This window comes from Ailuropoda melanoleuca, chromosome 2, assembly GCF_002007445.2.
Source record: "Ailuropoda melanoleuca isolate Jingjing chromosome 2, ASM200744v2, whole genome shotgun sequence".
NCBI classification, from domain to species: Eukaryota; Metazoa; Chordata; class Mammalia; order Carnivora; family Ursidae; genus Ailuropoda; species Ailuropoda melanoleuca.
The window spans coordinates 167,997,431-168,069,519 of NC_048219.1; the positions used below are offsets into that span (position 1 = coordinate 167,997,431).

A 72,089-nucleotide genomic window follows, 5' to 3' on the forward strand; every position below is an offset into this window, starting at 1 on the left:
CCTTCCATAGTAAGGGCAAGTAGTTCTATGGTGTTGGAATATGCTGTAGAAACCTCACCTCCATAACAGGGACCACCTTCAGGACTGTCCCCCCTCCTCTCCTACTGGTCAAGCCATTAACTAAGGTTAAGCCCCAGTATACTATGGCCTAGGTTATGCTGGGCCTGGTAAGTAAAGAGACTCTATATCCAAAGAATTGCAATGATTAGTCACCATGTATTTGCAAGAGCTAGGGGAATGCTGGGCATGGGACTTTCTTGAGGCATGGGACTTAATACCCTAGTGAAGTTGTTAGGGGATGGGACAAAGTCATTGCTGGGGCGGCTCTTGGAAGACTGGATAATGCAATGGTCAACATTCATGAAGTTGCCCTGGCATATGGAAAGGAAGGAATAAAGAAACTGAAGAGGTGGTCATGCCAGAATGGATATGTTCTATGACACCAGAAAACCCATCAGAGGATGATGTTCGATCATAGAGACCAGAGGCCAAATTATTTCCCAAGGCCATAAGAAATATGCTGGGAGAGGGGCAGCAACATCAGTGATTGCCTCCTCTGTATACCAGAGATTATGGTAAGAGAGGGAATCACAGTGCTGGGCTTGTTAGCATCCTTAGGGGTGAGGGAGCTCTGGAAAACCATATAACTGCAAGAAAAACAAAGACAAGAGTGGAGGATCAGAAGGCTGAGGAAAATTACCCCCATAAAAAGTTGCAATCTTTTGCTCAACTTGATCCAATTTTCAGATCTAGAACCCACGGGCTGAAGAGTTGTCTAGGTGCTTAGGAAGATGGACCCTTTAACATTGTGGCAAGAATATATTGTGACAATTCCTTCAGTTCTTCCCCCAAGAGACTATGACAACTTACTTGAATAGGGAAAGGGGATAACCAGACATACTGAGGATTAATGGACACAGAGTCTGAGATGACATCAATACTTGAAGCCCCACAATATCATCATGGCACCCTTTGTTAGAGCCTATGGGGACCAAGGGATAAATAGAATCCTGGAGGATTGCAAAATTAGAGTTGATTTATTTGGAAATTGGAGTAACCCCCACATTGGCTTTATGGTCTATGGAATAAGAGTTGTCTTTGGAAGGCCAAGTAGAAACTTTTGAAATTCACCAAACCCCCACCTTCCCTCCAAGATAATGGACCCCCAAAACAGCATAATCTTGGGGTGAAGGGGTGGTAGAGATTAGTGCCATCACTAAAGATCTAAAGAATGCAGTGGTGGTGGTTCCTACCATGCCTCCATTTAATTCACCTGTTTAGTGCCTTCAGAAACTGGCTAGATTCCAATAGTTCTATAGACTGCCTTAGCAATAGCAGCCCCAAGTACAGCTGCTGTACCAGATGGGGAGTCATTCCTGGAGTAGACTATGAGGGCTGAGACTCATGTTATGTAGCCATTGTCTTGATGAATACATTCTTTTTCATTCTAATTAGAAAAGAGGATCAGAAATGGTTTGCATTCTTCTGCAATGGAAAACAGTATTCATTTATAATTTTGCCTCAGTTCTGTTTCTCCCCTATGTTTTTCTCATTCTCTGATACAATATAGGCTGAAGAGGCCTTGATCACCCAGACATTCCACAGACCATCACATCGATCTACTTCATAGATGACATCATGATGATACCATGACGGGTTGAACATGAGATGACTAGTATGCAGGGCTTTGGTAAACTATGTATGCCCTAGTAGATGTGAAGATTCAGGGTCAGACACCTCAGTGAAGATTTTAGGGGTCCAGTGCTCAGGGGCATGCTGGAATAGCCTCTTCAAAGTGAAAGACAAATTATTATATCTTGCATTTTCTATCACAACCACACACAAAGGAAAATTTTTTTAAAAAAGAAAGAAACTGTATTTGGTAGGCCTCTTTGAGTTCTAGAAGCAACATACCCCACATCAAGGATATTGCTCTCACCCCTGTATCAGGTGACGTGGAAGGCTGCTAGCTTTGAGTACCATTCAGAGCAGAAAAGCATACTGTGGCATGTCCAGAATGTGGTGTAATCAGTGCTGCCACTGGCGTCATATGACTCAGGAGACCCTATGGTGTAGAAGGTATTAATAGTGGAAAAAAGATGCAGTATGGAGTTTATTGCAAGCTCCAGCAGAAGAATCCTAATGCAGGCCTCTGGGATTCTGGAATAAGGCCATGGCATTTGCAACATTACCCTTTAAGAAATCCCTTTGAGAAATAGCTCTTGGTTTGTTATCAGACCTCAATAGATATAGAACAGTTGGCCATAGGACTCTAAGTGACTGTGCATCTGAAATTGCCAATAATGAGCTTAGAGCACCAGATTATAAAGTCACATGGCCCCAAATCAGTCTATCATAAAATGGAAATGGTATATCTGGGATTGAGCCTAAGAAGAGATAGAGGACATGAGTAGGCTGCATGAGCAGATGGCCCAGATCCCATGTCATCCACCACAGTTGTACCAGTGCCCCTTTCCCAGCTTGTACCTATTGCCAAATGGGTGTTCCAATATGACCGGCTGAATGAGGAAGAAAAAGCCAAAGTTTTGTTTATGGGTGGCTCTTCCTGGTACTTGACTGCAAGCTGAATGTTGACAGTAGCTGTATTATAGCTTCATCAGGTATGGCTTTGAAAGATAGTGAGGAGGAAGAATCTTCCCAGTAGGCAGATCTGTGAGCCAGGCTCCCAGTCATTACTCTATGTGGAAAGTGAAATGGTCTAAAATGTGACTATAGATCCTGGGAAGTGGTCAATGACCTGGACATCTGATAAAGGACTTGGAATGAAAGGATTGGAGGATTGGAGATAAGAAAGTCTGGGGTAGAGTCTTGAGAATAAACATTTGGAAGTGGGCACAAAAGATTTTGTTTCATACATTAATGCCCACAAGAGAGCATTCACCGTGAAAGAAGCACTGAACAATTAAGTGGATAAAATTATTTGGTCAGTTGACATTAACCAGGCTTCATCATTGGTTACCCCAGCACTGGTACAATGGACACATGAATAGAGTGGATGTGATGGAGGTGACATATTGGTCCAGTAGTATGGACTTCTTACCAGTGGAGATCTAGCTAATGCTATCTATTAATGTCCAGATTGTTAGCAACACTGAGCCTCTCATTCCTTTTGGAGACCAACTGGCTACTTGGGGGCAGGGTGACTACACTGAGATCTTTCCATCCGGGAATGGCTAGTGGTTCATCCTCACAGGGGTAGGTACCTATTCTTAGGATAGACTTGCTTTATCTGCCTGTAAAGCATTATAACAACACTGCTCTCCAGGGACTTCTAGAAGTCCTGATCCATATCATCATGTGACCAGGAGATCCACTTCACATAGAAGGTGGTATTGGAATGGGCTCATGTCCATTGGTTGTATCACATACTGTACCCAGAGGCCATCAGCCTCATAGAGTGCAGCAATGTCTTTTGAAAGTAGCAGCAGAAGTGTCAGCTTGGAAAAAACACTCTGAGTGGATGGAATGCCATCCTTTAGGATGCAATGTATTTATTAAATCAGAGACTCCTATATGGTGCTGTGTACTCAGCAGAAAGGGAGCATGAATTAAGGAATGAAGGGGTGGAAGAAGTGAGCCCATTTACCATCACTCCCAGTGACCCATTGGGAGATTTTGTGCTTTCTGTCTCTGCTACTTAAGGGGAGAGATTTTGCTAGAAGACACAGCAAGGCTCCCAAAGAGCTACAGATTACGGCTGCCATGAGATGGCTTGGAATCCTGTGCCCCCCGACCAGCTGGCAGGAAGAAGACTCACCACACTAGTGAAGGAAATTGACAATGATCAGGAGAGGAGGTAGGGCTACTTCTACACAATGGGACAGGGAGGAACACAGGCGGAACACAGATGATCTACTTGGTTGTGTCCTGCTACTCCTGACCCATTGTAACTATGAAAAAACATGTGCTGTCACTCAGAACTGTGAAGGATATGATCATCAGGGGCTCAGATCATCAGGAGTGAAAGTTTGGGTCACATCAAGAGGTAAGTCACCAAGACCTGCTGAAGTGATAGCAGAGGATGTAGGGAGAGAATTTAAAATGGAGACTGGGGGAGGGAGCAGAGGAAGGCTAGTTATGGTCTTGAGATCAATTGCAGTGATGAGGGCTGTTGTTCATCCATTAACCTTGCTCTTTTGAATTTTCTCTCAGGAAGAAAGGCCCCCAGGAAATGTGGGAGAGAAGCTGCCTGAACCTAAGTGAAGTGGAGCCACATGGCACAAGGGGTGGACTATGAGAAGAAGCCTCACACCCCCCCTCCTGTAAGGAGGGTAATGGACCAAGAACTCAAGCTGCTGTACTCTGACATCCATTGTCCTATTTCTGCTGAGGTCTTGCTTCACATGAGTTGCTCCTAGCCAATAACTGTGAGTGGTAGGAATTCTAAAGCAAGCCTGTTCCAGATGGTCTACCTCGGCTCAAGGACCCTTGACAATCTTGCCAAATCTTTCCTAGACTGAGTAGGGGTCTAGCATGCTTCCACACAACCTTCCCTCCCACTCTCCTTCCCTTAGGGGTCAGATTCGCATAATGATCTGATGGTTCTCCCAGCTTTCCCTATCTCCCTCCCCATTTTCTTTCGCAGGTATTTCTCCTAATAAGACCCTTGAATGTTTAATCCCCTTTTGGTCCAAAATGTCAATTGTTCTGAAGTTGAGAAACCCTGGTTTACAGAGATAATAACAGTGGGAGTTGAGTATCAATATTGGCCCAATTACTCTGTGATTGCCTGGAGGTAGAGCTCCTGGGGATTGGTCCAGATGGCAGATACTGCACCAAGGAAAATGATGTTTCTGAGAAGCACTTGGACTAAGAGTAACAGCATTCTGCTTCCAAGGGGTTTGGTCAGAACTGACTTGCTCTGAGAATATATGGTCTTAACAACTCTTTCTACTCTGGCTTCCTTCCTCCCTTCCTTCCTTTCTTCTTTCATTCCTTCATTCCTTCACTGCTTCTTCCTCCTGCCCCCTTCTCTCCTCTCCCTCCTCTTTTGGGGCCCCAGTGACTTTTTGTCTCTTGCCTCAGTATTGTATAGTTAGTAAATGGCAATGATTACTCAGTAGTTCCATCATGAAAACATAATTCTCATGCAAGCTGTCTACGAAGACTTTTTGTTTGAAATTTCTCATGGTTCGGTTTCAGATAAAAGGTGAATGTTCTTGGAAAGTTTGAACTTAATCAGAAAAGTTATTTTAGAATTATGGTCTAGGGTAATTGCTGGTCTTTTAGATCTGGAAATATTTTCTTACCAGTTATTGTCCACTCACTGCTAGGAGATTTGCATTAATAAATTTATCACTTAATAATTTTTTCCTCCTCTTCAGTTCTTACACATTTGCACTTAGTTTCACTTCTGCTGTTAGCACTGTACCCCCAAATTAAAGCTGATTTTAATCCAACCTCAGGTTTTAACTGGGTCAGGTTTGCTAAGAATCAAGCCCACTTTTATCAACTCTTTTCATAAAATTGGTCTGGGTTTCAAGAACATAATGAAACCAGAATGTGGGGGAGTTTAGAATATAGTCTGGTCTCAATTTGTCTGCTCTTTGAAAACCACGGTCTGGTTTCAACCCAACTAAACTTAGATAGTTTAATTTAAAAAATAGTGACTAGAAAGATCCCACCAATCCTTGGAATACAATAGCACCCTTCTAAGGACAACGAACCCAAAGGAAAAGGAAGTATGACATTTTTTCTTCTTAGGTTTGCCAATGAAGTAAACTGATAGATATTTTAAAATAAACGTATCAGAATTTATGAGTGCTAGCTTTTTCAGAACATGATCTTGGCATCCAGTCAGCCCTATTTATTTCTTGTGTCTCTATCTTGATCAGTTTTCTTCATCTGGGTTCCCAAATGTCTTGCCTCACCTGCAGGCCCTGTTTTACCTCAGCCTTCACTGAAGTTATAAGGGTTTTAAAATTCTCAGTTCTTCATGGAATGAAGCTTAGCATTTTAGCATTATTAACTATCCGAGACTTAGATCCAATGAAGTTCTGACCTTTGGACTCTCACTTTGGAAATGGCCAGTAGGCTCCCACCCTACTCAGGTAAGATTTCGCATTCCTCCAAGTCCCTTTGCCCACATCTCGGATGACTGAGTTTCTGCTTTCAGCCTTTTGAGTCTTGCTCTTCCCCTGAGGCCAGAAGACCTGACCTGATCTCCATCTTTTTATCTTGGGGCCTGCCGCTCATCAGTCTGTGGGCAAACCTTCTGAATAAATAAGTATCAGGCTACTATCTGCCTGGATTCCTACTTTTTGTGCTCTACTCACTGTGTACAATCTCTTTTCCTCGGCTCAGAGTTGTTACTTAAACTGTGCCTTGTGAAGTTTTGGTCTAACTCACCATCTGATTCCCCAGGGGCCTGAAGCTCAGCTGTAGTTCTGCACTAGTGACGGATAATGAGAGAGTCAGTCTTCTTCTCCACTTCCATTTGCTTTGTGTGGCCATGGAGTAGGATCACACTGCTTGCTCGAATCCAAGATGTTCATCCCTTGTTCTCCGGCTGCCACCATTACTGAAAACGTTCTTGGTATTTGAAGCCCTATAACACGATACTACCAACATCTTCAGAGGAAGCAGTTATTTACTGTTTGGTTAAGAATCTGATATCCCCCACAACAACGATTTCCTCACTATCTGAGGAGCATTTATGATCATATCTTGGTTTTGATCACCAACTAATAAGACACTGCATTTTTTTCTTCTCCATAAAAATGAGAATAATTCCAAAAGAGGCATCCCAGGGATTTTCTGAAGAATGACAGTATCACTGGAAAAATCTAGTCTTCCAAGATGACATATTCAAAGGGCTGCAGTCATTTGAATTTGAAGTTTTATGGATGCTCACATCCACATGAAGATAAAGCAATTGAACCTTTCATCACTCAAAGTCTTTGTTTTGCTTTGATTTTTAGATACAATGAGTTGTGGGGAGCCAGTCAGCCTTACATTTCCTTGGGATTCTCCTCATGACACCTAGAGACATCTCCTTTAATGCAGGGCCCCACGTGGGAAAGAAAGGCTGAATCTCTTCTTTCTCTTGCTTCCTTCTGCTGGAGAAGAGGCTGGTGTGTTTGGGAGCCTTCGACCACACTCCCATAACACAGAAAGAAAAGTACCTTGAAGTAGGAATATTATTCTGACATAGAGGAATTGGCTAGATAATTTTAAAAAATTGCTTAGGATTAGTTCTTTAATTTTCTGCCTTTGTGCTCTCAAGAACATGTCTAATTTGTATTACTGAATATGGGAATTTCTAGGAATCTCTGATACCTAATTCTGACAGGTTTTCCCCATAACACCTTGAAGTCCATCTTAAACTGATAGTAATCTGTTTGAATGAGCTACTTGGTGTGTCTTGTGGGATTTGTCAGTTAGAAACCAAGGACACGTACCTAGAGAATGCAAAACCTGCAGCAGACATGAATGAAGCCTGGCTTACCTATCTGCCTGTGAGGATCAGTTTTTCCTTTTTACAACCAATCAGAGGCCAAGAGATAGACCTTAAAGTTCTGATTCCCATATTCAAGATCTCAATGAATTAGGGCCTGGATAGCTCAGACTACATTGAATAAACTTACCTTCCTCTTCTAAAATTTATCATAATCCATTTATTCGCATGTTCAATTAACCACACATAGAACATTGCTTATCTTTGGGAAAAGGAATGTATTTCTTGATGTGTACAACATTTTTCACAGTACTCTAGGAAAATTAGCACAAGAAGTGCTTCAGATTATTGTGATGCCAATGGGGTAACAAAAGAGAGAAGCTGATGGTATAATATGTTGCGCTGATGAAATTGCTTCTTTGGTTGATATTTCAGTAACTAGAGTTATTTTTTTTTAAAGATTTTATTTATTTATTCGACAGAGATAGAGACAGCCAGCGAGAGAGGGAACACAAGCAGGGGGAGTGGGAGAGGAAGAAGCAGGCTCATAGCAGAAGAGCCTGATGTGGGGCAAGATCCCATAACGCCGGGATCACGCCCTGAGCCGAAGGCAGACGCTTAACCGCTGTGCCACCCAGGCGCCCCTCAGTAACTAGAGTTCTTAAGTAAAGTCATCTTGGATTTCAAACCTCTGCATGAAAGAGAGGAAGCTAAATTCATATCTTATTGTCTTTAAGCTTTTTCCAAAAACAGGAATGCTCAAGTTCTGATGAACTGATATATGGTGTTCTGTTAACAATTAAAAACTTTAACTTTTATTGTTTGTAATATCTATTTTTCTAATCACAAATAATAGATATGCATTCAAAAAGATGGAAAACAGTGGTAGATGAAATAAGAAAATAAAAATTCTAAAATAATCACTGTTCGTTTGCTGCTGTATATAATTTTGCATGTATTTTCACTTTATTTTTACAAAATGAATCATATTCTAAATATAATTTTCTAACCTGCTTTTTCCATTTACATATCACCAAGGGGAAAATATACAGATGAGAAAATTAAACTCTAGTGAGATTATATGATTATATGATGAAAGTGATTTCCATTTAGGTAGCATTAGAGCCAAATCTATAATTCAAAACTCTGAAATCCCATGTCACCATTTTATGCATTTTACTCCTTGTTTGCTTATAATCAAATCTGAAACAATAAATCCAAATTAGAGTGTGTGAGGAAATCGTATCTTCCCCTGATGTGTTTTAGCTTGGCTGAAAGTTTGCTGGGAAACACAGAGGTAAAGATCAATTGGCTCAGAATTTATTGAAAATATCTTATAGAAAATGATTTGTATATTTTATAGATTTGTTTTCAACTTTAAAGCTTCAAATTGAAGTCTGTGTGCAGGAACAACAGGCACTGAATCTTGGTGACATCCCAAACTGCTATAAATCTATAAAAAATTATCATCTAACCCAGTGTCAGAGAAATTTGGTTAAATCTTTTCCTGACTTTAAAGTTGGTGACTTAAAAAAAAATTTATGCTGTAGTAATTTGAGTTAAAGACTTTTAAAAAAGGTTCTATGGGTCTTATCAATCACAATCATTTTATCTGCTAAATTTAGTACTAGAGTGACGTTATCTGTACATTCTTTGTATAAAAACATCTAGCAGAGCAACCTTTTTGGGGTTTGGTGATTTCAAGAGGTTTTGGAATTTTATGAGAGTTCCACCCACAATCAAAACCAATGTTCTCTTATGGCTGATTAATTCTGTCAGATGGGTCAGAATGGATATTTCTTTGAATATATGCAAATTATCCTTCATTTAAAGTTTCTGTTTTGTCTTTCTCTGCTCCATTTGCTTCTCATTTCTCTTCTTCTTTCTTCTCATTTTCCTCTTTACTTCCATTCTCTTAAACTAAAAATCATGAGGATTTTCTCTCCAGTTTTTCTTTGCTATGGGAGATATTGAAGTCAAAGAATATATTCAGATTTACAAAGGACATTCACTTTCACAGACATTTTATGATGCTAATTAAAAGAAGGCCTGGCTATCTAGACAGAGTCAGAGAATTTGAAAGTAATTCATTTTCTCAAATAAAAACTGGTTCCAAACGATAAGAAGAAAAATTGCATTTGCTCAGCAATACTTATCACCATAAACTTGGTTACTGAATTTGTCCTATAAATCAGGATAATAAATTCCAGTAGCAAAGATTTAATTTTTAAAAATTAATTTCCTTTAGCTTTCTTGTATCGTGAATTAAAAATTTCTAACAGGGGCGCCTGGTGGCTCAGTCGTTAAGCGTTTACCTTCGGCTCAGGGTGTGATCCCAGCGTTCTGGGATCAAGCCCCACATCAGGCTCCTCTGCTGGGAGCCTGTGTCTTCCTTTCCCACCCCCCTGCTTGTGTTCCCTCTGTCTCTGGCTGTGTTTCTCTCTGTCAAATCAATAAATAAAATCTTTTAAAAAAAATTTCTAACAACCTCGTATGTTCTTTAGTACACATTTGTCTGTCTTATCCAAAGGGTGAAATGCAGGGGATATAGTTGACTGACGCTTCTTCACCCACTTATATTTTGAAAGGACAGGAAACAAATGTTGTTTGTATATTCCACTTGTCGGTATTTTTTAGCCAAATAACACAAATGACAAGAACTGCAAAGTTTGCATGTAGGGTAAGAAACTTATGTGATCAGAATGAACTTAAATAATGTTGAGAAATAACAAAGATATAAGCAATGCATTCCTCGGGGTTTTAAAGTCCATGTCATTTCTGTAACATGATTCTCTTAGATGAGTATAGAAGCTGAGCTCTACGTACGTGCCGGGCAAAAAGACCCTGGGTTTTCGTTTCAGTGCATTACTCTTACTGCCTTCAGCAGGCCCTGATGTGCCCATGTAAGTGCAATTTAGTATCCTGCTCATGGATGAAGCTCCGGGACAGAGATTTTCCTCTTAGAGCATAACCCATGACACGGGGCCTGCTAGGAAAGCTGCTAAATGCAACCAGCTGCCCCTAAATTATATTCTCCTAAAACACACTTGAATACTATGGTTCACTGAGCCAGAATTTCCTACACGGCTTCTCTCCATCTCATTTAGTTATTCCACAACTGAGTAACCTGTTAGAAAATTGTGCCCAGGGAAAGGCAAAGCCAAATGATCCATATCTCAGATTCTGGCTGGTTATGATTCAGTGTGATGCGTGGTCAGAATTGTAGATGATGAGGAAAAACAAGAATGTTTCTCCCTTGCCTTAGCCAGTTAATGATGCATTTACCAGTTCATTCTTTTTATACTTGGAAAGAAGCCAACTTGGCTACAGATTTTGTCCAGATTACATTCAGAGAAGAGCAAAAAGTATGGTCAATACATATTGTAAGACCAATGAGATGATTTCCAAGATGGTGAATGCCAATTGAATCCATCAGCATGACCATAATTCTGTGTGTGTGTGTGTGTGGTAAAGTACATACAAAGCAAAATTTACCATTTTAAACATTTGAAAGTATGTAACTCAGTGATATTTAGTATTCACTATGTTGTGCAGCCATCACCACAATCTAATTTAAGAACATTTTCATCACCTGGACGCATCAAGTAACCACTCTCCATTCCCACCCCTCCCTACAATACCTGGTAATCAACAGTCTGCTTTCTGTCTCTAGAGACTTGCCTATTCTAGATATTCCAAATATATGGAATCATACAATATATGACCTTTTACATCTGGTTTCTTTCACGCAACACAATGTTTTTAAGATTCATCCATATTGAAGCACGCATCAGTACTTCATTCCTTTTTATGGCCGTGTAATATTCCACTGTGTGGATTTAGCACATTCTCTTTATCCATTCAACAGTTGATGGACACTTGGGTTTTTTTCCACCCTTTTTTTTTTTTAAAGATTTTATTTATTTATTCAACAGTGAGAGAGAGCACAAGCAGGGGGAGCGGCAGAGGGAGAGGAAGAAGCAGGCTCCCTGCTGAGTCGGGAGCACGATGTGCAGCTCAATCCCGGGATGCTGGGATTATGACCTGAGCTGAAGGTGGCTGCTTAACCAACTGAGCCACCCAGGTGCCCTATTTCCATCTTTTGGCTATTGTGATTGGTACTGCTATGAGACCATAGGTTTTAATTTTTACTCAAAATCTGATTTGCTGATTTGTGTTTGCAGGTACCTAAAACCTACTAGAAAGTTTGGTGGGGCTGTTTCAACTTGCAAACTTGAAGGGAATTAGAACCAGAAGCCATGTTAGTCTTAGAGGTCTTGGGAAGATGGTGAATTATGGCGAAGGTATAGTGAGAAGAGAATTTGAGTTAAGGACTTTGGGGCCTCATTTTGGTTCTGCCATCAACAGGCTGTCCATGTAATTTTGAGTAGATCACTTCACCTCCCCTGGGCCTTTGTTTCCTCATCTATAATATGGGAAAGCAAAACTCACTAACATCTCTTCTAGGATTTAACACCTACAACAGGCTGTGAGAACACACTGCATTCCTTCTTATCTAACATTTCTGTACCATCACAGCTGCTACCGCTCACACTGCAAAGGAGTAAAGATGCTCCTTTTCTATGCTTAAGGTGTGAATATAACAGTTTCCTATGAACTGGAGGTGTGGAGGAGGTCATGGCCTGAAATCACTCAAATGCTGCAGTAGTAGTAGGGCTAGAAATAACACAGCTCAAAATATGAAAACAGTGATTGTCTCAGTAACCGAGAAACTGAAATAAGTGCTTGAGGCTGAGGTTAATCCAGCCACAGATATCATGGGAGAAATGGATCCCGTCAAATGTTTGACACTTCCAATGTTACTCTTTAGAGAAAGCTTGTAACTCTTTGGGACTGGGTAGGTTATTCAGCATTACAGAAAAATTTTAATAACACTCTAAGCTTTCCTACTCTTTGCAGTAAGACAAGAAAACATTAGTGACTTGTGACATTTCTGCTTTTGTAAAATGGAAGGATACTAGGCTATGCCAACTTGTTCCAAATGGAAATGAGTTACACTATGAGTGTACCATTCAGGTGGGGTGAGCTGGGGTGCATGATAGGTCAAATATCAGAATATTTACTCTTCCCTTTCTATTTCTTCTTGATGATAAAGAAATAAGATCTAGATGCACAGGAATAAAATCTAAATGTGTGATCCTGGGCAAGTCAATTAACTTCTCAGCGTCAGTTTTCTGGTCTGTAAAATAAAGAGGTCTTCTATTTTGAAAACATTTATTCTTGGCTTTTGGTAAAGTTGCTAACACAAATTATTCATGGCTAGCTATGTTGCAACAAGGGTGAAGAATTAAGAATAAAACACAATCCAACTTTCATTTTATTTTTAGGTGTGAGAACCTAAGGAGATTGAGGGATAATGGCTAAAACCAGAAATATAATAAGAGACCATTATACATAAATGGAGATAAGATATTCAAAAGGATTTAATTACATAAAGTAAGGCACTTGGACAAGTAGAACACAGATTCCCCCTACAAATTGCTTTGACCACAGTTGACTTCGTCATTTATCATTCAAAAATATTTGTTTTCATCTCTACATAAGTAAAGGTCTGACAGGTGAGGATTAACCTTCAAATGAAGCAGCTTCGACATTTCATTTTGTCATTCAGATCAGCAAATAAAACTTAACTTCCCTGACAACCCTTTCTACTTTCCTCCCAGCAAGCGGACAATGTAGACTGAAAGGCCAGCAGAATCAATTCTATTTCCCCGCTAAGGGGCTGTCAGAAGGTCCACAGCTCAGAAGCATCCAGTTTTACCTGACTTTATGATGTGGATGACAGTTCCTTAGGGACTAAAAATTAATCTACCACGTTTATTTAAGTGAGTTCTTGCCCAGCCCATATTTTCACCCTTTAATGGTAATGAAGCTAAAATTTCTTTCCAGTCACTTTGCATATCATTTCCTTTCTCTTAGCTCTCTTTCGAAGTGAGATGATTGACAGGTTCTTCTTTAGCAATCACTTGGGCAGATGATTTTCTTTTTCCTTTGAAGTCGATTTTGAAAGGAGTTGTACTGTGATGAGCTAATTAGCACAAAAGCAGAGTATATAACCTTAATTAGGCATGATAATAGGCTCAACGTAATGGGATGTCCTGAAACTGCACGCTATGCAAATATTAGACTTTTCATTCCTCCCATTACATCTGAAACCATCAAGCAAAGGATGTTTTGCAGTATGTACAATGGCAGGTGCACATCTTTCAACTAAAGGTTGGTTTTTTGGGTGAACTAGCTGGGGAAAGGATTATAGGAGGAGGTTTAGGAAAAAAACAAGCTTAAAAAACTGAAAAGTCCAATTAAGCTCAGAATGAGCTTTATAAATTCAGAGGAGTTTTACAATTAGGTAAAACAATCCAGTTACCCTACCCAAACTCTACCGCATCTGGAATTCTGAGCACACTTCACTGTAGGCATCACTGTCAATTATGCAAATATTTTGAGATCTTTCAAATCCAGTAACCACTAACTGTACTACAAAACTGTAGTTTTGTCTGAGGTTTACTCAGACTGGTAGGATATAGGAAGATAGTGAGGAAATGAAATCACAGTGAATCCCCAAGTCCTAATTTTAGCCAATTATTTTCATTTCCTTTACCACCAACTCCCCCCCCCCTTTTTTTATTGGAGCAGTAAAAGTAAATAACAAAATTGTCTTTCCTCTTTCTACCCTGAAATGATAATATCTAAGGATGGACTACCCCCAGACATTTGAGTATTCGACCACTGAATAATTGAGAGCTCACAATACATAATTCTCAGTTTATGTCTGGAGTTGTGACTTTTCAAACTCAATCGGGGACTTATAAAATAAGCTATTTGGTTTCAGATACGGATGGGAACACTGATAACAGCAGATAGTAAGTGCGTATGAGAATAGTCAGTCCCTGATTTAAGTGTGATGTACCATCCATTCATTATAATAAGAGCCGAAGTTTGAAATCCATAGTTTTCTCCGTATTTAATATATAAGCTAACATTTACTAAGCACATACTATATTCTAGACACAGTTTTTAACATTTTATTGGCATAGCCTCATTGAATCATCACAATAACTGTATAAGATAGCTACCATAGTTAGCTATATTTTACAGAGGAGGAAGCTCAGGATCAGAGAAGCTCAAAAACTATACCCAAGATCACACATCTAGTAAGCAGTAGAGTCAGAATTTGAACTCATGTCTGACTCCAGCCATGCTCTTACCACTGTGCTGGGCTCATTAGTGCCTGTCAGCCCCCTGATCAAATCCTTTCTTACCATTACTTTTCCCAGAGCTGGAAATGAGATGCAAGAAAAAGAAAAAGGATTGAGACCTAAATCGAAATGGAGAAATTCTCCATCACCTGTTATGTACAGGGGGGACCCTAGTTAGATGCTGTATGTGGGGTGAATGTGTGAGTGTCATGGAAACAGAGTTTGAAATAGGGCAGACAGAACTGCACACAATTGACTGTAATAAATACAACATATTATTATTGTACATGAGCTAATAGGGAAAAAGTAAGTACTGGATGGGAATGAGTCCAGGATTTAAATCCAGTCTTTGTCACTCATCAGCTGTGGGATTGAATCAACCAGGGACTGTATAGGAAATAGATGGTTCAAATAACAAAGTCGGAGAAGGACTATTTTAAGAGGTATAAGGAGGGTAAGGAACAGAAAACGTTAATGTACACAGATGCTAGCAACACACTGGAAGCTGGTCTACTCCCAGGGCTGAAAGGACCAGGGGAAGAAACAGTGAGAATTGGCTCATAGGAGGGGTAGGGGGTACCTGACACAAGCTGTGGTTGTGCAGAGCCACTGTTACTGCCAGAGATAAGGTCCTGAATCTGGGAGAGAGCAGGGAAGAAATACCCTGACCTCCATCTCTTGCCTTTGGATCTTTTTCCAGTGTTTCCCATCTCCTGATCCCTCCCAGAAGCCAGTCTGCCAGAGAACCCTGTGGTCCATGGGGGTCTGTCTCCCAGGTGGAAAATGGATGTAAGGAAGGGGGATGGAGAATTGCCCTGAGCAAGTCACTTCTTCTCTTTAAATTTCAGTTTGCTTATCTGTAGTATGGTACCTACCGTTGTAATAGTGGCCTTACAATTTTTTACTTTCCACTTTTTATTTTGAAAAACTTCAACTGTACAAAGAATTTTTAAGAATAGTACCATGAGGGGCGCCTGGGTGGCTCAGTCATTAAGCGTCTGCCTTCAGCTCAGCTCATGATCGCAGGGTCCTGGGATCCAGCCCTGCACTGGGCTCCCTGCTCTGCGGGAAGCCTGCTTCTCCCTCTCCCACTTCCCCTGCTTGTGTTCCCTCTCTCGCTCTCTCTCTCTCTGTCAAATAAATAAATAAAATCTTAAAAAAAAAAGAACACACAGATATTCTCTTCACTTAGATTCACCAATTGTTAACTTTTGTCACTGTTGTTTTTTTCTTTTTCTCTCTGTAATCACACAGACATACACACTTATTCTTGTGAGCCATTTGAGAGTTGCTTGCTGACATCCTGCTACTTTATCCCTAAACACTTAAACAAATATCATCTAAAAACAAGATGTTTCCCTACATAACCCTGGTTAAATGATCACACCCAGCAAATTTAACATCAATAGGTTGTCAAACATAGTCTATATTCAAATTTCCTCAAGTGTCTCAATAATGTGCTTTGTAGTGTTCAATTTTTAACCAAGGATCATATATTGGATTTTATTGTCATGTCTCCTTAATCTCCTTTAATCTAGAACAATTTTCCAGGTTTTTTTTCTTTTTTAATCTTTCATGATATTAACATTTTTGAAGAATCAAAGGCCCATTCTGAAGGCCAGTTGTTTTGCAGAATGATCCCAGTATGGATTTGCCTAGTTGTTTTTTCCATGATTAGATTCAGTTTAACCAATTTTGTCAATAATACTACAGAGGTGCTGTGTTCTCAGAGCATTATATCTGGAGTCACATGATGTCAAAATATCTCATCATGGGTGATCTTTAGTTTGAGCACCTGGTTAAGGCAGTATCTGCTAGATTTATTCATTATCTTTTCCCTTTGTTATTATCCAGTAATCTATGGGATGATACATGTGAATGTATCTTTTTTACCAACATTCATTTTACCCAACGTTTTTCAAAATGATTGAATTATCTTGCTGTTGCAGAAATAGTTTTACGAAAGTATAATTAGGGGACTTGGCAAACTTCTTTGAAAGGTCCTATTAAAACCCTCATGTCTTCTTATATTAAACTATCTTCATTAATTTAGCTATTCATTTAATAAATATTTATAGCGTTCTTCAGTGAAGACTTGCCTGTGAAATTCTCATCAGTGGCTTCATGGTTACCCAAACCAATGTCTCCAGCTCAGATCTTTCTTCTGTGTTCCAGACCACACTGACAATTATTTTTGCGTCTCTCCACCTTACCATCTATAGATAAACTCAATGTGCCCAAAAGGAACTCATCATTTTCACTTCCTGATCTGCTCTTCTTATGTTCCCTACTCTAGGAAACTGTACTTCTGTTTTCTTAATGACTCTATAAATAAAAAGGAGTCTTTTTCTTGAATGTCCAGATACTACAGTAGGTCTCTTATACATGCTACCTGCATTATCTCATTTAATCCTTGTCATAGCCTCAAGATATAGTCACTATTTTCTGGAAGACATTGGACTGTGAGCCCCAGATCAAGAGCTAGCAACTCTTCATGCTAGGATTCAAATCTAGTTCTCTAGAACTAGAACTCTAGTTCTCTAGTTCAAATCTAGTTCTCTTTGACCTTAAAGCCTTTGCTTTAGTGTAGTGATTAACAGCATCACTGGCTTCAAATCCTGGCTCTACCACTGATTATGGGGGATTGAATAAATCTCAAGTCTCGGTGCCTTGGTTTTCTCTTAAATAAATTGAGAAAAACTGTAATCCCTGCCTTATTGGGTTGTTTTGAGACTTGAATGAGATAATATTGACAAACATTTCAACAATTCTTGGCAGTACCACAGTACCTCTCAAGCCATAAATCTGGTGTTTTCCATCCATTCACTGCTTTTGGATTAGTCCCCTTAGGAACTTTGTCACCACTGTTGTCATTGCCTTAGTTTAGACCAGGAACTGGCATGGTCTGCAGGCCAAATCCAGCCTCCACCCGTTTTTGTAAATAATGTTCTTTTTTTAATTGGGGCATAATTGATATTGTGAATTATGTTTTATTGGAACACAGCCATGCCCATTCATTTATGTATTTTCTGTGGCTGTTTTCACCCTGCAACAGCAGAGTTGAGTAGTGACAACAGGGACCATACGACCTGCAAAGCCTAATATATTTATTTACTGTCTGTCCTTTTACAGAAGTTTGCCAATTCCTGATTGCCTGGGGTATTGCAATAGCAATACAAGGGGGAGTTTCCCTAGGATGTGAACTCAGCCACGCTAATTTGCTCCTTTCAGTTCACTGGCCCCCAGTGCCAAGGACATCAGCTTCCACCTACTGTGGAGTTCCATACTAGACTTGTCCTCTGACCATAATGAGTGTTTTATGCCCTTTCCAATCTTGGCACATGCTATTCTTTTTGTCTCAATACCCACCCCTGGCTCTTGTCCTCAATAGTAAGCTCAGGTGTAACTTTTTCTGATTTCCACAGGCTGAACCAATGGCTTCTGCTCTTCTATGGCTGTGCAACATCCTTCAATTTCAGCATTTCTCCACTCTCTCATGATCATAGGTTTACCTATCTTCCCTGCTACTTCTGTGGGCTCCTCTCAAGGGCCTGAACATACTTTTTCCAGTTTTGTATCTTCAGTACCCCGTCCGGGATCTGGCCTTTAGTAAAAGCCCATTAGGTTGCTCCTGTCTGCTGGCATTTCAGCTGGGTTTGAAGGCTTATATAAGGTGCTAGGGGAGTATAGAAAACAGCCTCAGGAGAGGCTCCCGGGGGAGCTGTCACATTAGCTAACCCCTGGAGGATGAGAAGGAGGATTAAATAAGATAATGGGAGAAAACAGGCATTGGAAAAGCATGGGTAAAGTTGATGAGACCCAAAAGAGGTGTGTTGTAGAAAGGACAAGCAGAAGAAGGGGGCATGTGAGGAAATGCTGGAAGCCAGGCTAAAAAGAGAGGCATTAGGTCCATATTCTATAAAGCGTCCTCTGCTGTGCTAAGCTATTTGAACAATGGGAAACCATAAAGGACTGGAGCAGGCAAACACTGTATTCCATGCTGTAACTGTTCATATGTCAGTCTTCTAGAAGTCCCTTAAAACATTAACTATGTTTTGTCTGGTCATCATTCAGTCTAAGTGCACACACCATATCACTGGCATATCATAGGTTCTCAATAAATGTCTCTTTCATTATTCAAATATATGAAAACTCTTCAGTATTAAGGGAGGTAGTCCCCAATATTAAGTATTCTCTTACAGGAGGAACCCTTATCCTATTTACAGTTTTCATAAATTTAAGAACTTCAGTCATATTTAACCTTAGGCCTTGGATTTTATGCTTGAAAAATTCCCTTTAGAAAGAAAAACAAGTCTATCCTCTTATGGAAGGTTTGAATCTCTTGGGTCATTTTGGCTGACATTTTCTGGACCTTCTCCAACTCTTTGTTAAGGCTTTCAAGAATACCTGAATTCTTTCCTAATCTGCAAACCAGAGGCAAATTTGTTTATTTCTTATGATTTTTGTTTTTTCTCTCAATGAAATGCTAAATGGAACTTGGAGAAATAAACTCTTATTTGTAAACTTGCCAGAGATGGTGAATGCAAAGCTTTTATTAATGATGCCCACAGACTAATGCTGCCATAGGTCAAGGGCTCAGACCAGCAGCTTAGCAGTTTTGGAGATGTGAATGAAGTAAATTGGCCGATAAAAGATGCCTAGATAATTGGACAAATTGGGACCTAGGGAGACTCCTGCACTCCAGGAAATTCTCCAAGTCTCCACTTATCCTCAAAGTGAACAAGAAGCTTCAGTTTCAAATTGAGTGCATTTTCCATCCATGGATTGGCTTGTTTTGTTCAGTTTTACTTTGAGTGTTTGAGGTTATCTTTTCGACGTAACAGCTAAACCCACGGCTTCCTTTCTCGTAAAACCAAAACAAAAAGGCTTTCTATTCAGGTACCTTCTGTGTGTGCACATGTATAGTACATACCTGGGATCAAAGCCAGCTATATAAAGTCCTTGATTCTGTGTGGGTTCAAACACATATCAAAGCTTCAGGATCCTGAAAGGTTTCACTCTGCTTCCTGAAGACCTGAACACTGCTCCCATTAAGCCATGGCTTGCTTTGGATTCCGGAGGCATGGGGCTCAGCTGGACCTGGCTTCTAGGACCTGGCCCTGCACCGCTCTGTTTTCTCTTCTATTTATCCCAGTCTTCTCCAAAGGTGAGTGAGGTTTTTGGAGGATGAAGGTGGAGGAGGTGTTTCTCCCACCTGCGTTTCATTTCTTTTAGCAGTCAAGGGCAGTGATTGATTTATAACAAGGCCAGAGGCTTAAGGTAAAACTCCGATCTCCTGGGTTGGATGGCTCTGTATTCCAAGGCAATCAGGGGACAGCTGGCAGCAGCAAATAAGCAGAGATACAGCTCATAGCGGAGCACCAGGCATTGACTAGCTTAATGGATGTATCTGAGTTGGTCTGAGAGATGAGCAATTTCAGACACTTCTATAAGATTGGAAGAAAATACTGTAAATTTAAGTGATTTAAGAGAGGAAAGATATCTGTAGCCCTTAATGTATTTAAGCTTGGAATCAGGGTAAACGCAAGAATTTCCTTTTTAAAAAACATGAATTTAAGCGACTCATATAAAGTTTCTTTCCCACCCAATTTAAGATTTTAAGACCTTCTAATTCACTTTTATAAACAAATCAGCTTGTTTAAAATGTATGCCTTCTCTACTCAATTCAAAGTTTTAAGGTCCTCGGTCAATTCTATAAACTAATTAGCTAATTACTTAAAAAATGAAAGCAGTTTGAAATGGTAAAACAAAAAAAAATGAAGGGGAGAAAGAAAGAAAAACAAAGAAAACCATCAGTCTGTTTGGCATAAGATCCTTAATGACCACCTGATCTATCTGGGGGCTTCCGATGCAGATTCCCCAGTTTTCAGAGGAAATCTTTTGGAGGTTGATACCAGGTTTGCTGTAGGACAAAAAATGGTGAGAGTCCTCACTGAATTTCAACTTTATTTCCCTCTAGACCGTCTCAGTTAAGAAGCCATGTGGTTTATATGAAATATCTTAGGTGCTCAAAAGATATTTGATGATTAAATTATTCCCAGATGAGAAATACTAATGTACATTTTCCTATTCTACACGTTTGAACATGTGAAGATTACTCTTAAGAGTAATTACCTTTACTTTGTAGAAAATTTATCTCAACCTATAACTGAGATCGTCCCACTAAAAAATGAGTGTGACCAGATTTGGTGATGATAACTGGGAACTTGCCTAGGGGGAGGGCAGGAAACTTGGTCTTTAGACTTATCGTCAATCCAACAAAGATTATTCAGTGATCGTATGGGCAGGTTCTAATGGTGGCTCCCAGGAGTTTATAAGCCAAAGGCAGAAGCTGCAAGAGGTGTGATTAGTGCACAAAAAACCCTTTAATACAGGGTAGAACTTGATTAAATACTGCAACAGAGTTGTAATAGTGGAAAGCTGCTCTGATAGACAGGGATGAGGGTTGGGGAAGAAGACTGTTATCTAGCCAGTGAGGGCTGCTGGATTAACCCTAGCAATGGCTGCTACCATACTGTTCTTTCTTCTGAGATGTTGTCCAGTCCAGGTACTTGGGAGAAGGGACTAGTGATAGAGTGATTTCTGTAGAGTGATTTATACACAGGAAGAGGTGCCCTAGAAATTCAGACTGGAGTGATAGGTTGGGATTGGATCATAGAGGACATGAATGCCACTTAGTTTATTTGTTTTTGCAATCAACGGTATGTAAGGCATCAAAGGCTTTGAGCAAACTGAGTGACATGGTTCATCCAAGTTTTGGCTGTTACTTGTTTGGTTGACTGGAGAGGGGACAGGTTAGTTACAGGAAGGTAATTTGACACGAAGCTACCATTTTGTAGATGACCCAAGCCTTTTCTGAATGGAGAGCTGGCCTCCCTTATCCTGTAGAAGCCAGAGGGCGAAAGAACAAAGGGGCACGAGGGTGTTCGCGTGAAGGAGAGAGAGTGGCGGAAGAGGTGGTGGCAGTGACAGGGGAAGCCCACAGGAGTTAACAGTAGGGTTGCCTCAGCTTACAGAGGAAACGACCTGGTGCCCTCTGCTCTGTGGCTTCCTTCACCTGGCAGCATCCCTCCCTCTGACAATAATGCCAGGGAATGTGGCGGCTGGCACAGTGATCCAGGGTTCAGCCACGGTGCTTGATAGAGGTACAGGACCAGGTAAATGTAGGCAGAGGTTTGTGAGGTGTGCATTGAGGAGAAGGCACCATTCTATACCTCAACCTCCAAAATTTCCCCTACTGCTCATTATAGCTCCTGTAGTTCTATGATAACCTTAGAATAGCAGAGGTGGAAGGCACTCTGTTATCATCTGACCTAATCCCCTCTTACTGCATGTGAGAGAAAATGAAGGCTACAGGGGAGGCATGACTGGCCCCAAATCACATATTTCATGGGAGGGCCAGGCCTTCAGTTTGTCACATCAGTGTTCTTCCTGCTATAGGAAACTCTTACCCAAGAAGGAAACACCTGGAGAGTAGCTGCAAAACAGCTAAGAGATTGAGGGGACGGGTGGGGGGAGAAGGGGAGGAATGGGGAGTGTTAGCTGGAGGGAGAGAAGCGCTGAAAGGCGAAGCCAGAGGGTGCCTATCAAAGCTCAATTTCTGTTAGCTGGAGATTTTGCCTGAGCCTGGTGGCAGGTGAGCATGAGTTCGCTGAGCTCCCTCTAATTCTCTCTTATTAGGGATGCACGTGGCCCAGCCTGCAGTGGTGCTGGCCAGCAGCCGCGGTGTTGCCAGCTTTGTGTGTGAGTATGGGTCTTCAGGCAACGCCGCCGAGGTCCGGGTGACGGTGCTGCGGCGGGCCGGCAGCCAGGTGACTGAAGTCTGCGCCGCCACATACACAGTGGAGGATGAGTTGGCCTTCCTAGATGATTCCACCTGCACTGGCACCTCCAGTGGAAACAAAGTGAACCTCACCATCCAAGGGTTGAGGGCCATGGACACGGGGCTCTATATCTGCAAGGTGGAGCTCATGTACCCGCCACCCTACTATGTAGGCATGGGCAATGGAACCCAGATTTATGTTATCGGTGAGCAAAACCATATCTGACACCTTTGCATTGCTCTCTTCTTGGCATGAAAACAGTGTTGCTCTTTAACTTCAGGGGGTTCATTTTAGGATTTTGGAAATTCATTTTAAGAGTTTTTTTGGCATACCACAGGGTAGTCTGGTTAATATGGGTGGCCACCCAAACAGCATTCTGACTGAAACTAAAATGGGTTGGGGATAGTGTTTTTTCTACTGGAGGTGGGGGCACTCGTTCTGGAGCGATAGCCATCATGAGGTTTGGCCTTGGGCCTTTGACGGGACACTCCCGGGGAAGTGGCCTCCCGGAGCCAGACTGACCTGTGGACTAGCAATATCTAGGGGTGGACACCAAGGTTGGAAGCTCTTCCAGAACCTCTTCCTTTTTTCACTAGTGGGGGGAGTAGGGCCCTAAAGTTTAGAGAGTGTCTCAAGGAAGCTCTGTTTTGCTTTCTGTTGCAGATCCTGAACCTTGCCCAGACTCTGACTTCCTCCTCTGGACCCTTGCCGCAGTCAGTTCGGGGCTGTTTTTTTATAGCTTCCTTATCACAGCTGTTTCTTTGAGCAAAATGGTGAGTGCAGTGCTGACAACACACCACGTTGGTGGGGATGCCTTCAGTGATAGCAACTGACCAAATGACGCTGCTAAGTTCAGTTTTCTTGAGATGAAGCAATAAATGAAGAACAGTGGTAAAGGAGGGACAGTGGTAAAGAACGCACCAGAACCCTTGGCATTGGCCTTTGAGGTTTCAGGATGACTAACATTTTAGATGAGTGTGTTTGACATTGAATGTTTGTGTGCTTCTGAACGGGGTTTCAGTCTGAGTAACCGTTCGAACAACACAGGGCAGCTGTTGTGCTCCTTGTCTTCAGACAATTGTACTTAATAACCCTGAAACATGAGATTAGGTGGGGCCAAGTGCTGCTACAGAAGACCACCTGGATGGGTTTTATTCTCCCCCGACGGTCCCTCGACTTCACCTGGAAGCCATGTCTTGTTGTCACCCTGCTGGTACCTTCCTTGTCCAAGCTGTAGCTGTCCACACAACAGCTGTCCAGGGCCCCCTGTTACCCAGTCTGCTCAGATGGGAAGTCTTGCCTTCCCCTCCAGCCCAGTAAATGAGAATGCCAATTTTTATTTATTGCAGTTGTTGGAAGAGATGGAGGTACGAAATCAGGCCTCCTGTCAGGATTTCTTTCTGATGGTCTCTTTCAGCCCCCTCTGCCTATGGCTGGCTTTGTCACCACAAACTTCTCCTTCCAGGCCTCTCCTCCTCTCCTCTTCTATGTCCCCTCTCAATTCCAAGATCCTGTTCTATTGCTGTAGATTCTTCCTACCTCGTTTGCTAGAAACTGCCACACAGACCAGTAGACAAGAATCTCAGTTTACTGAGGTGATAAAAATTGGGAACTAAGGCGGACAGACGAAAAGTAATAAAAAGTATATGAGGAGTGGAGATGAGAAATACAGCTCTAGAACAGAAAAACTGAAGCTTATTATCCTATCAAGCTCTTCCCCTTACAGATAAGATGTAGTCAATTACCATAGGCATTTGGGGTGTTCTTTCTAAAGCTTTCTCGAAGTCTCTTTCTCCTCTCTTGCAGTCAGGGAAAATGATTGCTATTTTACATCAGCACAGAGTGATCTATCTAAAGTGAATTATAATAGCTGGATCAAGAAAATCTCCTGGGGCTTATAATTCTGTATATGTACATTCACTTTTTCGACAGGATGGGGACCCAGTATTTGTCGAGTCCTATTATGGCTAGAAACGGCTTCTGTATTTCTCAATAATAATTACTGTTTTGTTTTGTGTTTGGCAGCTAAAGAAAAGAAGCCCTCTTACTACAGGGGTCTATGTGAAAATGCCCCCAACAGAGCCAGAATGTGAAAAGCAATTTCAGCCTTATTTTATTCCCATCAATTGAGAGACCATTATGAAGAAGAAAGAACGTTTTCCAACTTCTAAGAGCTGAGGCAATTCTAACTTTGTGCTATCCAGCTATGTTTGCTTGTTTGTATATTTTGGGGGGGATTCATCTCTCTTTAATATAAAGCTGGATGCAGAACCCAAAGGAAGCGTACTACAATTCAAAGCAAAGGTGCAAGAAAACAGAGCCAGGATGTTTCTGTCACATCAGATCCAATTTTAGTAAAAGTGTCACTTGGGAGCAATACGGGGATGCGGCATTATGATGTGGGGTCAGGGATATAGGTTAGGGAGTGGTGCAGTCCAAAGAAAGCAAGGGAAGGGAGTTAGGGAGAGGAGATATTGTACACACTTTGTATTTACATGTGAGAAGTTTATAGTTGAAGTGATGTTTTCAAGGTAAATTTTTGTGTTATTTTTCTTAAATGTAGAATTACGTGAAGACTTTAAAAATACTCACAGGGCTATATTTTAGCCAGTGATTCCAACAGTTGTATTGTACCAATATATATTTTTTATTTGATAGTATTGTGCATGGGGGCCACATGTGCTTTTGTGTATTTGCTGATGATTTCAATATAAACACTATACGGCAGTGTCTTCCCACCAGGGGTTCAGGGGAAGTTTTACGGAGGGCTCAGGACACTAATACACCGGGTAGAATACAAGGTCACTTGGTAACTGGCTTGGAAACTGGATGAGGTCATAGCTGATTCCTATAGCCATGTTGGGCTGAATTGGTGTTGACATGGGCTTTGGGCTTTTATGTTAGCTCCGTTCAAAGGTTTGCGAGGGAGTCAAGACTGGTGTAACTGATTTAACTCCATAGAACGCCATCGTCAAGTAAATGGCTTATTCCAGGAGTCTTGTAGGTATGAACTTCAAGGAAGCTCTAGTTTCACGAGGGCCCAATTCTTTACACATGGTTAATGCCATGGACAGAAAACGGCAGCAGGTGGCAGAACGGGGTGATGAGGGTTTCTGAAAACTAACACTGCTGGTGTTTTTTAACTCACTATTTTCCATGAAAATGCAACAACATGTATATTTTTAATTAAATAAAAATCTGTGGTGGTCATTTTCCAACGTTGTCTTTATATTCCTTGTATTTGAATATCGTGTTTGAGTTTGTTTTTAATGATTAATTCAGCAGTTGGTGGAGTCTCCATTATTAGGAATACTGGGAACAGATTGATAAAAAGGCAAATAATGTTTCCTGAGTCAGCTGTCCGCCAGCCATTACCTGCAAGCCATTCTTGGAAGGATCTCTTCCTCTGTCCTTTCGATTTCTTCACAACTATTTGAAATATAAAGCAGGTTACCACAAATAACAGCATAAAGCGTTTATAAGAAACATAGCATTCTCTCTAGCACAAGTTCTTCATCTCCTCTTTCTTGCCTATAAATTTCTCAGCTCAACTCATGCAGTTGCCATGGCAACTCCTGTGTTGTCAATCATGCTCCTTGCAGCCATTTTGATACGCTTCCATAGTAAATGGAGCTTCCCTTGTGGCTTCCGAACGGACTATTTCACGCATGTGGGGAAAACATACCTGTAGTCCTGTGTTGCTCTCAGCTGGCAGACCTGGGCCTGGCCCACTGAGCCTTCTGTGATACTTAGTTAACCAGAGTGTGGCCTCAGTCTACTTGGTTTCCTCTCAAGTTTTCTTATTCTTGACCTCTACATCCTGTTATTGTCTTGTGAAATGCTTCCCAGCGTGGCCAGGGACCACCTATAACCAAATCAACTGGGTCACTTACTACAAATGTTGATTCAAGTGCTCAACCTCAGATGTATGGGGTGATGGGGCCAGGAGTTTGCTCTCCCAAGTTCCCCGGTGCTTCTTATACCTGTCAAATGTTGACAACCACTGTGTAAGCAGCCCCTTCTCTCTCCTACTCACTATAGCTCTCTCTCTCTCCCTTTTTTCCCTCAGGTGCTAACAAACAATGAGACAGCACATAGTGAGCATTCCATAAATGTTTTTTAAATAAAAATGAATAAGTCTTTCAAAATACAGTAATCACAGTGACCTAGAATGAGCTCCTTCTGTGTCAAAGACTGTACCTCTTGCTCTCTTGGCTTTTTATTGGAAGCCATGAAGAAAAACACAATTTAGGAGCCCCAATGGATAGTGTGTTACTATTTCTACTTCTTTTTATGTCTTTAGAGAGATAATTCTTTTCCATAGTTGAAGGCAAATTTAAATGACAGAGAGGGCCTTAGACAAAGAACCTCTCAGGTATCTTTCAGACATCATTAGACAATGGACTACTTTAAAAAAGCTTAATATCTCCTCTACCATTACCTGAAATTCTACCGTTAGCTATCAAGTTAAGTATTGCCCTCTCTACTCATTATCAATTTTGAAAAAAAATATAATCCTGCTTAAAAAACTTTCCCCTGCGACAGAGGAAAAGGGCAAGAAAGACTGTGACCTGGGGTTCCACTCAAAGGGGAGAAAGAAAATTGGGAGGTTTCAGGGCTTCTTTAAAGTAGTCCATTGTCTAATGATGTCTGAAAGATACCTGAGAGGTTCTTTGTCTAAGGCCCTCTCTGTCATTTAAATTTGCCTTTGCTGATCCTTATTTTCTGAGGGTAGATCCATTACCTGCAATAACCAGAGAGATTCACTGCCTCCAAATCAGAGGAGTGACTTTTTCATGGCATGTCAACCTTCATCATTATCTCTAACTCTGGTATCAGGGTCCTGGGGAAACCCAAAGACTCCACTCATTTCAATAGGGCTTAGTTCACCACGGAGAGGAAGGCTGGGCACCATAACCCTTCTCCCTGGAACCACTGGTCCCAGGTAGCAATGTGGATGAGAAAGGGAACCTGGTAGAACTACCAGTGCTGCCGGGGTCAGCCCCTACTCCTACCAGTTTCCAGCACATACCTCTGCTCACCTCCCTTCTTCCAACATGGCACTCTCATTTCTGCTACTTTCTGTTTCCCTATTTCTCAGCCCCAAATATCTTTAGCCTTCATTTTCATATCCAACAAGACTCATCGCAAATTCTGCATCCAGCATCAGATTCACTGACACTTCAAGCCCACGTTGATCTCTCCCCTTCTGTTTCACAGCTATACTTGTTTCATCCCTAATAATTTCAAATGTGCATGTCTTTTCTCCCTAGATTCAGTGGGAACTTCTCCAAAATAGGAATCATCACAACTTTAGGCACACAGAAGATGCTCAAATCAATGTATTGAAAAGTTGCGGAGGTAGGACATCTGGGACTAACTGTCTTCTATGTAGAACCCGGCTGTGTTTTCTTGGTCTCAGTCGAATGTCATTCCATTTGACCAGCAGAACTATGTGAGGGTCAGTCTATTACTTGGCTTAAGCCTTCAAGACTCTGGAATGCGAGCTCCAGCTTGCTACCCTGCTTCACACATTTTACTTTTATCTCAATCCAGTCTTCCAATCTTTTTTTCTTTTTAAATTTCTTTTGAGAGGGGAAAGGAGATGAATTCTTATTGTTACTGCCTTTCTCTTTTTTTTAAACTGTAGGTTGTTGCTAGAACTGCCTATATTTTTATACTGAGGCTGAGCCTTCTTCCACCTTCACAGTGGATACCCAATTTACTTGAGACCGAACTTGCAAAACGTTGATGTCACTGTGCTGTTAATTGGAGCAAAGCCAGCTAAGAAGTTTAAGAGTTTATAAACTTAAGTTATTGTTTTGGGAGGTCTCAAAGCAAAAAAGAAAATGGTTTTCTCTGGAAAGTTATTCTGATTGCCTCACTTCTCTTTTGCACCTGGTTAGATATGTGACTCAGGTGCCTTGGAAGCCTTATTTTATTTATTTTTTTCTTATTTTAGGTCAATTTTCTCTGATCAGACCAGAAAGATGACACACCCTATTGATGGAGATAGAGGCAAGGTTTTTTTACTTTCTCCTTTATGCGATCTTGCCTGCAGGCTGGGATAGCAGTCTGTAGGTAGGTTTGCCAGATTTGGCCTGCCTCCCTCTTAAAGAAAAAAACCCACAAAACCCCCAAAAAACAGAATGCCTTATATTTGACCTGACAACCCTATCAGCAAGAATGTTAATATATCTAATGTGGTGTGAATAAAACACATTCTGGAGACCCTCCCCAGAAGTTTCTGGGCAGGAACAGCCTGAGAGTGGCTGCTGTTTCCATTCTAACACACTCTCTCATTCTCCTGTCCCCATTCCTGGGCGTGTGTGTGGCTGATACCCAGTGTTCCTGGGGGCTAATGGGTCCCACAAAGGGGGTAGCCATTAATTTTCTAAACATTTTTCTCAGAAGAACTCAACCCTGTCTGGTCTATATGGTCAGAAGTCTGACACTCAGACCCTTCTTGGAAATCTTTGCTTTCCAGGGTGTCCTCTATCGTAGCTATTCTTGCATTTATTGTGTCCAGTCATTACTTGGAGCATTTGGAAAAAAATGCAGATTGAGGGGTCTCAGACCCAGAGCTTCTCGTTTATAAGATTGGAGGCAAGACCTGGGGATTTAAATTGTCCAGTAAGTCTTTGGATCATACTTTCGGAAGCCTTGGTCTAACTCAGGATCCTACCATCACAGATGATTAAGACTGAAGAAGGGACTTGGGAATTATTTTTATGTATAATAAGAAAATGAGCCTCAGAGACATTAGGAAACTTGTCCAAGGTCCCAGAGGAAGGCAGGGTTTGAACTACGCTGAGAATCTTGTCTCTAGATTTTCACATCAGGGCTTTGTGCAGTGGGTGACACTAGGAAGCTTTCTGCCCAGGGACTCCTTTTCAGGCTGCTTCTGGAATGTCACTCTCACCATTTCAGGCTACCCCAGAAAACCTGCTTCTCTTTCCACCTCTACCCCAGCCACTCTGGGTGATCATTACTGCTGTTCCTGGCCTGCTGTCAGCTATATCTTCTCTAGCTCTCCCTTAACTTTCCGGGGGACTAGCAAGGGTCTCAGGTGATGCCGCCTGTCTTCAGCAAACCTACAGGAGAATGCTGCAGAGGAAAACAAAAAACAAACCACTGCCAAGAGTCGGCCAGCAATGCCAGCACTATGCTGAGAAACCTTCCAAATTCTGCGGGAAGTCACGTAACAACTCAGTGAAATGATACGTGCTCTTTTTATCACACACAATCAGGTCGCCATAGCAACCAACAGTGTTTTAAAAACATGGTATTAGTCCCACAAAAGAATATTATCTATTCGAACAAAAAGAGGAGGCTCTCTCTGGGAGGGATTGTAGGAAATCTGTTTCAGGAAGCCATTTCAAATTTTAGAAAGCAACACAAATGATTTCTCATGAATAGCACTTTTCCAAGGACATTTCCCTTTTCTTCTTGCTTCACCTTGACAATATTTTAGTCTGTGCTGCAGTCGTCCCACTGTTAGCTTATTTTTTTTTCAACTTGTTGAAAATCAGTCTTGCTTTCCTTCTTTGTAGTTAACTTGCAACGCAGACAAGATCTCAAGTTTCCTATAAATACTTTTTTTTTTTTTTTGCTCCTGACACATCAAAGTTACCACTAACCGTGACTGGACTTCGAAGACAGGAAGTTTGGATTTGTGTACGAAAAGCAGCATTCTCTAGTATTGCTTTCCTGCAGAGGAAACCGCCATGGTGGATACGGTTCATGAGGTCCTTATTCTGAGTGAAGAGGGAAGAGAAGCCAACTTACGAAGCCTTTCACACTGCATGCGTATACATTTATTAAAGCAATTCTCACAATGTCCCTGCAGAAGAGGGACTGTCATCATCCTCATTTTGCAGATGAGAAAACCGAGGTTCATAAAGGTTGTATTATTTGTCTAAAGCCACACAACTAGTAAGAGTCAGGATTAGAAATGATGTTGAATTCCAAAGCCCACTTTCTTTTCAGATGACCATATCTTAATTCTGGGGGTTACCTGCAAAAGGAAGAGGGCAAAATGGCAAGCGAATGGGGATTGGAGTGCTCGGCAAGTAAAACATGTATCATGGGGGTTACAAATGTGTGTCAGAATAAGTAAATCCTCTTTGGACAAATGTTTTAAAAGGTTTTTTTGAAGGTGCTCATTATGAGATTAGCTGTAGCAGTTGAGTTGTAACCAGAGTGAGAGGAAAACAGGAAGTCGAAGACATTTCACAGTGGACCTCTGGTTTCAATCCACAGTTGTAGCAGTAGCTGATTTCCCATTCACTGGAGCTGATGTTAAGTGCAGCCACATTGCTGGCTGGTGTTAGGTGGTATAGCTTCTCACTTGGAGATGGGGGAAAATGGAAACCATTAATACAGCCAATGGGAAGAGTTGACCCTCATGTAACCTGTAGTGTGCTCCCTGCAAGTGGGGTCATTCTGCCTTCAAAGTGGGTTGGTCATAGAAAGTAATGACCAGTGCAAGTCAGTAGGACCTACTTTGCATGTATCTCTATGACTCTTGGAATGGGGCTAGATTTGGCAAGAATAATAATCAGCCTGGAGCAGAAGGGGAGGTTGGGAGTGGAAGTAAAGAGAAGGGAGAGTCTCTGAGTTGAGGTTGAGGGATGCTGGGAAATAGTAAGGCGTCCCTTGAGGAAAATAAATAGAGAACAAAAGCAGAAGACAGAGACCTAAGGATCCCCTCACCCCCACCCCAGATGTCAAATAGAGTGGACCGATATTCTGAGATCAAAATTATAGTGCAGGGCCCAAAGTCACAGGCCACGTGGAACCACATGGAAGATTGAGAGAAGCCCACAACAGAACAAGGGCACTATCCAGCCAAGGTTGTGACAGAGGCAGCTGCATAATTTCTACCAGAAGTCGATGTGTGGGAACACCTGGGCCCGGAACAGAAAAAGAATTTCCCTGCCAGGAATGGGCATTAAAGGCAATGATCCACTCTGGATGGATGGTGATAGAGGCAGGTGTGTGTGGTGTGGGAGTAGGCACTGCACAGGGGTGAAAACTCCTTATGGGAGAGCAGTGTTAGGGAGCATTACAAAGGAACTGCTGAGTGCTTTAAGCCTATAGAAAGCTAAGTAGCATGGACAATGCTTGTGCCAATTTGAGTGTTTATAGTGTGGTAATTTGTGCTTGAGGAGATGGTTCAAGGAGGGCATGAGAGATGTGTTCAAGATGTGAAGGGCTGTCATATGAAAGAGGAATTAGATACGCTTTATGGGCCTCCCAGAGCACTCAGGGTGGTGTTCCATGGGGGCACATGATAGAAAGGGGGATTAGCATGATATTTCTTCCAATGTAGACTTGGGTTCAGAGCCAGGGAAAGTACATTTTATTGGGTCATATTGCAGATTGGCTCAAGGCAGGCCAGCTGGATCCTCATCATTATCAGCTGATGGGGAAAGGAAAGGGGATTGCGTGGGGCAAGGGGTTGGGGAAGTAGAACTGGTTGAGGAACTAGCTCCTGGCTGGGCAGGAAGCTCTCTTATGGACTGCATCTGAGACTTGTGGTGGGTTCAGTCTCCATTCAAGCAGGCGTCACTGCCCATGGAAGCTAACCTGGCAGGCAAGTGCCACAGCATAAAGTGATGTGGTAGGAAATACCCAAAGCCAGAGGGTCATTGCTCTTCTGGAGGGTCAGTTCGTTCACATTAAGACTCCTACAGCCATTTGAGGGTACAGAGATCAAGATCCCATGCTTGGGGGTGGAGGGCTAGGAAGGGTGTCAGGGAGAATTGGCATGCCGGGCGAGTAAACTGAGGCCAGAGCGCAATTGAACTTCATAAGTCAAGGAGGACCACAGTCTTGTGGATACCTTGCCTAGTGATATGGCCATAGACTAGGTCTCAGATTAACTCTACTCTGTTGATCCCAGATACAACCTCAGAATCCAGAACACAGTTCCCCAGGCAATCACAGTCACGAAACATGGCGTTAAAGATGTCACTGATAACCCCAGGGTTTGTAGCCTCTTCTCCCTTTTCCAAGATCTGGCTCCAAAGTTACTTCCTCTGTAAAGCCTTCCTCATGCTGGTTACCTTCACCATACTAGTCCTTCCTCCTTTGAGCTCTCACCCCTCTGCAGTATATATGTTTGTGTCTTCTCTGGTTTGAGCTCACTGTGGGCAACGGGAGAGAGTCCTTCTTACATCTGTCTACCTCAACTTGAGATAGGCAGATAGGCTTTCTACTTTTGTTAAATAACTTGCCCAAGATTGCATCACAATAAGTGGCAGCGATGGATTTGAGTTCGAGTCAGGTCAAGGTGTGCCTTTCAGCACCTTGGCACTGGCTCGGGTAGCAGGAGAACAAGGATGCGTTTGCGGTCATAGACACACATGTGAAGAATTTCATGGCTTCTCTGGAAGTGGAGTCCCCAGCTCCACCCTCAGAAACGTGTCTTCTTCAGCGCATTAGATACACTGGGATCCAAGTAGTCTGGATGGATTGGACCTTTGACCTTTGACAACCATCCTAACACCCTTATTCAGTCACAGCTGAACTATCTCTAACTTGGCTGCCTAACCTACAAATTTTTGCAAATCAGATGTGCTTATGCCTAGTGAAACTGAGAGAATTATTTTATAATCACACTCTCCGGAAAAAAAAGTCAATGGAAATTTTTAATAAAAAAGAATGTAATAGAAATACAATTTTAAGTCATGAATTGGAAAACATGTGGCAAAATCTTTATCCACTAGACTATACAGTATTCTGTGACCATCTGTGGAAATTTATAGATAATAAATTAGATACACGCTGGTTTTTCTGTTTGCAGAACATAACAGAAACTGAATTGAAAACCACACAGCAACATAAAACCAAACATGATGTCTATTCCCTTCAAGGTCAAAATGCACGCGCAATGTGAAGAAAATCATTTGCTTTGCCTTTGAACAAAAAGACCTCTCTGTTAATACTTGTATTAAATACTGCATGTTTCTAAAAGACAGAGAGTTAAGATAAATATAATCATCCACCATGAGTCTAATTTATATTCAAAAGTGATAAGAGAGACAAAGTGTAATGTACAAGGTTAGCCTTATTTTGCTTTTATTCTTTTGTTTGAAGGTATTTCTGTGCCTGGATTTACAAGTCTGTGTCCCTTAAAAATGCTGGTCACTGGCTTTTCCACAGAATCGTGAAGATGAGTGCAGAAAAATTACTTCGTTCGAGAAAAGAGCATATCAGTGTTCCCTGGCCTGAAGTGGGGAGGCTTGCTAAGGTGGGGTGAAGTACCACATCTGTACTTTGGAACCCTGTTCCCAAGGAAATGTCTATGGAGCCCCAAAAAGCAAATTGTCGAGGGCAAGAGGACTGGTAGTCCTTATTTTGAGAGCTGGGAGGCCTGGGTTTGGCTCTCGGCTCTCCCCCGGGTTGTAGACGCTGGAAGCAGTTTCTGGGTTTGACGTTGTTTGATAGTCACCAGCTTGTTCCAGCCCCAGCTGAACCTGCATCCCTGGAACTCATTCTTGTGCTGGTTTGTACTGATGTAATTGTTGCTTAGTTCCCATAATTAAGTTTTCATACATTAATATTCCTGTTCCCTCAGGGACTTCTTTTGCTTCCTAGAGGCAGCATGAAGCCCTAGTGAAAGCATGAGCGCTGTGCCAGGCAACGGCGGACCACCCTGCTCAGTACTGTAGGCCTCTGCTTCCACACTTACAGAATGAGGTTGCAGATTACATGAGTTGGGACAGATAAAGTGCCTACAATGGGCCGGTCATAGGCTAAACACGGTATTATGCAGTGATATACATAGAAAGTATTTTGCTACAGGGGCGCCTGGGTGGCAAAGCGGTTAAGTGTCTGCCTTCGGCTCAGGGTGTGGTCCCGGCGTTCTGGAATCGAGTCCCACATCAGGCTCCTCCGCTATGAGCCTGCTTCTTCCTCTCCCACTCCCCCTGCTTGTGTTCCCTCTCTCGTTGGCTGTCTCTATCTCTGTCGAATAAATAAATAAAAAATCTTAAAAAAAAAAAAGGAAAGTATTTTGCTACAGAGTGCTTTTATGATCTCTTCATGACCTCATAATACTTGGTACAGTGCCTGGCACAGGAAAGTTCTAGATTTTCCCTGTTTGTTTTCTTTCACCTTTCCTTCATTTCCCCTTCAGCAAGTATCTGTGAGGCAAATGGAGCCTTTGCAATCAGATATACACTGGTTCAAGTGGATGCTCATTTTAATGGAGATATTGGGTGATTGAATTCATTATGTTCACTGGTTATCTTCTCCAGATCTATTCTCTGTGCTTCCTGCTCTGCTATGTAGGGAGAAGCCGACCTGAATGGACCATATCACCCACCTTCCTTGCTCTCAGGCTTTCGGCTGATGGAAGGCATCAGCAGTGATGCGAGTCTTCCCACCCCATCCCAGTTCTTCCGGCATCCCTGCTTTGACACATAGTCTAGGATAGTTGTTGTGTCCTTCCCGGACTAAGCTCTGGTTGGGTGGCTCCTCCTTGTTTCCTACTCTCACTGAGCTCTCTGGTCACTATTCTTTCCCTTTTGCCTTAAGCCCTAGGGGAACTAAAGAATGTTTACTATTGCTGGTTGCTGGGGATCTCAGCATCTGCTGTTTTCCCTTAACCCTGTCACGACTCTGTAAGTAGTCCCTTTATTCCAGTTTCGGTGAACCATCAGAGGTGAATTCTGTTTAGGGCTGAGATCCTAACTGACACATCACATACCCTTGGAAATGTCCTTGTGTGTGTAGATCTCCATGGGAGTTGGTCAGACTCACTATCTTCAAGGTCCCTTCGGTCTGAGAGTTTACAGAGCTAGCATTAGAATTCAGAGTAACCTTGATAAATTGCAGAGGTTTTCAGATACAAACAAGGTGAATTTCAACTAAGAACAAGTGTAGAGAAGCATGCTTGGGAGGAAAAAGAAATGATAGAAATGCCAGGTGATAAATGTCTGGCTGTGTGCAAGTACATCAGTAAAAAGACTCAGGGATGAGTAAGCAGTACGTGATGTTGCTCAAACTGAGTAAATCTTGGCGATATACAGACAGCGTGATCTGTAGGAAGTGCAAGGCAATCTCCCAGAGTAGTTTGTCACCGCACAAATCAGACCTGGGTGCCGTGATTTGATTTGGATCAGTAACTTAAAAGACAGGAACTTAAGAGAATAGAGACCCAAAGTTAGATTGGAAATAGAAAATGGCTTATACAAAGATCAATTTCTTTTTTTTCTTCTTTCTCCCTTTGTTAGGAGGCTGCAGGTAAAGAATTAAGGAGCAGTCCTCATTCATATGAAGGGACATCTCAAGCCCCCGTGTCCTGGATATGAACTACATTGAGCAAGTTGCAGCTTGGCTAATTATGAGTAGAATCTTGGACATAAATTACAATAGTCAGGGATTTGTACGCCATTAATGGGTTTGTCAGTGGTGGTGTTAGGGTCTTGACACATTTTCTTTTTATTGTGCCCATTTTTTTTTTTCAACTGTAACAGCCTGGACACTAAACAGTGACTGGCAAAGAGTAGGTTTTCAATGAATATCTCCAGTGGAATGAGTACCTGACTGAATATAAAAAAGGAGCTAAGCCATTGAATGAACCTATGATCAATATAAAGAGAAACCCTCGAAGAGTTGGAGGCATTTACATAATAGGTAAGAACCTGCAACCTACTTCACAGGAAATGATGTAAGAATAAGCTGTATTCTGGAATTCTGCATCCTTTAAGAACAAACCGCAAGCACAAAATTACATTAACGGGTTCCTCAGGCGGCTGCAAGCTGACATGTCTTGTGGCACATGCCAGAGGAGGGGGTGTGTAGAGAGGGGAGTGGGCAGAAACCTGCATGTCTCCTTACTAGATGACTTGGGGAGGAGGAGTGTGTCACTTACAGAGGGTCAGCCTGGGGTGGTGTCTACATGTTTCCCAAATGCTGGTTTCAAAGCACAATATTCAATTGTTTTAGTTAGAAGAGAACTCTCTGAGGATGCCTGGGTGGCTCAGTTGACTTAAGCATCTGTTTTGGGCTCAGGTCGTGATCCCAGGGTCCTGGGATTGAGTTCCCCATGGGGCTCCTTGCTCAGCAGGGAGTCTGCTTCTCCCTCTGCCCCTCCCCCTTGTGAGCACTCAAAATAAATAAAATCTTAAAAAAAAAAAAAGAAGAGGACCCTTTGAATAGGTCTGCTCTACATTTTGATGTTAAACACTTTCAATTCCTTTTGGGTGGTAAAGGCCTGAGTATCGTGCTTATTTCTTTTTTTTTTTTAAATATTTTATTTATTTATGCGACAGAGAGACAGCCAGCGAGAGAGGGAACACAGCAGGGGAGTGGGAGAGGAAGAAGCAGGCTCATAGCACAGGAGCCTGATGTGGGGCTCGATCCCTTAACGCCGGATCACGCCCTGAGCCGAAGGCAGACGCTTAACGACTGCGCCACCCAGGCGCCCCCGTGCTTATTTCTAAAACATATCTTTTAAAATTGCGATCTTGGTTTCACGATGGGTTCACAAGGAGAAATTGCAAAGGTAATAGGATCAGGGCGGAAATACTACTAGATAACAAAGACGACTAGCTCTGAGTCCCAGACCCAATACTAGTTAGCTGCCAGTTTCATGCAAGTCATTTAACTTCTCTAGGTGTGAATTTTCTCAATACCGTCCATTTGAGGAATACATTTCTATTCTAAAAGTATTTTTATGTACATTACTGAAATGTAGTAGTGAAAGGAAATGGTAGTTCCTTTGACCATCATAATCGCCCTAAGAAGTAGGTAGTGTCAGGCCGGTCATGACTTATTTAGACAAGAAGGTCAAGGTTCAGGGATGTTAATTTACTTAGTTTAGCAACAGAGTCATATTAGGCTCAGAACTTCTTACAGAAAGTTTTTACTGTTCAATCTATTTTCAGCTTTATTTTATGGTGGGATTATTTCTGTGATATATTTGCAAAAAAACACTGATGCTAATATGTTGTCTGATAAGATATAAAACAAGTAAAATACAGGCTGTATTCTTAGTATCTTCTTGTTAGAATGTTCATTTTTATTATTGAATGAAAGGAAAGTCACGTGATTTTTAAAATAATGCCCTTCTTTACCCCCTCCTCTCTACCCCTAAAACTCAGAGCTTTGCTTTCTGGAAAGGACTCAATACATAAGCTCCACAATACATTAGACACTCAACAGATTAGACCGCACACTTGGAACAGTAAGGCTGGGTTTGGTGAGGTGTGCTCATCAAGAGAGGAAAGGAACGCAATTCATTTCTGAATTGGTTATCAAATTCTTCTTGTAAGTGACACGATTGAAACTGCCAATTGGCTTTGCAACCTGCTGAGTCCATATTTCTACATCTGTGAAAGCTCAGCAAATGAGCTCTTCTCAGCAAAGCAAGAGGGTTTCGCCAGCAAGAAATTTGATGAGGTGTTGCACCCTGTGGCCAACCATTTCTCAAGAGACCTCTTTCTGTTTCACCCTATTGAATTCCTTTATGATTGACAGGCAGCTTTACTCATTACTCAGATTTTCCTTCATGTTATCTCCCTAGCAAATCTGGTCACTGCAATACTTTTAAAAAACACAGTCACATTACTATTATGGAATCATTCAACACTAGTGCCTGAAGAGACTCAAGTCATTTAGCTAAAGCCCCTTCTCTCATTCTTTTTTCCCATGTTGAACCCTTATCAGGTGAGCCCAACAATCCTCTTCGTTTCTGTTAAAATAATCTATCAGGAAGTTCTCTTGGTGCCATTCAAAATCTCAGGCTCCCCGCACTACGAAATGATGCCTTAAATGAGAAGATCTTGTACTAAAGACTATGATTACAAAGATATTCATTTCCTTTGAGCAGGAGAATTTGTCTTTTCATTTTTAGCATTATGGAGAAGAACAGAAGCATTATTCTGTCTTCCATGAAAGTGAAGCATTACGCAAAGGTCTACCAATGTTTGAGCAATAAAAAATAGGAGCTCCTCCTCTTAGGCTCAGTTTTGGGGCAGTCTTCTACTCTCTTGGTAACTACACCTTTCATAAAGATATTCTGAGGAGTATGATGTGTTTAATAGTTGTGTACAGAGCAAAGAGCATTAAGAAAAAAAATGTAATATGCTTAATTTTTTTTGTCTGGGTATTTTCCTTCCTTCCAGACATTATAAGTCTGTTTCAAAGACACACTTCTAATAACAGAAGAACTACAGCTACATGAATAAACACATTGTCCATCTAAAAGAACACCATTCAGACTGCTGAAAACAGAGCCAAGTTAAACAATAGATGCATAGAACCAGTAGAGTGGCATTTTGCCACTTAATGAATTACAAGAAACAGATGTGATTTGGTGGTGTTTTGTTTTGTTTTAGGGATGCATAGCCTGAACCTGGTCCATTTGTCAAGAATTAGCAAAAGGATTTCAAATTCATGAGTCAGAGAAAAGCCATCAATTCATTTGTGTTTACACATGCATTTGATGACCCCATCTTCTGATCGATGACTTTTATCATTCAAAGATCCACGTATAATTGGAGATACTTATGCTTTTGCTAGGCTGGGGTTGGGAAAATGAGGAATTTGTTATTACCACTTATTGTCACCATATTGTGCCATAATATCATTTTCCACATGTGGAATTTACTAGTCATTTTCTTACAACATAGTAGAGCGGGAGTCTGTTTGTCTTAACCATCATTTCTAACTGGGAATTACAGCCTCCTTGCTGTAGAAATCTACTGCTGTCATAACGCTTGGTAGTCTGTTTGGCCTCAAGTCCTAGTATAAGAGAAGAGGGCAGAGAGAAAAGAGGGGATGAGCACTGGTCAGTTTTGCTAAGATTCAACCATGCTTTGAGATTCCCTGGAATGGCTTCTACCAGCAAAGGTACACCTGAAAAATCTTCAGCCACCTTCTCATTGATTATGCATGTAGTTGAAGAGCCTCAAACTATCTCTGTCCAGCTGCAGAGTCAGCATTTTCTCCTGTTGCTGGTAGGTTGACAGATAGGACTTTCTCAGACTGAGAATGGAGGGATGGCTTCTGGGTCAATGGGGTAAGCTTACATTCAATTATTATACCTATGAGTTTCCTGTTGACTGATGAAGAAACACTAAGTGAAGTGGGTGATCACAAAGGCTGCCCTGTCCAAGAAACTTCAGGGAAAATGAGGGTGAACTCACAACACTAAGAGAAGACTCTGACAAGGAACATGTAATTAACCTACAGGTTCTAGAATAATCATGATTATATCCATTGAAAATGGCATTTCTGTCATATTGGCAAGTGGTACTTTTTTGTTTGTGTGTGTTTAAGAAAAACCCATGAGAATCTTCAGGGATAACAATTTACAAACATTTAGTGCTGGCTATGCACCAAAATGGTTTTAAACCCTTAACATTGAATTATTCAGTTTATTTTCATACAATGAGGTAGGAACTATCATTACCTTCACTTGAAAGATCAGAATTGGAGAGGTGGCATCTCAGAGACTCCTAAGATCTGTGTGATTTTGTGGGCATAAAGGGAAAAGGGAATATTTCAGAGAAAAGGCAACTAGTTTCGAATGACCTGAGCTTGTGGAAGAGAATCTATGCTAGGTGGTCTGAGAGCATTCCTATCCTTGCCCCAAAGCTGGAACCTATTTCTGACTTGTTAGAAAACCTTGGGTCCATGACTTCTCCTTTTCTAGTTGCTGTCTTTGAAACTTAGAGACAGGATGTTCTTGCTAGTCATTTAGTTTCTGCACAGCCCTTTCTTTGCATTCTACTAGGAGTGGAGTGGATAGTCAAAATTGTTCTCACTCCTTCGCTCTTTTTGCTTTGGGTTTAATGTATACAGAAACCAGTAAAATCATCTGTGCAGGGGGCTAAATATAGCTAGGATTTAAAACTTCAGTAAGCAAGGTATCCTCATTAGGATTGATATTAAAATAAGACCCAGCATCACAACCCTGCCACTTGTGATTATTAAAATCATATCTCTTGCTTTATACTTTTCTTGCTTTATACTTCATATTCCAAGCCCCATTAAAAACATGTTTTTTAAAACAAAGAAAGCAACAAAAAAAATTGTGGGTAGTCAGTGGGTACTTTTAAGCAGTGACTCTTAAAGCTTTGAAATGTGAAATCATATCTTTCAGATAAGAAGAGGTGTAGAAGCTGTTATTTGAAAGTGTGTCTTAGCAGGGACGAGAGCATCCTCTGCAGCAACAGACAGACTCCAATATGGCTGCCATTCAGAAGGTGTCTGATGCCTTTGCTAGGGTTTATCCTGAACTTCTGGTGGGAGGTGGTTATTATTCACTATTGTTCAAAATACACACCGCCCCTTCCAAGCTATCAGAGGGAGAAGTTTAGGAACACTTTTAGCACTATGAACTCTAATGTTAAAAATAATGAAGACGGAGAGATCTGAAAAGGCCATTTTCAATTTCAGTGAACACCTAGGCATGCCTGGTTATAACATAGCTGCCAAGGGTGAACTTCTCATTTCAAAACACAGCATCCCAGATTTTGCAGTGGTCCTAGAGCTTTAAAATTGTTAATGTCTTTAGTTCCTGTAAAACTACAACTGTCTACCTTCCAAGTCAGCTCTCTGGTGCAAATGATTGAATTCTTGCAGGCTAGATCTTTGCGGGTAATCTGAGGGAATGGATCTGGAAAAAACTATTATTAAGGGCCTACTCTTAGGTCGCACTTTATTGATTTGAATAGTTTTCTTTCTTTATTCCAACTAGCACAATAAAATAAAAGAAGAGCTGTGTCAGAGCTTCATTAAAAGTATGCTGGTCATTTAGACTACCAGCTAGCCAGCAAGAAATATTCCGAGATGCTCCTGTGTGCCATGCATTGCTGTCGGTGCTTCAAGGATGCCTAGCTGACAAGAACTACTTCATAAATAATCATTGAATTCCCCAGTATTTTGGTTCATTCCTACCGGAGGTGCTTGTACACAGCAATACAACACAACACCCTATGGATGTAGAGCAGCCATGACTCTTAGGGAGGGATAATGTATATTTCAGTTAATTTTCTTCATTTTAGTAACGCAATTTCAGATTTTGATTTCTGACTGCAAGCTTCATTCTGCTAGGCTAGTGGAAAGAAATATTAACCTCAGTCCTTCCTGGGGTTTCCCCATCTCTCCCCAGGATTGTGTCACACTTTTGGATCCTGTAATGTTAAGACACTGGGGTAAGCTTTCGTCAGGTCCTCCCACACCTGTCCAATTCCATTGTTTTTGTCTTCTTCCCCCTTTAGGAATAGTGGCTCTCAGCTACTCCCATCTCAGCTTGGGGCAGCATATCTTGGGTAAGGCTGTCTCTGGTCCCTTTGGCCTGTGTGCACCCTATAGCCATTCTCTTCCTTCTCTGAGGTCTTGCTGCTTTCCAGGTGATGACACTAGGGAGTGAGGTATCCTCTGCCCCCTGACCTACCTCTTTCTCCCCCTGAACCCTGAGGGAGTCTCCTTAGGGGTGAGGGAAATCCTCTATTCAGCCTCCTTTTTAAGGCTCCCTTTCCCTGGGGGCTTTTGTTATAAAAAGGCAGAAAGACTAATGGGAGTAGTTCTGCCTTTTTCTCTGACACATTCCAATTGTTTAGGACTGGATGGTTCCAATAGAATAGTGGACAATGGTCAAATTGCTTGTGGGACAACTGGAATGTAGGATACTTTTTTAGGGGAAACAGATAAGTAGAAGAAGAGAGATAACATTTCCCTAAAGTCATTTCTCCTCCTACTTTGTGAAGATAACACTAATACTCTGAGTCAGTGGTTCTAAGAAAGATGGTTGGAAATCATATGGTTTTATCATTTAATTTTCTACGAGATGGAAAGCGTATAACATTTGACCCAAATTGTCTAGTTCACATTTAGTTCCATGGTGAGAATGGAACTAAACCCAAGCCTTTGGGGTCCTTGTCTTTTGTGTTCTCCAGAACATTCTTACATATTGCAAAAATTAGCTTATTCTAAGGAGAAGAACAAACTGAAAAAGCACCTCTTCACCAATGCCAATACCACACTATTTTTGTGGGTTTCAAGACAAAACCCTTTGCCAATATAACTAACTGTTCCTGGCAGTTTATTTCCAGGAACCGAAGATGTCATCTAAGGACTTGGAATGCACACAGTGAATCACCATTATGTTCTCAGGCTCAGAAGTCCAGGCCAGCTGCATGGCCAAATGGCTCACTGGTCCCAGTGGGCCTATCTGTTGGCCTGAGAACTAGAAGCATAACTTAGACAGAGAGAGAGAGAGAGAGAGAGAGGGAGAGAGAGGGAGAGATTATAGCCAGTGGCTGCTGCAACTCCAGCTGTTGATATGATTCCAGACATGAACACAATGAGGATCTGGCTGCCAAAAGAATAACATATTCTGGGCAGAAGGCGAAATGCCAAGGATCTGATGATTTGCTTCAATAAATGTGTTGTGTCACGAGTATCCAGAAGACAAGTGAAGCTCAGTTGAATTCTTTTCTTCAGTATTATTCAAAGGGATGTATTTTGTGGTTTTGTTGACTTTGCTACTCAAAGTATGCTTCATGGACCAGGAGCATTGGTGTCACTTGGTGTTAGAAATGCAGAATGTTATGCTCCACCCCAAACCCACTGATGTAGATACTGCATTTTCAACAAGGTCCCCTGGTGATTGGCATGCACCTTAGGATTGAGAAGCATTGGAGGCAAACAAAGTCAGATTGCAGTACTGGGTCAGTAGGACTGGGTAGCAAACTTGGCTGTGGATGCATTGAGGGATGCAAGGAAGAGCAGATTGAGAGATGAGACCTGGTGCTAGACCCAATTCTGCCACTTTCCCTTAGTGTAACCCTGGGGGGAAATCACTCCCTTTCCTTAGGCATTGATTTCCTCTTCTTTAAAATGGAAGACTTGTTACCTCAGGATTGTGGAAGGGATGAAATGAGATACTGCACCAAGGAAATGAACTGTGAAGTAGAATGCACCTTTCAAATGCAAAAGGATGAAAATTGTTGTATTTGTTCAGATATGCCTAAAATGGAATTTGGACTTTTTTGACTTTTGAAATGAGTCATAGCATGTTTAAGTCAATTATGATGAAAACATACGTGACCAGCAAGGGCAGCCTCTGAATCGAGGAAACATTTCCTCTGAGCCACGTTCCTCAGCTGAACATAGAATTCTGACTCATAAAAATGGACACAGTTAAGGTCACGTTTATGAAGTTAGCAATGGTTCTTGGGTGCAAGCTTTTCATTACAACCACCTGGGAAATCTTTAAAAACTATTGTTGTTTGGGTTCCAACTCAGACTAATTGAATCAGAACCACCAGGACTGGGATGCAGACATTATATTTCAGAAGCTCTCCACTGATTCTAATGTGTAGCCAGGGTTTAGAACTACAGATGAAGTGCTCATTAGAACAAGTTGCTCTGTGCAATTGAACATTTCTTGTCATGGCCAACTGTGGAATTAAACTAGGACAGGGAAAAAGTTCTGTATTTCCTCCTCATATTTCCAGAACTCCTCTTAAAGAAATTTATTTTAAAATGTGAACTTGGAGAACTGATAAAGAAGCTAATGATTCCATTTTACAGCAACAGCAACTCTGAACATACGACATTCTTTGGGTTATCTGCTATGATGTGATGGGGTCAAGTGGGGCGTCACAGTTCCTGTTTATTAGGCTTTATCAATGAGATCAGTCAACAGAGGGGTGCTGAGAACTAAGGAATGGGCACTTGGACCAGAGGAAGCCCAACAAAAAAGAAAATGTGGTTTAGGAAAAGACTGAGAAATATGAGCCAGGAAAGAAGCCTCACTTGAAGATTAGCCAGCATTATTTGGGATGGCCACAGTAAGTTACTTCAGAGCCAGATAAACCTTCTGAAGCCTTGTGTCTCTGCTTTGGGTCACTGAGGACATAGACACTTATACAGGGCTTTTTTTTTTTTTTCTCTCACCCTAGGGACCACCTCTTTTCTGACTAGAGCTTAGCTTAGCTGAGGATGTGGTTGGCCTCCCTCACACCCTTCCCAAGGAATGTGGTGAGAAAGCCTCCATCTTTTGAGTATAAGCCAGTTCCTTAACACAGAAGCTGTATGCCACGAGGAGGAAGCAGGGTATAATGGTTAGATGTTCTGTACCACCTAAACTTCTTTGTCTTCTGAAGCATGAGACATCATGACATTGGCTATGTGAAGCACCACGCTCTGTCTCCTGTGTACACAAATGAAGATATACTTCATTCAGTTTCTTTTTCCCAAACAGTCTTTGCCTATCCTTCCAAATGCCCATTGAGCCCAAGATCTACTTGGCCATCCATTGTCAATTAGCATTCACTTGTCTTTGTGGCAGAGGACCTCATCCCTTCATGTATCATCTGAACCTTCCTGGTCAAGAGTCGGATACTTCATCTTGTCCCTTTCATAACTAGTGCTGGCACATAACACCAAACACACTGCCTTAGACCACCCAAAGCACAGGTAGCACATACATCCTTCCCTGCTAAGGGTTATTAATTCAGCCTTTCCCACAGATCTTTTCTTATGGGAGTATCTGTCACTGGCTATCATGAAACCAATGGGATTTCTTTTAAAGTCATCTTCAATGGAGCACATTTATTAATAAAGCAAAAAAAGCAGTAGCTTAATTTTTCTCTATTCCTTTTACATAGAAAAAAGAAAAAATGATACAAGCAGCTGTCTTGAGTGTTGTTTTAAAATGTAAAGTATCATTAGCACTAGATTGCTTACATAGGTGCATATTAACTGTTAATACTTATGATACTTACCTAGTGTCTGGCACTTTCCTAGTGTCCAGCAGATTTCAAAAAGTGTAGAACAAAATGAAACAAATGTCTTTTTAAGTTTCTTATATTTTTTCTCCCTCTCTTCTCCCCTTTCTCAATTTTGAAGAAATGTACGATGGTAACTAGAAGGGACAAACCCTCTGAAATCAGAAGGACAGCCTTACCTTGCAGCCAGGCTTATAAATTAATGACATTTTAACTTAATTCTGAGTCCCACTTTCCTTTCTTATATAAGGGACAGAGTGTATAACTGTATCTACTACCCAATGTTATTGTGAGGTTTCAAGGTAGTAATGTCCTTGGCCTTGTCAGTAGTAGGATTTTAAGCAATCACAACACAAGTGATTTTTTTTCCCTCATATAAAATTAGTGGAATCATGTCTCCAAATATCAGAGCATTTAATTCTTACTTTAAAACCCCACGAAACACTTATTCCCTGAGATTAAAATATATAGAATCTCTATTTTAATGTGTTAATATTGCCTGGAACACTATTAGCCAAGATTCCTAACCCAATGCCCACCCCCTCACTATTCTCTTCCCCTTGCTTGGGGTCTTGCAGTTTGCTCCTGCTGGTTCCTGACGCTGTGTGCCAGTTACGGTGGTAGTGAGCCTGTTCCAGAGGTGTGCATCCAGAGAGGCCAACTCTACTAAGCTGAGACTAATTCAGTTCCTGAACAATAGCCTAGACAGTAAGCAGATAAGAAATAATGGCCATTTCTACCTCTGTCTCTTTCATTGAATTTATAGCCCGGTCCCAAATAATGTTGCTTTCAGTCTTTCATTCCTTGCCATAATTCTGAAGGAGGTCAGGCAGACAAAATGCCATTTCTGGGGCCTTGAGAATCAAATGCTCTGTCTCCTTTTTTTTTTTTTTTAAATCTGTCAGAAGGTAGAGAGATGAATTCTTAGGTAGGAGAGGGTGGTCACATGCACCCGTTGGAGAGGTTTCCAGGTAAATTATTTGGTAAGAAGAAGGTTGTCAGCCTAGAAGGGTGTAACCAGATTTCATCTCCAAAGTGTGGTAATTAACCAACCTCTTTTTAATTTTTTAAAAACAGGATATTGTTGCTCAGGTGTGTTACATTTGTGGTCTTATTGGGTGTTCTTCCTAACGTCGGTACTGGCACAAGCCATAGAAATAATGGCCAAGCCTCCTTCCTGTCTCTGGTTGGACTCTAGACTACATAAGCCATTAGATGGCCTAAAAATTCACTAAAGATGCAGTCCATGCAATGGAATTGCAAAATATACTTTTCCTAAAAATAATCCCTGTTCATCACACAAAAATTTCAGAGGAAATTGTATTTAAGGCTGTGCATAGAACCTTCATTTTCATGGGGCCTCTCTTGATTTCTTTAAATAGTCAGTTCCTCATCAGTCTTTCACTTCCCATTAGAAAGTGCTGACATTACTTCACATCTTTTGCAAACTTACTACTCTACATGACTTCTGTAGAGCTCCTTATTTTTTCTTCCTGTTATTTTGATTTTTGAACATTTACAAGGTGCTAGGTGTCAACACCAATTAACCCCAACTATAGACCTTTAGTCTTTTCATAGTGGGGCTCCAAGACCTTTACAGCCATGAACAAAGAGCTCTGTGGTTTTCCCAGATTCCAATCAGTAAGTGAAATCTTCTCTTCCACTCTATTTTCTATTATGCCTTTCCCCCCTTCTTGTTCTACTACACTTGGGAGCACAAGGATTTGGGGGAATGAAAAGTGGCTCCTTTGCATCAAAACTTGAGGGCACTTGTTTTCAAGAAAGACCAGAAAAATGTAGAGTTATTCTCATAAAACTCTCTGCCTTATGATTTAAGAGTAAAGTTCTCCAAGCCATATCTTACCTTTTTCTTCTTTTCCCCATTTCGTTCTTAAATGTCAGGATTTACATTTCAAATTCTACTGTAAATGAGGTTATTATTTTAGCTCTAGTTTATCCACCTTCTTATCCAACTCCAAAAGAATAGGCTCAGAAAGTAGGTCTTGGTACCTCTTCTTTCCCTGGCACCACAGTCCTCCACAGCTTCTGGGCCAGAGACAGTTATCAAATATAGATGTGTTGGGGGCTATACGGGCACTAATGCCTCCCTTTCACCCAGACCTAGACATCTCAGAAAGCCAGTGATGACAGATCGTGATGGTTTATTTTGTGTCACCTCGACTGGGCCATGGGGTGCCCAGGTATTTGGTCAAATAGTATTCAGGTGTGTCTGTTTATAGATGAGATTAACATTTAAATCGGTAAACTGATAAAAGAAGATTGCACTCCCTAATGTGAGATCTTTTCAATCAGTTGAAGACCTAAATACAACAAAAAGGCGGACCCTCTTGCCAGTAAAAAGGAACTTTTCCTGCCTGATTGCCTTCAACCTGGGACATTGGTTTTTTTCTGCGTGCATTTGAACTGTAACACTGGCTCTCTTTTGTTTCAAGCCTGCCGGTATTCAGACAGGAACTATACATTGACTTTTCTGGGTCTCCAGTTACCTGACTACTTGTCAGCCTCCATAATGGAATAAGTGAATTCTTTATCATCTCTCTCTCCCAATCTCTCAATCTCCCTCCCCCCATTTCTCTCTCATCCTATTGGTTATATTTCTTTGAAGAACATTGGTCCATACACAGATGTAGTGATTTTATGCCTGGCTATAACAAAATCTTGATGTTCAAAGGGAAAATCTTGACTTCTAGATTTTCATGGTTAAATATTGTTAGGAGACTTTGTCTCCTAGTGTGTGGATCTTGAATCATGTGTTTTCATGTATAGACTTGGATTCAAGACTGGTTTCTAATCTCATCTTTGCCACCAAGTAGTTGTGTGATTAGGGACAAGTTACTTCTCTCTGGGTTCCATTTTCTCATCCACGGTATGAAGGAATTACAGCATATTATCCCTACTGTCTCTTTTGCCTCTAAAATCTTATGATTTTCAAAACTAAAGTAATTAATACTCATTCAGATCATCTTTATAAATTGAAAACTGGGAGGGGTTTGAAGAGGATAAAGGGAAGGGCAGAGTATGTAGGGATCTGGGGAAACATCTGCCATCTTACCTCTTGAAGTATTCTCTTTATTGCGCCTCTCATCTACTCCGAACTCATTACCATCTGGATCAATTAGAATTGGGGCTTTAAGCTACAGGTAACTGGAAATGCTGATGCGGATTGGCCTAAACACCCACAAAAGTTGTTATCCTACATAGCAGTAAGTTCAGAGGCAGGATGGGCTCCAGACGCAGTGCAGTTAAGGCTCTGGTTTCACTTCCCTGTGGCCTCTTGGTTCTCCCTTCTCTGTGTTGATATACATGGCAAGATGTCTGCAGTAGTTTTTTGGGGGCAGTAGAGATGAGGAAACTTTTCTCAAGAGCCCTCAACAGATTTTCCCCTGTATCTCATTGGCTAGAATTGGCCATGCCCTCTTCTACAGCAGCTACTGACAAAGGGAATGAAGAATTATGACAGGCTAGACAAGAAGTTTGCAAGCTATAGCTTGTGGGCTACATCCAGCCTTTGACCTATTTTTATATGGTCCATTATCTAAAAAAAGTTTTTGTACATTTTAAAAGGGTTACAAAAAAAAAACACAAAAACAAAGAATATGTGACAGGGACTTATATAGCTGAAAACCATAAAATATTTACTATCTGGTCCTTTAAAGTGAAAGTTTGCTAACCCTTAGCTTAGATGAATCAGGATCTATCTCTAGAGCTGAGAATGGGGTAAACTGTCCTCTGAGTTGCATGAGAGGGAGGTGAGATATCTGAACAAAATTGAGTCCTGTGAGAGGAAGGGAGAAATGGATGCTGGTTTTGTGGGCAGCCAACTGGGTCCACAAACACTACCCCTTCTCAGCCTCTCCGCTTCCCTCAGATGTGGGAGGTAGGTCTGCGCTGCCAAACCGAAACACTGGCAGTGATCTATCGCATAGACACTCTGAAGATACCATTTCTTCCCAGATGGGAAGTATTTTCTGTCCTGAATGTTCTGCTTTCTCTGTTTTTAAACTGATTTTCATGTAATGGTCAGCTCTTGTTTTTCCTGGTGGAGATCTTGAACAGACTATATTCAGAAAGTAGACACAGACACATTCTCCCAGGCACACACTCACACATGTAAACACAGTGACACATGGACATACAAAGAGAAACCCACCCTGAGCCACTCACTCAGACGACATTCAATGAACCTTTAAGAAAGAAAACCTGTGCACACTATCATCAGGACTTTTAAAGGAAAAGGCTAATTGCAGTTCCTGGTTCAGTAACCTGGGTAAGCACAGGTTGTATTAGGACTAACTGAACCTATGTTTGACTGATAATATTTCTTTTCTTTTTTTTTTTTCTAAAAGATTTATTTATTTATTTGACAGAGTGAGAACGAGAGGTGGGGGATTGGCTAGCGGAGGGAGAGAGAGGGAGAATCTCAAGCAGACTCCCGCTGAGCTTCGAGCCTGACACTGGGCACAATCTCATGACTCCGAGATCATGACCCCAGCCAAAACAAGGGTCAGATGCTCAGCTGACTGAGCCACACAGGTGCTCCTAACTGATCGTATTTCTAATTAGCCATATGTGCTATTTTCTGAGTGCCCTAGTATCCCACTGAGTGTAATGGTTGTTAAATAGACCCAGAAGCAAAGAAGACCCTGTAAACACCCTTTGAGAGTGCTGGTCCTGGAGCATTGTCTATGACCCTAACAGAGCTTGTGTTGGGGCTTAGAATTCACAGACACGAAGACCTGAATACTAATAAGCATTCATTTTCTTTAAGCCTGTTATTGACTTTGGCATATCATTCCATATTTTGCAGTTCTATAAATTCTTAAAACCAACTGAGGACACTGTCATCACAGCCTCTGCAGAGCTGGCAAAGAATAGTGAGAGTGAAACACAGCCTGGCTGTGCCACCAGAAATTCATAGCTGAAATTTATTCTGCATATGCTGTGTATGCTGAGCAAGGACATGGTTTTCCTCGCCCTCTACTAAGACTTCCAAGGGGAAAGTAAATAGCAGAGCACTTTAAAGAGATTATAAAGCAAAGCACCTTCCCCTTATTTAATCACTCGTTAAACACATATTTATTTATTGCACTGATATATGGCAGATCCAGTTGTAGGCTCTGTCGATGCAGCAGGAAAGAAGCAGAGAAGGATTCCTACCCTCATAGGGTTTACACTCTAGTAGCTTGGAAGTAAAATTTGGGAGTTGCAGTATCTATGTGGTATTTAAAACATGAGACTGGATAAGATCACCAAGGAGTGAATGTAGATAGAAAAGAGATTTGCAGTGACTGAGGCCCACTAGCAACACACGATAGGATGGATGAAGAAGACACTGAGAAAGAGCAGCTTGTGGGATGGAGAAAAGCCAGGACAGTGAGCTATTATGTAAGCTAAGTGGAATGTTTCAAAGAGGAGAAAACACACAGACGCATCTGATGCTGACAGGTTGAGTACAAAGAGGGCTGAAAATTAAACACAGAATTTTATTACATGGAGGTTATTGTTGATCCTGGTAAAAGCAATTTTGGTGGAAGGGTGGGGAGAAAGGACTTGACTCAAGTGTGTTCAAGAAAGAGTGAAAAGAGAAATAAATAGCCAGGGTGGGGGTGTGGGGGGAAAGCCGTATAAAAGCAATGTTCAGTAAAGGATATTACCTATCTAGTCTTTTTGTTCTTTCCCCCCCAATACCAAAATCATGACTATAATTGAAAGCTGTAGGCTGTTAGATAAAAAAATTAGCCTCCAACAATTCTCAAAGTTTGTTTTTTTTAAACTTGGAATTTTAGGCAAGGATTGTATTAAGTTAGGATACTAATTTGGTTGCTATAATGAAGGTCAAAATAGCAATGGAACAAGACAGAAACATTTCTCTCCTACGTAAAGGTCTGAGTGAAAAGATTCAATGATGTTGGGGACCTGGGGTCCCTCTTTTTCTGCCAGGCTGGACCATGGCTTCCATCTTGGGGTCTGTGACGGCTACTGTAACTTCACCATGACTTCCACATTCCAACAAGTAGGAATGAGAGTGAGAGTATATTGTTATCTTTTTAAGGGTATGGCCTGTAAGTTGCACATAACATTTTCTCACTCTCTATTGGCCAGAATCGAGTCATATTCCATGCCTATGTGCAAGGGTGGCTAAGAAATGTAGGCTTTAGCTGTGTAGTTATAGGCCCAGATTAATCTATTACTAAAAAATAAAAAGAGAGAAGATATGTGTGTGTAGTGGTGATGGTAGGGGGGCAACGACCAATTAAAACTGCGGCTATGGAATGAAAACTTTATACATTTTTTTCCCTATACAGCTAACTTGAGCATAACTATATTTGACAAATAACGAATAATCTACAATAGGGTTTTAATATTAAACTTCAACTTTTCTTCATTAGGAATTAGCCATCAGGTCGTGCTGTTCATGGGATGTCTGGATGGCTCAGTGGGTGAAGCCTCTGCCTTCAGCTCAGGTCATGATCCCAGGGTCCTGGGACTGAGTCCTGCATCGGGCTCCTTGCTCCGTGGGGAGCCTGCTTCTCCTTCTCCCTCTGCCTGCCCCTCCCCCCCCCGCTTGTGCGTGCTCTCTCTCTGACAAATAAATAAAACCTTAAAAAAAAAATAAAGGTCATGCTGTCATTTGCTGTGCTACAACAGTTATTTCCTTGTGTTCAGCTTGCATCTTATATCTATCTATTATATAAAATTCTTATGTTCTGAAAACACATCCATTGATTGTATAGTCTACAAAATTCCTGCTGCTTATTTAATAAGGCACAACTTCTCTATTTTTCTATCTTATCTTGAGATATGTTACTCCCGTCCATTGCTTCTTACTTTAGTATCTTCCCAAAGAACACTTCCTAACTCATTTTATGAGGCCAGTATTATCCTAATACCAAAACCAGACAAAGATATCACAACAAAAGAAGACTACAGACCAATATCTCCTAAAATATAGACGCAAAAATCCTCAACAAAATACTGGCAAACTGAACCCACCAGCATATAAGAAAGATTATACACCAGAACTAAATGGGATTTGTCCCAAGAATGCAAAGTGGGTTCAACATACAAAAATATATCAATGTAATGCATCATATTAATGGAATAAAAGATGGTCTCAGTCGATGCAGAAAAGGCATTTGACTAAAATCTAAAATTCTTTCATGATAAAAACACCGAACAAAGTAGTATTAAAAGGAAACTTCTTCAAGATCATCTATGAAAAATCCTAGTTAACATGATACTTAGTAGTGAAAGATACTTAATAGTGAAAAACTTTTCTCTTCAGAACAGGAACAAGACAAGGATGCCTTTTCTTACCACTTTTAATCAACATTGTACTAGAGGCTTTAGGGAAATTAAGCAAGAAAAAGAAATAAAAGCACCCAGATTGGAAAGGAAGAAATAAAACTCTCTCATTTGTATATGGCATGATTATATACAGAAAAACCTAAAGAATCCACAAAAACCTTTTAGCATTAATACACACATTCAGCAGGATTGCAGGATACAAGAGCAATATATGAAAATGGGTTGTATCTACTCAAAGCATGATGAAGGTAGTCGTTTGCTTCTTTTGGAAAATATCAGCAGTTTCTGATGGGGGCTCAAACTAAGAAGGCTCTGCAGTTGCACATGTCAGGGTGCTTCCTATGTAGCACCATGAAACCAGCCTGTGCTTGCAGCATCTTGGGCTCTTCTGTTCCAATTTCATGCTCACAATGGAGTCATCTAGTGGTTTTCAAATGCCAGGGCTACAAGGAAGAGTGTTTTTCTTTGACAAAGTTTCACTTGTCTGTAGTGAGATGAGAAAAACATGATTGATGTAGGACACCTTTAATTCTACTTAAAGAACTGTCATTAGTTTGAGAATGTGTTCTTCCTAACATTTTGGTGTCCAAGATAATCCCTTTGTATGACTTTGTCAGGGTAGTTTATACTAGGATCTTTTTTGTTTAAAAAAAATTTTTTTTTTTTACTTAAATACTTGTCATTACTTGGCAAAGTGGAAAGCTAACAAAGTCCCCCACTAATTAATCAGTTTGTTTTTGAAAATTTCCTTTGAGAAACTCAAGAGTCTGGGAACCAGAGGTGGAAGCTACATTAGCTTAGCTGTGTTTTCTGTTTTCAGGGCTGCACGTTAATTGTACCTTTGTCCTTTGTGGACTCCTCTTCCTTTTTCTTTTCTTTCTTTTTTTTTTTTTTAAAGATTTTATTTATTTATTTGACGGAGATAGAGACAGCCAGTGATAGAGGGAACACAAGCAGGGGGAGTGGGAGAGGAAGAAGCAGGCTCACAGCAGAGGAGCCTGACGTGGGGCTTGATCCCATAACGCCGGGATCATGCCCTGAGCCGAAGGCAGACGCTTAACTGCTGTGCCACCCAGGCGCCCCTCCTCTTCCTTTTTCTCTTCCTCATTTTAGTTAATCTAACAAATTTGTCTCTCCAACTCTTTTGTCCATTATGAACTAGAAAATTGTTGGGGATGTGGGAAGAAGGACAAAATAGTTTGAAGGATCTGAGATTGCTTAACTTGGAGTCTTAATATCATTCCTCCGAGTCAGAGAAGTTGTGATGCAGAGGACATGGACCTTAAATATTTTTGGACATTAAAATAGGAAGAATTGGGTTAAAATTGTTGATCACATGGTTGAGCAATACAAAGGAATTCATGAAATGGGGCCATTATTAACCTTGGAACAGCCTACCAAGATCCAGCTTGGCGTTTTTGTCTCTTTGGAATACTGGCCATCTGAGTTCAGATCTGTCCAAATCTCGGACACTGAAGCTGGGCCAGTAACCCCTAGAGAATCATTTCAGCTGTTTGATTACAAAACATTCTGATGACCTACGCAAAATTCCTGTCTGATTTTTACATTATAAAATGGATGACTTTCCATCATAAGGAATTTTCCAAGTTCTTAAAGAAAGGTCTACAAATCAGGACTGACCCATGGGCAATCATCGAACACTACATCAAAAACTAATGATGTACTATATGTTGGCTAATTGAACGTAATCATAATAAAAAAAAAAGAAATGTGCTTTGACCGATGAAGTGACAAAAAACCAAAACAAAATGAAAAAGGATTCATAGTTTGAACTACCTCATTTTTAATATTCTACTGATTTCAATTATTTCATGATTATCTTGTTCATGAAGATACAAGCTGGTAAACCTGCAGGCAAACCAACAAATATTTAGAGAGCCTGGAGTGTTCTTTTTCCTTGTCTTCAGTGTAGTGAAATAAATATTGCTATCTAAAAAGTGTTTTTTTAAAGATTTTATTTATTTGAGAGAAGGAGAGAATGAGCGGTGGGGAGAGGCAGAGGCAGGGGGCAGGGAGAGAGAGAGAGAGAGAGAGAGAGAGAGAGAAGTAGACTTTCTGCTGAGTAGGAAGCTTGATGCGGGACTAGATCCCAGGACCTGTGGATCATGACCTGAGTTGGAGGCAGACCCTTAACCAACTGAGTCACCCGGATGTCCCTAAAATGTTATCTATATCTTCAACATTGGACTTAGAATCACAGCAGTGTTTCTCTTGCCCTGAACAGCTGTTTTGCATTTTTTGGAGCCAAAAACCTGTTCTTCAACTCTCTCTGTTCGTCCAAGTAAAGGAATGAAGGCCCACAGAGGTTAGCCATCTTGCTAAAGTAGGGCAATTAGGTTTAGAAGCCAGATTTCCTGATTCATAGCTTATTGTTTTTTCCACAGCATCAGATTGTCTTCCTCAGGGCTTCTGCTCTGAAAAATAGACTGTAAAGAGAAAGATTTAAGCAGGCTGAGAGAAATTATGGCCTACCTCTGACAGGCTTTTTGTTTTTGATGGATGTTACAATTTAGTTTGCAGAAAGGGAGCTCTGGCACAGTACATTTCAACAAATGGTGTTGTTTAATCAAACCTGCCTGTGTTCACAGATCTGTGGAGCATTGGAGCCTGGGGGACTTCTGAGGTTATCCAATCTGGGAGCTTCCAAATGATTCAAAACTGCAGAACACTTTCTTCAAATAAAGCCTTCCATAAAAACACACTATAAGAAGCAGTTCCAAGCAAATCTTCTCTCACTGAGGCAGGAGCAGGAGCTGGGATCTGTCCCCTGGTAGCCCTTAGAGCACTGTGCTCTATGGTGAGTATTTTCAAGACCAAAGTCCTGTCTTTGGCCCTCATTTTGAGTCTGAGGAAATGAAGACATGCCTTTGCTCTCTTAAGTTATATCCTCAAATAAATATTTTTTAAAGATTTATTTGAAGGAGAGAGTGCATGTATGCACGAGAGAGGGGGAGAGAGAGAGAGAGAGGCGGGTAGAGGGAGAGGGAGAATCCCAAGCAGACTCTCTGCTGAGCATGGAGCCTGATGTAGGGCTTGATCTCACAACCCTGAGATCATGACCTGAGCTGAAATTGAGTCAGATGCTCAATTGACTGAGCCACCCATGTGCCCTTATCCGCAAGTAAATTCTTAAGAAAGTGTGTGTGAAAGGCAAAAATTTGATCCTTTTCAAGTCTGAAAATGTTTTTATTTTGCCCTCACATTTGATCAAGGATATGTGAGTTGAAAATAATTTTGCTTCAGAACTTTGAAGGTGTGTCTTCATTGGCACAGGAGTCTGATGCCATCTGATTTTCTCATTTTTTTAAATTTAAATTCAATTAGCCAATATATAGTACATCATTAGTTTTTGATGTAGTGTTCATTGATTCATTAGTTGATTTTCTCATTTCTTACGTGGGGAGAATATTTTTTTTCCCTTTCTTAACAGTTAGAATCTGATTTTAATTTTTAAATTTTTTTTTTGCTACATTTGGCATTTACTACTTGAAATTATTTGTATTATGCGTAGCACACACATGTAACTGTGCGTATGTGCATGAATATAAGCATTCCTTATCACCCTTAATACATTAGTGTTCCATGTAGTCCTTACTTTCTGGATCTTATTACACCTAGAAGTTTCTGCAGAGAAATGATTCACTTCCATAGTAAACAGTGCTGTTAATCCCTCCCCTATTTCTAGAGATGAGAGAATCCCTGCTGTTGCTGTCCTAGAACCCACTTTATTATTTTTTTAACAATATATTTTATTATATTATGTTAGTCACCATACAGTACTTCCCTAGTTTTTGATGTAAAATTCCATGATTCATTACTTGCATATAACACCCAGTGCACCATGCAATACGTGCCCTCCTTAATACCCATCACCAGCTTTGCCTTTCCCCCTGCTTGTGTGTACTCGCACTCTCTCTATCTGTTTCCCAGAGTCCATAGTCTCTCATGGTTCATTCCCCCTTCTGTTTACCCCCCTTTCTTCTTCCCTTTCTTCTCCTGCCGATCTGCCTACTTCTTATGTTCCATAAATGAGTGAAACCATATGATAATTGTCTTTCTCTGCTTGACTTATTTCGCTTAGCATTATCTCCTCCAGTCCTGTCCATGTTACAGCAAATGTTGAGAAATCATTCTTTTTGATGGCTGAGTAATATTCCATTTAGAACCCACTTTAAAAAGCCCCTGGGAGGGATGTCTAGGTGGCCCAGTCAGTTAAACATCCTGGAAACGAATCTTGCAATGGGTCCTTGCTCAGTGGGGAGCCTGCTTCTCCCTCTGCCTGCCTTTCCCCCTGCTTGTGTGTACTCGCACTCTCTCTATCTCTGACAAATAAATAAAATCTTAAAAAAAAAAAGCCACTGGCAGCTTTTAAATAATCCACAGGTTCAGAGGTATAGGAAGGGCAGGTGCTGTGAAAACAAGAACAACGAAGAGCCGATTCTGAAGCTAGATTCTTAGCAAGGAGAATTCTTCATATTCCCACGTGGTTGTGATGATTAATTTTATGTGCCAACTTGACTGGACCACAGGGTGTGGCTATTTGGACAAACATTTTTCTGAGTGTGTCTGTGAAGGTATTTTGGATGAATTAACATCTACATTGTTAAACTGGGTAAAGCAGATTGCCCTCCCTGATGTAAGACTCATTCAATAGTTATTTGACTTGAATAGAACAAAAGGGCTGAACTTCCCCTGAGTAAGAGAGAATTCCTCCTGCTTGACTACTTTTGAACTAGGACATCTGCTTCTTCCTGCCTTCAGACTTGAAATGAAACATCATTTCTTCCGAGTGTAGAGCCTGCTGGCCTTCAGACGAGAATTATGCTGTCAGCTCTCCTGGTTCTCAGGTCTTTGGACTTGGGCTAGAGCTATACCATCAGCTCTCCTGGGTCTCCAGCTTGTCGACTGCACATCTTGGGGCTTGTCAACCTTTATATTTGCATGAGCCAATTCCATATTATATATGTACGTACATATATTACACACACACACCCTGTTGGTTCTGTTTCTCTGGAGAATATTGACCAATACAATGATGTCCAAATTGACATTTACCTGTATGTCTTAACATTTATTTTGTCTCATTGACTAGAATTCTATTAATTAGTGCCTCATGTTGTTTATCAAGCATTTTTCTTTAAAAATATAAAGAAACATCCAGTTTCTGGTCCAGCATATAAGGAACATAGAAGTTGCCATTCCATCATTACAGCAAGCAAAAAGCTGAACAAACTAAAAAATCAAAAGCTCTTCTTATATCTGTCAAAGAGTTGAGGTCAGAGGGTCAACTGTTGTGCCTAAAATTGGAGAGACAGGCAGACACAGATAATCATGACTAACCAGAACGGAAACACCCAACCAGAACCCTCTGTGGGAACCAGAGCTAGGGTAGGAAAACCTGCACTGTAGTTGATGAATTGTTGGAGGCTCAGTGTGGACAACTGTGAGAGTTAAAAACTCCAGGGAGACCCAGTCATGGATGGGGAGGTCCCCTACACTTTTATGAGTTTTACCTCCAAGAGGTCTACCAGGTCTCACAGTGAGTCCTAGAGAAAAATCTTCTCATGCTGCTGGCACAGGGAGGAAGAAAAGGAGGAGAAAAGAAGTGAAAAGCATTGGAGAAGTTCATAGTACAAAGGAACTCATTACCATTTACATTAACACCTCCTAAAATGAAATACCTAGGTATAAATCTAATAAAATATGTTTAAGATCTATGTGGAAAAAACCACAAAGCTCTGATGAACAAAGTCAAAGAAGTACTAAATAAATGAAGAGATATTCCATATTCATCGATAGGTAGACACAATATTGTCAAGATATCAGTTCTTCCTAACTTGATTCAATGATATCCCAATGAATAGCTTAAAAAATTATTCTGTGAATATGGACAAACTGGTTCTAGAGTCTTTATGGAGAAGCAAAAGTTATAAAATAGCCAACTCAATACTGAGGAGAAGAATAAAGTTGGAGGACTGACAATACCTGATTTTAAGACTTAATATAAAGCTACAACAATCAGGACAGTGCGGTATTGCTGAAAGAATAAACAAACAGATCAAGGGAACAAAATGGAAAGCCCAGAAACAGACCCACATACATATAGTCAACTGGTTTTTGACAAAGGAGCAAAGGCAATACAATGGAGCAAAGATAATTTCTTCTACAAATTATGTTGAAACAACTGGGCATCCATATGAAAAAAAAGTAAATCTTGACACAGACCTTAAACTCTTCACAAAAATTAACTCAAAATGGAAAATGGACCTGAATGTTAAACCTAAACCATAGAATTCCCAAAAGATAATGTAGGAGAAAAACTTATATGATTTTTGGTGTGGCAACAACTCTTTAGATATACATCAAAGGCATGATAATTGAAAGAAATAATTGAGAAGGTAGGCTTCATTAAAATTTAAAATGTCTGCTCTGTGAGAGACAATGTCAAGGGAATGAGAAGACAAGTCACAGACCGGGAGAGAATATTTGCAAAAGACACATCTGATAAAGAATTGTTATCCAAAATATGCAAAGAATTCTTAAAACTCAACAATAAGAAAACAACCTGATTTAAGAAACGGACAAAGACCTGGACAGAGACCTCACCAAAGAAAATATACACATGGCAAATAAACATACGAAAAGATGCGCCACATCACAGGTCATCAGGGAATTGCAAATTAACAACAATGAGATACCATTACACAACTATTAGAATGGCCAAAATCTGGAACACTGACAACACTAAATGCTGGGAAAGATGTGAAGCAACTCTCACTCCTTGCTGATGGGAATGCAGAATGGTACAGCCACTTTGGAAGACAGTTTGACATTTTCTTACAAAACTAAACATACCATATAAACCAGCAACTGGGCTCCTTGGTATTTACGCAAATGAATTGAAAACTTAGGTCCACACAAAAAGCTGCACATAGATATTTATCGCATCTTTATTTGTACTTGCCAAAACATGAAAGCAACCAAGATGTCATTCAATAGTTGAATGGATAAACTGGTACATCCAAAAATGGAGTATTATTCAGTATTAAAAAGAAATTAATTACCAAGCCATGAAAAGACATGAAGGAAACTTAAATGAATATTACAAAGTAAAAGATGCCCCACTAAAAGGGCTATATATTGCATGAAAAGGGAAAACTATGGAGACAATAAAAAGATCAGTAGTGGCCAGGGTTAAGAGAGAGGGAGTAATGAATAGGTATAGCACAGAGGATTTACAGGGCATTGAAACTATTCTATGATACTATGATGATGGATACATGTCATTACACATTTGTCAAAATGCATAGAAAGTACACCGCCAAGACTGAATCCTATTATAAACTATGAACTTTGAGTGATAATGATGTGTCAATGTAGGTTCATCAATTATAACAAGTGTACCACTCTGGTATGAGATTTTGATGGTAGGAGAGGTTGTGCATTCATGGGTACATGGGTCTATGAAAACTTTCTGTACTTTCCAGTCAATTCTGTTGTGAACTTAAAAACTGCTCCAAAAAATAAGGTGTATTAATAATAAAATATATGTAGAGAGAAATATATTTGGGATAATATGGGAATTTCAGTGATTATTCACATTTTAGTGTGAATTAGTTTGGTGGGGGGGGGATGTCTTTTTTTCTTCTACCAAGGGGGAAAGTGAGCTTTGATTATGAGTAGGGAAAGGAATAAGATGGTAAGGGCTTAGAGAAACATAATAGTATCAAGCCTTGGATGGGTAGAAATAGTAGGTGGTAGGTAGTAGAGGAATTAAAATGCACCAGTGTTACTTTTTTTCAGTTTAAACATGCTTTCTAGGTTTGGTTCTATGTTATATAATGTCATTGTTGTGTTGATATATGTAGGTTAATTTTTCTTTTCTAACTCAATTATTTGCACGTGTAATTTTGTCTCTTCCTTTTCAAGGGTCTCACTCTTTAATTCCTTTTCTTGTCTTATTGCATTAACCAGAACTTCTGGAATAATGTTGAGTAATCAGAGAATGATAGTTGAATTCCTGGTCTTGTTCCTGACTTTAATTTGAATACACCCAGAATTTTAATCTTAAATATAATGCTGACTTTTGATTTCTGTTAATAATCCAGGATTAGAAAAAACACACCCATAACAGTGAAATATACTAATAACTTATTAGAAATGGCTATTGAATTTTGTCCTACATTAAATTTTTAAATTTTTATTTATTGTAACTTCTGTATAAATTTAACTATTTATACATATGCACATGCTTACACACATGCATAATTTTCATAGATACATAAGTGTGTCATGTCTGTACTTTTTACATTCTTACCACACTTTCTCCTATAACCTAGATGAACAGTTTAAGATGTATCCTTCTATTTTTTTTTCCAAAATGATATAATTCATTACGTATGTTCATTGCATGTACTCTTTTGGGTTTGGCTTTTCTTATTCAACAATATTTCATGGAAATGCCTCCAAGTTAAACAGATGTTACATTTTAGTTTTGCCTCTGGTATTTATTAATTGCGTGTTCTTGGGTAGGTTAAGTAACCTTTCTGGCACAGGTTTTCCTGCCTAAACATGAGGATAATTATTCCTTTCTCTAAGGACTATGGTGAGAACCAAATGATATATATATAGCACTAACATGAAACCTGGCAAATAGCAGGCCCTAAACCAGGGTTACTTGATCTCATGCCCAGCAGTGGGAGAGCTATCTCCTTTCTTTTCCCTTTTGGCAGTCATGACCTTTGACCTAGGGATTTGTAAGTCAGCAAATGCCTGAGCACCTGCTAAGGGGCCATGAGAGTACCCTGTGGGACGCTTTGGTTCAGAGCAACACTTTGGGAGCCCCATGGCCTGGTTTTGAATCCACGCTCCATCTCTTTCTAGTTATGTTCATTACTTTGGACAGGTTCTTAGCCTCTCTGTGCGTCAGGGGCCTTATCCTCAAAATGCAAACAACAGTACCTGTCTGTTACACCTGTTGTGGGGGTAAATGGCAGGATGCACGCGGTGCACTTGGAAGAGGGACTGGCGCCCTGAAATAGGGACAGACAAGTAACATGAAAGAACAAGGGAATCGAAGCCCATCAGCTTATCTATGCCATTTACTGGCTGTGTGACTTTGGGGGTTACCATGAGCTGTCTAATCCCCATCTTCATCTGGAAAGTGGGGATACTAATCCCCACCATCAGGCATTGCTTGAGAGTAATGTAAGTAAGGAATGGCAGTGGTGGCAGCATGTGTACTGTGTGCTCAGTGCAGGCTGCCCCCTCCGCCCTTGCCGCATATGGTCCAGCTTACGACTGCATGTGCTTTGGCCACCCGACAGCTCCATCCTTCACAATTCTCACAATGCCAGACATGGACCTGCCAGTGAACTTCCAGAGTGCAGGCTCTCAGTGAGTCGGAGACGCCTGTGTCCTGACTGTCCGCTCTCTTCAGGAGGTTCATCACCTATCCCCGCAGGGGTGGGGTCACACTCTGATCTCAGTAGCCTTTGCTACCTTGCTTCACTTCCTTCCTGCATGTGGAAATATGCACTTTAAGTTTCAAGAACTTTCAACGAGACTACAGATTTTCTATTGGGCAGGTGAGCACAGGAGGAAAACTATGAAGTGCGTTTGTAGTTAGAGGACAGAGAAATGGGACCAAGATGAGCCTGGCAGATGCATAGCGATATCAGCTGGTTTTCTTGGCTTCACTGGGATATTTCAATCCTCCAGGGACTTCTCGGTTTCCTTCTCAGCCGAGTGGAAGCTCTCCCACTATCCCCCCCCAAAGCAAAGCAAAGCAAAGCAGGATAAAACAAAAACAAAATAAAAAACAAAACCCACATAGGTTTTCAGGCAGTCATCTCATTCAATGCAAACACAAAATTCTTTCAACAGAACAATTCAAGGAAAGGTATTACTACATGGATTTATCCATCTCGTCTTGCTGAGATTTGCTTGCTTCTGTTGGCAATACACGGATTTACTGAGTTAGCTTTATAGGCCTAGAATGCAAACTGTTAAAAACAAAAACAAAAAACCCCCAACTTTCCTCTCAAGCGGCATTGCACGCATGCCTATGGAATTAGTTGGTGGGTGCTTTCATTTTTTTATTTTAGGAGTTAAGTGTGATTCAGCAGCACCCTCTAGTGGCGACATTTGGAAACTGTTGGAAGTCGTGAGATACAAATGAATCTTGGGACTTCAAAGCAGGAAACCTACAGAAATACCTATGTTTTCTTTTAGTACCTAATAATATGAGCCACCCCAACACCCCCAAGTATGTTTAATTATATAGAACTCGTTTGATCACCTCACGACTTTGTATTTTCTTTGGACAACCCAACTGAACAAATAGAAACAACTGTATTTCCCTGCTTTGGCCATTGGGATATTCCATCTGGGCCACGCCTCCGCCTGTCTCCACTTAAGCAGCACAGACCCAGGAAGTGGTGCCCAGTTCCACTTTTTTATTAAAGAAGATTCTGTTTTTCAGCCACTGGAGTGGGTATTGACGAACACAGTGGATTCTGTATTCAACCATAGGCAGCTCCATTTGATATCACTTTCTGTGCTATGGATGCCAAGTATTTGTACTACTTGCCAAAGGAATTATCCCAGCTCACCACAAATAGGTCAAATGCTTCAGTTTCTCCATCAGACATTCTAGATAATTAAGAGTTGCCTTATATATCCCTTACATAGATGGCTAGGGAAATCCAGCCATTATCATAAAACCTGCTGATGGAAATCTCCAGAGTATAGTACTGACTGGTAAAAGATTATTAAACATGAAAAAGCTGATAAGATGAAACACTTATGCAGTTGAGCCAACTGGAGAATATATAAGTAGAGCGGAAAGAGTGAAATATGTGAATCCCAGCCTCCGCCACTTGCTATTTCCTCGAGCCTCAGTTTTCATATCTGTAACATGAAACTGCTGTGAGCATCAAATGAGATGTGTGTTAAGTTCTTAGCACAGTGTATAGAAGCTTAAATAAATGTCAATTCTCCCACTATGTCATACAGAAAAAGAGATTAAAGTTAAAACAGAGTTTACAGTTGGTAAAGCTTGAGCTGTGGGATTTGCATTAACTGACGCTGTGGCTTTAAGAAAGTGTAGTGGTTATAAACCTGGATTCTGGGATTCTTGCCCCATATTGCAGATTCTAGATCCACCACTTAGCAAGCAGAAGGACGTTGTACAACTTACAACCTCTTTGTACAACCACTCAGGTTGCTTGGTCGCTAAGCATCCAAGAATAATAGCAGAATCTACCTTATCAGATTTTGTAGGGATTAAATGATTTAAAGATTTTATTTATTTATTTGAGACAGAGAAAGAGAGACAGCACAAGCGGGGAGGAGGGTCAGAGGCAGAGGGAGAAGCAGGCTCCACACTGAGCAGGAAGCGCGATGCAGGACTTGATCCCAGGACCCTGGGATCATGACCTGAGCTGAAGGCAGACGCTTAACTAACTCAGCCACCCAGGCGCCCTGGGATTAAATGATTTATTTATTTATTTATTTTTAAAGATTTTATTTATTCATTTGACAGAGAGAGAGCCAGCCAGCGAGAGAGGGAACACAGGCAGGGGGAGTGGGAGAAGAAGAAGCAGGCTCCCAGCAGAGGAGCCTGATGTGGGGCTTGATCCCAGGACCCCAGGATCACGCCCTGAGCCGAAGGCAGACGCTTAACGACTGAACCACCCGCGCCTGGGAATTAAATGATTTAATACAAGTAATTGTTTATAAAAGAGTCTGGCATAGAGTAGGTTCTCCATAAACCTTAGTTATTATCAGTATTAAAAGGTGAAATACATCAAAAGGGCCTAGAAAATCATACTGAAATCCCTACATTTTCTGCTATGAAACTGCTCTTTTAAGTCACGTACTTATTATTTTATGGTATCAACCAGCACTGCCCAATAGAATAATACTGTGGGCCGCTTATATAGTTAAAATTTTTGTAGTAGCCACACTAAATAAAAGTAAAAGTCAGCAGTAATAAGGCACAGTAGCATCACAAACTCCTTGATAGGATGTACTGGAAGGACAATTCTCATCTGTGATTTTTCTTGCCCCAAAGTGACAGCCTCATTCCAATCATGAGGAAACATCAGATAAACCTAAACTGGGAGGCATTCTGCGAAATTAAAGGTAAGTACTCTTCAACAGTATCGGGATCATGAAGGACGAGGAAAGACCGTTGCAGATTAGAGGAGACTAAAGGAACACAGTGACCTAAATTCTATGTGGTATCTTGGATTGGATCCTGGAAACAAAGCAAAACAAAATCAGTAGAAAAAAGCAGTGAAATGTGAGTATAATTTGTAGTCAATAGTATTGTATCAATGTTAATTTTTTGGTTTTGAGAATTACATTATGGTTATGTAAGATATTAATTTGAGAAGAAGCAAGGTGAAGATTATATGGGAACTCTATACAACTGTGCAATTTTTCTATGAGTCTAAAATTGGTTTAAATATTCTAAAAATTAAAAAGAAACAAGTAGGGGCACCTGGGTGGTTCAGTTGGTTAAGCATCCGACTCTTGGTTTCAGCTCAGGTCATGATCTCATGGGTTGTGGGATTGAACCTTGTGCTGGGCTCCCTTCTCAGTGGGGAGATTGAGATTCTCTCCCTCTCCCCCCACTTGCATGTGTGCGCTCTCTCTCAAATAAATAAATAAATCTTTTTTAAAAAAAGAAACAACTGATCTTAGCTTTAATGTTTTATTAAACTCAATACATCCAAAATATTATTTCAACATATAATTGTTATAAGACTATTAATGAGATTTTACAGGTTTTTTGCATGGTCTTAGAAAATCTGCTGTGTATTTTATACTGACAGCACAGCTCAGTTTTAATTAGCCATTTTTAAGTGTTCAGTAGCCATATGTATCTGGAGGCCGCCATATTGGACAGCACAGGAATAGATGCAGTGATGGGATGTCATTCAGGGGCCCAGTGACTCCTTGCTAGCTTTTGTCTGGGGTGATACCTCTTCTAGCTCTAGTCTTAGGCCTTCTCTTAGAAACTCGGAGAGCCCCCAGAGATGATTAGCCCCTAGGAGGAAGCTAGGGTTGACTAAGTCTGGTTAACATTGTTTTCTGGTCTAATGAGAAAACATATAACGTGTAAAGACCACAGTCCTTTCTAAGTAATAAAATGTTCATAGCCCCAGTGCTCTCTAAAGGGTGGAATGGATACCATTAATTTTAAGAGGTGTGAGAAAAAATGATTTTGGGTGTTATTTGAACACTGAATAATATTGACTCACAAAGTCAGAATATTTTTTCCCATTTCAATTTTCGTTCTTTTTGATTACATCAAAACCAGTCTCATTTAGTTCCCTTGTATCTTTAGCACATTGCTAACATATGTTAATCTCAAACTCTCTCTTGCTAGAATTTAATGCATTATTTGTTTCCATTTTGTTTATTCTTGTCATTGCCTTTTATTCTTGGCAGATAATACTGGCTTTCCATTTAATTACTGATATGAAAATTTTTAAAGTTATTTAAATGAAAGGATTTCTTTCAATATTTTATTTATTTATTTATTTATTTATTTATTTATTTATTTATTTATTTATTTATTTTTAAGTAATCTCTATGCCCACCCTGAGGCTTGAACTCAGAACCCCAAGATCAAGAGTCACATGCTCTACCAACTGAGCCAGCAGCACACCCCTCTAAGTTTTAAGTAAAAAAATGTAAGGACAACTTTAGTAAAAACACAAGTATTAAGATAATCATAGCCTAAGGGGCTTTGGGAAAAAAACAGAAACAGAAAAACACCCAAGAATAACAACAACAAAATTGTCCCGTGACTACAAGAATGTTTCAAATTTGGGGAACTTGTAGATCAAATCTCCGTTTCAGAGGTACCCCCTTTTATAGAAGCTCTAAGAAAATACTTAAGCCTAGAAAAGCAGAATGGGGTATTCTCAGTAAATCAGTTCCTTTGTTAAGTCTTTCCCTAGAAAGATTAGTTTTCTTCTCATAGTCCTCTGTTCCTCTGGCTGTTGTCTCTCCTTTCCTCTTCTACTTTATTTCTCAGGCCTGAGTCCTTTCTCTGTCCCCCCACACATTTTCCTCTGTCATCTCGCGCACTTGGGCTGAAGTTCCTACTGTCCTCACCCACGTCACCTGCGGCCCCTGCCTTGGCGAGTTCCGCCGTCTGACCGATCAGGCTGCTGCATCGGACACCTTGTGCTTTCCAGCTTCCTCTGGGGCCTTCAAAAGAGGACTCGTGTATGCAAAGGTCCCTCCTTAGATATTTTGAATCCCTTTAAGGTGACTTTAACAATTTCTGGGTTCAAATTCTGGACAACTGGAGGCTACTTCTATCCATAGAGAGTAACCCTGCCCACGATGCTTTCTTTCTTGACTTCTCCTGGTGGGTTTTCCAGGTTGTGGTGCACGCCGTTTTATCTACTTTATGCACTGCTGGGACAGCACAATGAAACTTCTGGAATCTGGCTTGGATAACTTATGTCATTGAAGGATTGATATTGTAACATTAAATTCTGGGGGTACTTAGGAGAAGTACAACCAACGTGAAACTAAATATATCCAACAAAGTCCTCAATTTGGAAATGACTTGGGGGAAGTAATGACTATTTCCCTCTCTCCCTCCATGGCCATGGATGGAGGTTAATAGGAGGAGAGATTCAAGGGAATTTTCCCCACTATAAGACAATACGAGAAAACCTCCCACCCCAGACCTGAAACTAATGTTGAGTGCTACATTTAAGCTTCTTTGATGTGTCTCCTCTTTTCTCACATTCTTTTTCTTTTAGATTTTATTATTTGAGAGAGAGAGAGCATGAGCAGGGGGAGGGGCAGAAGGGGATGGAGAGGGACAAGCAGACTGTGTGCTGCGCATGGAGCCCGGGGGGCCAGGTTCAATCTCAGGACCCTGAGATCATGACCTGAGCGGAAACCCATAGTTGGATGCTTAACCCACTGAGTCACCCAGGCGCCCCATCTTTTCTCACATTTCCCATTAGTCCTCTTGTTTCTACATTTAGCTTTTGAGCACATAATAAGGAATAGCTTTAACTTTTTACTACATCTTAAAGGACGGGCCGGAGAAAGCTGGAGGTTTTTTAAGGTCATTAAACAACCCCTGCATCTTCAAAACAAAACCCACCGAGAAAGTGGGTCTCACATCAACCTCACCACCACCACAGGCCCAGCGCAGGGCCCCCAAAAGACAACCTGCGGTATTGACCATTAACCACGCCCCTCACCACGGAGACGTGTGAATGAGGGGTGAGAGTCACCTGCAGTTTGCTGCCTCAACGCCAGCGCAGCCCGCACTGCTCCAGCAAACCAAACATGTTAGATACTAGCGGAAGTACTTGACTTGGCTTAACTTAGCCAATGCCCACAAGCGAAGGAGGCAGGTATTGTCATTGTCTTCATTTTACATCGGTGAAAAAGGAACTCCAGTTGTCACTTGCCTGTGGGCCTGTATCAGCTAGGAAGCCGGGGAACCTTGGGCTCCAGCCCAGAAGGCCTGGCTGCAGCAGCCGCGTTTAGCCCAGCTCTCCACCCCTGCACCCCAAGCCGGCCTCTCCCAGTGCGCCGCTCCCGCCTCGACCAGACCCTGTAGCCAACGAGTCTGTGAAGGGAATCCAGTTTTTCCTTTTAGGAATCAAGTTGTATTCCACAGGAAAAATTACTAGGCACTGGGGGTAATAAATACCACATTTGAGAATGAGACATAACTTCTAATTTTATCTATTTAAAGGAAAAACTCCCTCAGAAACTATCGTTAAGAACAGGAAGCCTCACTAAATTAAATAAAAATGAAAGCTCTGGACCTTGAAACTAAAATGACACAGTATAAAACAAATGACTCCATTAATAGTGTTTCTATCACAGATGACATTCCATTTTTGAGGCTGAGATCTCTAAAACCTTAGCGGTTGGGCTTTGATTTTCTTTGAGTTTGATTTTTAATCAGTCCCAAACCTACTTGATGCTTTTACATTTATTTCTAAGGCAATGGGTTCCCAAGCACAAACTTCAAAAGAGAATTCTATTGCTTTTTTTTTAAAAAAAATTTCTGCTATAGCTCACATACAATATCCTATTAGTTTCAGGTGTACATCATAGTGATTCGATATTTTTATACATTTCAAAATGATCCCCATGATGAGTCTAGTTACCGTTTGTGGGCATACAAAGTTATTACAATATTATTGACTACATTCCCTATGCTGTACATTACATCCCCATGACTTATTACTTTTTCATAATTGCAGTTGAAGCAGGAGGTATCCCGGTAGTATTTACTCCTATAGAGAGGGAAAAAAAATAAATGTGATTGCCTGGGGCTCTTTCTTGTTTTGTTCTCATTGCTGTTTAGACTTTCCCTGTTTATATAGGGCACTGACCAACAACAAACTGAATAGACCCCTAATCCTTAGGAGGCAAATCCTGCAAATTAAGGGGTTTGGTTCAGGTCAGGGTGTGGGCTCGAGGAGACCTCAGATAAGGTTCGATGAATAACCTTTGTTGGAGTAGCAACACCTAGGGGCTGGGGAGGGAACTGACGTCTACAATCCAGGAGGAATCTTATTGTACCTTATTTTATTATTTTATTTCTTACTGTTCACATCAGTTGAATTGCCAGACCTCGCCATCTGGTAATCCTTGCACAGTATCATTGTGTGAGAAGAGAAAACATGTTGAGTCCTAACATGCCAAGTCCTTGTTTAGAAACGAGGCTTTGTCCGAATATTTGGTGGGATGGGCAGTAGCTGAACCATGGGTTAATTCCCTCATGTGGCTGGCAAATAAATGCCCTGACAATTTTATTGCCTCAGATGATGGATCTGATGGCATATATCGATGAACAGCTAGGCAACAAAACGGCTTGCCCTAGGGTTCATATATACAAGTTGCAGTTTCACGATGCTAAAGCTATGGATCGGTGTGTTTTTCTTGGTCTTGTGGAGGACGCTTTTTTTTTCTTCCCCAGAAGAGAAGTCTTTACGTTAGGACCCTTGGGGGATGGGAATATATTAGTTGGCTAGGGCTGCCGTAACGAAGTGCTACAGATTGGGTAAACCACAGAAATTTCTCATAATTTTGGAGACTAGAAGTACAAGATCAAGGTGTTGGCAGGGTTGGTTTCTTCTAAAGTTCCATGAGGGAAGGATGTGGGCTTCTCTCCTTGGCTAATAGATGGTTGGTTTTTTCCTTATGTTTTCACACAGTCTTTCCTTTCTGCCCTTCTGTCCTAATCTCCTCTTCTTACAAGGACACCAGTCATTTGGATTAGGGCTCACTCACCTGACCATACGTTCCCTTGATTATCTCTTTCAAAGTCATATCCCCAAATAATCGTCACATTCTGAAGTATTGGGGTTGGACTTCGACATATTATAAAATTTGGGGGAGACACAATTCAGTTCCTAACCATGGGTAACCTCATTTGTTCTAAGCTGATAGAGATGTTTGGCTTTAGAGCTAGCCTTCAAAATTACAAGTTGAAAAAGTCTGTCTTTGGTACACAGTCTTTTTTTTTCCCCCTGGATCTGGTCTTCACTGTGTTGTCACCATTTTCTTTATCCTTATCAGACTCTGTGCCTCACTGTTCTATCTCCCTCTATCATTAGTGCCATCTCTTGAGAGAGAATCTGTTATCAATCGTTTATATAGTGGAACAATTTTAACTCAGGGCAATTTGCACACCATGTCTTCCTCATAATAGTGCAGTGAAAAGCTTTGTCCCCATTTAAAGGAAACCCACCCAATAATGAGTAGATCCGTAGGTGAGGGGGGAAGTGAGATCAATGTCTTTTCCTTGCCCACCCCTGAAATAACAAGATGTAGCCAGACACTTAGTAAGTTTATCTCTTTACAAAATGGGTCCTTGGAATCAATGGGGTACCCTTGCCCACTGCCCTCCACAAAGGAAATAAGCAGTTAACATGAGCAGGAGTAGTGGAGGAAAGTTTCATAAAGAGACTATTCGCAAAGGTGTGAGCAGGGTTAAGGAAAGCCAGTAAGGGATGGTTAGACATCCCAGGGCAAGCAGCAGCAAGAAGCCATTACCACCTCCGGTCTGAACGTCAAGGGCAGCGAATGCTTCCCAGAATGCACACAGAACCGTAGGAGTAGCTGTGGGTGTTAGAGGGCTCTGACAGAAGCTATGGTTTTGAAAGTAGGGAGATTAGGGAATAGTCAACCTCACTTTCCTCCTGCCCTGTGATCTCCTGCCAGGGCTCCCTCGGCTGAAAGCAAGTGGAAGCCAGAGGTGGAGGCCGTTGATGTGGTCTGTAAGGTCAGCCTCCCAATGCAGAGCCCGGAGGACCAGGTCCTGCTTGCTCCTTGCGTTTCATCTCTTGCAGCACACGGCGAACAGTGTGATAGCGAGAGCTAATTCCAGGCTCCTATTTTCTCCTCCTCTATTTTTAAAGATGAAATGACCAAGAAAAGGCTTCTGTTAATCACTGTCAGTTATTTAGTCTAAGAGTCTTGTTAGACATCCTACCGCAAGGAGTTTTCACACTGCGCCTTGGACATTTATTTTATCAGCAGCGTCAAGATGAAGGAAGCCTTTTCCCATCTGTGCAGACTTCTGCTGTTTTTGTCTGCTCAACATTCCTTTTCTTCCTTTCTGGAAACAGCACCTTGGTTTTCCTTTAGGGGCCACTTTTCTGGGACTCTTAGTTCATGTGGTTGGGGTGGAGCTGACCTGGCTTCTGGGCTCCAGGGCTAAGCACAGCTCTGCAACCCCTTTGCCATGGGATTATTTTTTTTTTAAATCACGTGCCTCTATCATTCGGTGCATAAGACCCATGACTTCTGCTAGTGCTATACACTCTTTTTTTTTTTTTTTTTTTAAGATTTATGTATTTGAGAGAGAGGAGGAGAAAGCACATGCAAGTGGGGGGAGGGGCAGAGGGAGAGAAGCAGACTCCCGCCCTGAGCACAGAGCCTGAGGCTGGGCGGGATCTCACCAGCCAGAGAGCAAGACCTGAGCTGAAAGGAGCTGAAATCCAGAGTCTGACGCTTAATGGATTTACCCACCCAGGACCCCTATACTCTTTACAAGATGTCACATTTGTAAAGCTGGCAGGATGTAAGCCCAGAGTTCATTAAGTTCAGAATGAAGCCAATACAGAAAACAGCAGGAAAGGAGATACAAATAAAGATAGATTTCTGGACCTAGCTATACCTGAAGTTCTGTTAAAGTTTCGTGAGCCATAATTCCTTTTTTTTTTCTTAAGCCAATTTGGGTTTCTGTCACTTGTAATGGAAATCTCTGATTAATATTTTCTCTGTGATCTTAAAAATCAATATTGCTTTACACTGGATTCTATACATACTCTTTATCATCAAACGGTCTGGGTTCAGTCCTATGTTTAGTGTCGGATTACAGGGATAGCTGGATTAGCAATGATGAAAGTACATTATTTAGCAGGAAAGTAAAATTCCGTGCAAGCTGTCAGCTGGCGTGTTTTTGTGGGAATAGAAACCACCTATC

General features: G+C 41.0%; 1 protein-coding gene across 2 annotated transcripts; it reads left to right on the forward strand.

The window, feature by feature from the left end:
• The first annotated feature begins 19,531 nt into the window (after positions 1–19,531).
• On the forward strand, positions 19,532–25,699 carry CTLA4 (cytotoxic T-lymphocyte associated protein 4). Of its 2 annotated transcripts, XM_002919948.4 has the most exons (4): positions 19,532–19,804; positions 22,339–22,686; positions 23,145–23,254; positions 24,507–25,699. In XM_002919948.4, the coding sequence occupies exons 1-4, from the start codon at positions 19,696–19,698 to the stop codon at positions 24,609–24,611; spliced, it is 672 nt and encodes a 223-aa protein (XP_002919994.1). In that variant the 5' UTR covers positions 19,532–19,695; the 3' UTR covers positions 24,612–25,699. The 2 variants fall into 2 exon arrangements, with proteins under 2 accessions (XP_002919994.1, XP_011224172.1); XM_011225870.3 differs by lacking the exon at positions 23,145–23,254.
• The last annotated feature ends 46,390 nt before the right edge of the window (positions 25,700–72,089 follow it).

Bases quoted from the DNA above. Each gene is read 5' to 3' on its own strand.
- CTLA4 (XM_002919948.4), top strand. From the start codon at position 19,696: ATGGCTTGCTTTGGATTCCGGAGGCATGGGGCTCAGCTGGACCTGGCT. The intron at 22,687-23,144 runs GTGAGCAAAACC...TTTCTGTTGCAG, and splicing joins AACCCAGATTTATGTTATCG to ATCCTGAACCTTGCCCAGAC. The intron at 23,255-24,506 runs GTGAGTGCAGTG...TGTGTTTGGCAG, and splicing joins CTGTTTCTTTGAGCAAAATG to CTAAAGAAAAGAAGCCCTCT.